Raw genomic sequence first — 70473 nt, forward strand, 5'->3', positions numbered from 1 at the left:
CATTGACCTAGCTGGAATCAGTCAATGGCTCTATGTGGCTTGTAGGTATTGATTGCTCTCTCTAAGTCAAGTCAAGTCCAAAAATCTTTATTAAACAAATTTCTTCAAGAAATGTAATAGAGTCACAGAATTTTACAATCTTGTTTACAAATAAAGTTAAAGGATTTAACAATAAGTCAAAAATTGGTTTTATTTATTAATTGTGTGTAGTTCTTCCTAGGTGGTCATGTAGTTCCTGCAGCGGTCAATAAATTCATTGAGGGTATAGATGGTTTCTTTAAGCAGCCAGTTTCGCAGTCTTCTTTTCAGAGTGTTGTTGTCTCCTCTCTTGATTTCAAAAGGAAGCAAGTTGAAGAGCTTTGCGCCGGCATATGATGGTTCTTCTTCGTAAAGAGTTCCATCCTGTGTAGTGGGAGGATGTAATCCTGTGCGTTTCTAGTTGCATGCCCTCGAAAGTCTCCAAGCTTCTTCAAGTTTTTCTTTGTGGTGTGAAGAATTACCTCCAGAATATAGATAGCTGTTACTGTCAGAACTCCGCGATCCTTGAACCCCTGTCTGCAGCTTTCATGCGGCAATAGACCCACCATAGTCCTTAGGGCAACGCTTTTGCAGGACAAGAACTTTTTGAATATTTGTACTAGATGTACTGCCCCCATAGTACCACACCATATCGTAGGTGACTCTCAAACAGAGCATGGTAAGCGGTGGTCATAGCTTCATCTGTACTGGTGGCCTTTACCCTTTTCAGAACAAATGTTGCCGTGCTTAGTTTTTGGCACAAGTAGTCAACATGCAGAGTCCATGAAAGACAGCTATCCAGAATCATTCCCAGGTGTTTTTAGTGAGTCAGTCATTATTATATTAGGAGGTCCTGATACCCTATCTTTTAGTCGTCCCAGGTTCATCTGCTTTGTTTTTGTTTCAATTGAACACAAGGTCGTTTCTTTTCACAATAGTCTTGTGCCATACTTAGAGATATGTATGCATTTATTTCCAGTTCTTCTGCAGACCTGCTGGTAGTGAGTAAGGCCGTGTCATCAGCATACATGATGGGATAGCAGTAAGCTTCTAAGTACTTTGGCAAGTCTGAAGCAAATAAGATGAATAGAACGGGTCCCAGGACGGATCCCTGGGGCACGCCCCGTGATACACCCCTAGGTTCTGAAGCCACTCTCCTCACTGACCCTTCAATAACATGTTTTGATTTCAACAATCTGTCTTCTGTTACACAAATAGCTTGTGAACCATTTGACAGGTGTTCCCCATATTCCCAGAGAATCAAGCTTCTTCAGTATTAGGCTGTGGTCAAGACAATCGAAAGCCTTGCTTAAGTCTAGAAAGGTACTAACAACAGAGTTTCCAGACTCAAAGCTATCGATAACAAACTCAATCAGGTCAACAAGCCCAGTTGTAGTGGATTTTCCAGAGATGAAGCTGTGTTGTCTCTCTGGTAGGAGCTTGTTAAACTCAAGATGCTCAATTAGTCTTATTAGCACAACTTTTTCGATGACTTTAGATACCGTTGGGATAAGTGATATGGGTCTAAAATTGGTTATTTCATCTCTTTGACCTTGTTTATGCAGAGGAATTACTTTGGCAGTTTTTAGTTTATTTGGAAAGACTCCTTGTGAAAGCGATTTGTTTATGATGTCCTTCAAGGGAGCACACAACTCTTCTTTGCAGAGCTTCAGAAGTCCTTGAGGAGATATCATCTACACCAGCTGACATTGAAGATTTCATTCCTTGGATGATAATCCTGACTTCTTCACTCGTTGTAGGTTTGAAAAGCAACAAGTTTGCTCCTCGAGTTGTGCTGAAAGACACCTGTAACCAACAGTTCTTGGGGGGTTATTGGCTTTTAAAGTCTTTTCTGCCACTGTTGTAAAGAACTTGTTAAAATGTTCTGCTATTTTCAAGGGTTCCTCAGTTTGCTCTCCTGCGATGCTTAGCTTCCATTTTTCTTGTTCAGCACTCGTTCTCGAAGCGCTCTCACAATTAATCATGCTCCAAATCATTCTACTTTTATTTTCAGAGCAGTTATCAACTTTTCATTAGCCTTACGCCTGATAGATCTTAATTTTAAGTCATATTCCTTTTTTGTTCTCGAGGCTGCTATTTGTCTTCTTCCTGACCTGTGAGAATGTACCTGTTTATTAGCAGCAATATATAATCTTCTTAGATTATCTGCTTCTGGGCTGGAGATGGTTAGCTTAGATCGTTGACTATTGCGTTTTGAATTTCTGTAAGGGCAAGTTATGTCTAACATGGTTGTCAAAATGTTGATAAAGTTATCATATGCCATGTCTGCTTCTGATGCCTTGTAGATTTTCTCCCAAGATTGGTTAGACACTAGGTTTTTAAAAAGTCCCACGTTACGAGAGGTGAAGGTTCTGTTGCAAGACGTTGGGTTCTTTTTAGATCTACAAGGAAACTTGATAGTGCATAACTGCCCTGTATGGTCGGATATGCCAGTGTCCACAATATCTACATCTATCATGGTATTGTTCAGATTAGTGCACACAACGTCTATGGATGAGATGGATGTGTTGGTGATTCTTGTTGGTGGTAGATCAAGCCTAGCTATGTCATAGGAAGCTAAAAGATCACGGAGGAGGAACTTCTCATTGGTATCTTCCAGACTGTCAACATTCAGATCTCCAACCAAACAGATTCCGCAGTTATTTTTGTGGAATAGTGTCCAAAGCCTCGGCAATCAATGCTAGTGTTTTCATCAAAAGGAGCATTTGGAGGTCGGTACATCCCCAAGACAAAGAGATCACCTTTCCCTGTCATCATTTTTACGGCAGCCATTTCACAGATTAATTCTTGGCTTAGATTAGCAATGCTGTGATCTTTTACAGAGTTGGCTAGAGTTTTGCGTTTTGTATATAGACACGCCCCCTTTGAGATGGTTGACTCTGCAATAGGAAGTTATGAGGTTATAATTGATCAGATTAGCATTAGGAAGAATGCTGTTGCTAAGTCCATGTTCTGTCAGCACAACTATGTCAGGCTTAGAATGATCAAGGAAATGGTTGAGCCTATCAAGTTTGTTGCTAAGTCGGTCTACATTGTGGTGGAGAATTTTGGTTTTCTCAGGTGAGTTTTTTCCATCTGCTTTTCTAATTTGGGCCGACAAATCTGTTGGTTGTTGGTGGAGTGTGGGACTTATAAATTTACCTTGTCTGGATTGCGTTTTGTTAATTTTGAGTTTATGAATGTTCTGGTCGGGAAAAGCTGAGTCTGTTTGAGCTTCACTTTTTTCCTTTTTTGCCTGTGCTAAAAAATGTGAAGAGTTTGGTGCCTTTTGTACAAGATCTACTCTCTGATCAACTTTGTTCTTCTGGTTGCCCCTGATTTTCAGCATTGATCTTGGTTTCTAATTGATAGAATGTCTGTGTTTAAGGTACTTACAGTTTCACCAATACTTATTATCTCGTTCTCTTCTTCAACAGAATAAGGTTTTTTGGTTGAGATTATAGGTCTTGGTCTCTTGAGGTAGGCAGGTAGTTCTACATATGAGCCATCCTCATAGCGATGAATGTCTGGGAACACAATAGACTGAAGGTTGCTGCTGAAATTTGAACCTGTTGGTGGTGAGATTTTCTTAGTGTGAACTATTGCAGAGATTTGGTGAGTTTCGGGAGTAGACTGCTGAACTTCTTGGTTCCTTCCATTTATTTTTTTTATCCACTTGCTCAAGAGATCATCTGCTGTTGGTGTAATGTATTTAAAAGATCCTGTATGTCTGGTTATGGCGACTAAGCAGTGGGGCAGTGAGTCATATATTTCATCTTTATACTTGGATGTTCGTATTACTATGATGTTCTCCGCCTGTCTCCCTTGGTATTCATGGATGGTTGAAATGTTATACCCCATCTTGCTTAATTCAAGCTTTTCAAATTGTTTTGAAGACCAGGATTTTGTATTGACCAGAATTTATCTGCAGGTTGGTAATCCCGTTAGGGCAGATCAGCATTGACGCATTGCTTTCTGGGTTGCTGGTTGTCATGCCTCGTTCGTAGAAAATTGAGAGAAGATCTGCAACACTACTTGTACATCGGTATGAGTGACTGAGCACTTGAGTCAATTCTGCTGTTTCCAGGATGTTAAAGTACTTTAGATCATGGGGGGTTCTGTTTATGTAAGGTATTTGGTTTTTTGTCCCCAATCAGCAGAGCCTCTGAAACTCCAGCAAGAGCGCAAGCAAACAGAATTTCCCCCGCGTGTAGCATTAATGCTTCATCCACTTAGTGAGCAGAAGTTGACTGCTTGAAGACGAAAACATCTACAGTAATCATTACAAGCATGGTTCAGTAGATAGGGACTACTAAATGAAATAGTCCACTGATAATGTACCCCAGTTTGTTTCAAATAAGATTTAAAACTTTTTCAAAAGAAATGCAATAAACTAGATTAAGACTACTCCTTACCATCCAAAAAGTAATGAACTTGTGCAATGACTTATCAGAACCTTAAAAAGGAACCTTAAAAAGGAGATACTACTCGGCAAAAAATGAAGTAGGAGATGGTACATTAGCTCCCCAAAGTGTACCCTTTAACTACAGATATTCCCCTCAAAAAACCACCGGAAAGACTCCTTCTGAAATTTTTTTTAGGACGTAGAATGCCCACGGTATTTGACAATTTGAAACCTAATCTTAAAAGGAAAATTGAAGCAAAACTTTGGAGGGATCTAACTAGAGATACCCAAAAAGACCCTAGAGTCTTTGAAGAGGGAGAAGAAATTTCAATAAAGAATGAACATGGCAGCGGTAGGTCGGCTGGAGTTGTGGGAAAACGAAGTACGAAGTTGTTGCTGGTGGAATTGTAAAAAGGAAGCATTTAGACCATTTGAGAAAACGTGTGGGTGCCATGGATGAACAGGCAACGATCCAATGTTAATGGCGATGACAATTATTAAGGGGGGAAAAGTGCAGGATTGCTATTAATGTCAAATCACAGGTTTTATTACAAGCTGGTTATTAGTTGAGAATGTTTTACATTTTAAGTTTGTTTATGTTTTGTTTAAATTGATGAATAAAATATTTGTTGTTAAAAATAAGTTATTTTAGTAATTCTTTAATCATCACCTGTCAGACTGTCACATGTACCATATATTCCAAACTGCAGTAGGGGTAAAATTCATCTTGAGAAACATCTACGGTAAACAACGCCAAAGGGTTAATTATATAACTGTGGCAACTATAGAGTTGTTATACCATCAATGTTGTACAAGTTAATCTTCACAACTAACAATGTATTTTCAATGTGTTATTTTAAGATGATAACAACACCTGAAATATACTTTCTCGTCTGACTGTGCTAGAAGGGATATTTGACTCTTCGAATCACATTTAATCACAGTCGTCTAATACACCATTTTGTGAAGTAATATATAGTAGCAAATATTTTTATAAAGGTTGAAGTTGTTTACTTCTCTTAATGTTTTATTATTACTAAGTAAGCTGTTGAGTTTAGAAGCAAAACCTTCAGACGTTAGTATTTTAAATAAGCACTGTAAAAATACATTTTTGCAGAGATCAGGTAAATATTTGTTACCCGTCAGATCACATATTTGCTTCATCACATAGCTAAAATATTTTGATTTTAACATGTGTTAATCAAACTTTGAATAAGTTATATATTATCATCTATTTTTCTCTATTTGTCATTGAAAAAAATACTGTTACTTTGTTACAGGAGAGAAATCAAGAGCTTAAAATTTTCACAATCTAAAGAGATAAGCCATGTTAAAACAATGTTGGAGTCTTGGAAGTGCTCTTCATGTCAACCATCTGAAGAGTTGCCTCAGAATTGTGAGGCAGCAGCAGTTTCTGAGAATGGCGGGCCTTTAGACAACCAAGAGAGAAACATTGAACTGCAGCCTATAGGGATCATTAGCACAGGATTTGTTCAGAAACGGGCAATACCGAGGCAACCCAATGTTAACTCTAATAGTCTTGGGAAGGTTTCTCTTTTCAACTACATTTTTACCAACCCTGAACACTCATTAGAAGGTTTAGATGGCTTTTCACATATGTGGTAAGTAGGGCTTACTATATATTTTTCTAGATTTAATTTAAGAATGTTGTAATTTTTTGAAAAAGTTTAACTTTCTTACTCTGCACTAATTTTGTAGTTTTAAATGTGTTTAGAGAATTTAACACACATTTTAGCTTTACAAATACTGGACTGCTGTGACACCCATGAAGATAGTCAATTTTACCAAAATGTAGTAGTTAAGAAAAATAATTATCTGAAAAGATAAGTTTATGGGTTTAGCTTTGTTTTATTCATTATAAAGTGGTAAGTATAATGTAAAAAAAAAGAAATAAAAGTAAAAAATTCAGTGAGCAATACATTTTGAATTTCAAGTCTGTGTAACAGTATATCAACAAAAATACTTGCGTAATTACATACAATATTTTGAATAAAAACATTGATAATGATTAAATAAGACATCACTTTGGTAGGGCCACAAATGTATATGAAAATGATAAGGTTTGTAAAAGAGCTGTAAAGTTATTTGTGTATATGGCATACTAACATAGAACTAAATAAATTTATAAATAGTACTAAATGTTATATAAGCTGCTTTTGAACAAAAATATTGTTCAAAAGAGAAAATAGACTAGTAGTATAGCTCTGTTTTATAATCATCCACCCCAAGTATGTAATGTGTAAGGAAATTATCATGGCAATAGGTTTGAGAGTAACATTTTTACAAAATATAAAAATTATTGATCTATTTATTCTTGTTACATGTTTTTGTATAGCAAGCTATCTGTTAGATAAATTGAGGATGGAGCCTTTACCAATTTTACAGATGCAAATGCTGACCAGTGTTTCACACTGTCTGTATCATTGTTGTCAGCATAACTTATAACTCAAATAACAACTTGGGACACATATTTGGATGCATTATAATTATGTAGGTGAGCAAATAGAACTAACAATACTCTCTACAAAGAGGCCAGATTGCAAGAACACAATTGTGAAAGCAATGTTCTGACTCAGTGTGAACTTGGAAACAGATGTAATTTATGACACCGGCTATGTAAGCCTATGAATTTTAGATTTAACCAACACTAGAGAATACACTGTGTGAAATATTTCTCTTTTCAAGGATACTATTCTACTTCCATCAGAATCAGTCCAATCATATCAGAGCCAAAGTTGCTCCCCCAAGATTGAACGGTAGTCGTGTTGGAGTGTTCGGAACAAGGTCTCCGCATCGACCCTGTCCTATTGGCCTCTCACTGGTTCAAATCAACAAAGTTGAAGGTAGGGGAGTAAAAGTAATTTCTGTATTTTAGTATTGATATTATTTTCTAAACATTATTGATATTGAAACAAAATAACACAACGCACATATCAAAGAAGATTGTTTAATTATAATAGGAATTTTAGTTACAAATGCCATAAACAACCTACATAAATAACAATGCCACGTCACTAATAACAATAGCAATGCTAGAATAGTGTAGAATTATCATCATTGATTAACAGAATATAAGTGACTAATATTTTCAGAGTAATCTGTAATTATTATTCTTTGATGTTTAACAACGACAGGATTAAAATCAGGAATGAAAGAAAAATATAGTGTGCGGTGTAAGCATAACATTTAGTTCTTCTCTTCCAACAGGCTGTGGTTGGTATTTTGAAATTTTCTCCCTTTAATGATACATAGTCCTGTATGATCTGAGATGCTGGTTTTTACATTGATTTCTTCTTTTCTGATATTGCAGCATACACAGTCGATGGATGTTTTTGATGTTGGTGCTATACAAGTAGCAAGAAGGTTTTTCATATGGAGGTTGTAGTTTGTCAGGGTCTCGATCATCAGTAGTGTTGTGTTGTTTTTAATTCTTCAGGCAGTCAATATTTTGCTCATCATACATCATATACCATTGTGGAAAAAATTCAAAATTTAGAGAATTCCGATGAGGTTGACCTTAATCTGTCTCTAACTCTTGCGGCTGAAGCAGGAAATGCCTTTCTGCAAGAGAATCTACAATTAAAAGCAGAAAAGGCCCAACTCCTTGAAAAGTGCACAAGACTCGAGGCAAAGTTGGCAGATACTACAGAAGAATTAGAGGAAGTGGACCAAATTAAGGAAAAATGTCAAAGTAAAGTTGAGAATCTGTACCAAGAACTGGCAAACTTGCAAAACCAACTAGACAGAGAAAAACAAAATCAAACTCAACTACATCAGTTCTTTGAAGAACACGACATTAATCAACGTAAAATCATGATAGCTATGAGATCAAGATTGCCAACCTAGCTAACACCATAAAATTACTCAGTACCAAGCTAGAATCAATGACAAACAACACAGAAATCCACCAAGTCCCACACAGAGATGTCGATACACAAACAAGTCCACCCACTAGAGACGTTTCCTTGCCACTGGCAATCACTTGTAAACCGACTGACGATCAACCAAGCAACCATTCCCTAATACAGGATTATGACCTATCTAAAAGCCCGACAAGATCAAGTTGAGAACTCTATTAAAATACTACAGAACCAGTTGCAGAATCATGCAGATGGACTCCAGCCCAGGCCAGCAAAGCACATACCCTCTAACAAAAATAAAATCACAACTCCAAACAACCACTTCAGTGTTTCCCTACAAGTTGCTAAAAATAGAGTGTGTAAGCAAAACAAAAAAGCTGCTCACATACCAGCAGTTAGTCCCCACCATATAGAGCCAACCGAGACTACACCAGTGTCTTCTGCAGAAAATGTCCGGAAAATGTCTAAAAACCCACCTTTGAACTCAAAGCAAAGGGCCAAGGATGAGACCTGTGAAGAGTTCTTCTCTAAAACACATTGTGTTTTTCAAGAACCACATGGTCAAGCACTATGGCTACTTGAGTTCACCTGCTGCAGTACCACACCTTAAAGATCCAGATCAACCATCCTTCACCTCAGTCGAACTGACACCTCCAACAACGTACTCTACCACAAATGACCTGCTACAACACCCAAAACATTTTTTTAGACCACGACTTAATAAACAGCAAATTAAAGTAGCTAGGTCCCAGGCCACTACTTCAAAAACCAGAACAACTCCCATCACCATCTTCCACCAGAATGTTCAAGGCTTAAGAAAAAAGATAGAAAGAATAAATCACTTAATGAGTGACCTCGAACCTACTTTTCTGGTACTTACTGAGCATGGACTGAGCACAGAGGAGTTATTACTTACTAAAATCAGTGGGTATAATCTAATAACACACTTCAGTCGAAAAGAACTCAGATCGGGGGGAGTTGCAATATACATCCAAGAATTTGCTAATACAGAGGTAGAAGAAGTAAATATCTCAAACCAAAGCATAGAGTTGATCATGGAAACGGCATTAGTAAAAATAAAAATAAAAAATAAAACACTTTACTTACTGGGTATTTACCGCTCTCCAGGAGGACAGGCCAGACTGGCTGTTGATGTTTTATCTGAAATACTTGCCTCTTTTCAAGCAGAAGGCAAAGTCCTTGTTTTAATGGGTGACATTAATGTAGATAGGCTGACTGAAAATGCAGACAACATATACCTCGAAAATGAACTACAGACCTTTGGAGCAAGACGACTACCACTTCCAGCGACAAGAATCACCAACTACTCACAAACATCTATAGACTGTATTTGTACCAATATACAGGAGGATTTCATTGAATTTACAGTAGTTGAAGCTGGAATAGTAGATCACACAGGCCAAACATGCACTGTCACAATAGAAAAAGATGTACCTTTTATAAAAGAAACTACACAAAAAAGAATTTTTTCCAGAAAAAACCTAGACAGCCTAAAAGATGAACTCTCCAAAGAAAACTGGGACAGAGTTCATAGTGCTCCCGATGCTGAAGAAGCATACAATGCCTTTCTTACAACTGTAAGACTAAAATTGGATCATACATGCCCCTGTAAAAAGGTAAGAGCAAAGCGGAAAGGACAGAAAACCATTCAATATGATGAAGAAGCCAAAAACACTAAAACAAGATTTTCTCGCTGCTCTACACAGATACCAGATCACTGGAAGTGAAAACAACAAAAAATCAATGGTAGACAGAAAGAAAAACTATGATCTGAAGCTAAGAAATCTAAAGCGAAACACTGTAACAGAGTACATTACAAGTGCTGATAATAAGTCTAAGGCTATCTGGGAAGTAATTAACACAGAAAAACAATGTAAACAGAGGGAGGAACCAAATCTGCAACTAGAGATAGACGGAAACCTCGTAGTTCAGAGCCCTGCGGACATCGTTGAACAATTGAACAAATACTTTGTTGAAATAGCAGATGCAACTTTAGAAAGAAATAGAAACCAATTTAAAAATAAAACAATAACACATTCTATGATCCTACCACCTAGCAATATCCAGCCATTAATTCTAACACCTACAATAACTGAAGAAGTTTTAAAAACAATAGCCTCATTAAAATCCAAGTTCTCAAGTGGAGTGGATGAGATTCCATCAAAAGCTGTAAAGCACTGTGCCAAACAACTAGCAGCTCCTCTTGTCAGTATAATAAACAAATCTTTCAATGTAGGTCAGTTTCCTTCTGCTCTAAAGATAGCTAAAATATACCCAAAACACAAAAAAGGCTCATACACTAAACAGGAAAACTACCGAACCTATTTCATTAATCTCAACCTTTTCAAAAATAATAGAGAAGATCACACTTTCAAGAATTATGGCCCACCTGGAAAGATATGATCTAATTGCGAAAAACCAGCATGGATTTCTCAAAGGCAGGTCTACGAACACAGCTCTATCCACCTTAATTGAGCACACTATTGACCATCTGGAGGCTCGCAGGTACGTTTCAGCAGTACTGCTAGATTATAGCAAAGCTTTTGACTGCCTAGGTGATGACCTTATTCTGAAAAAACTGTCAACGCTGGGAGTAGAGGGAGTGGCTAGGGAGTGGGTGGTCAGTTACTTGAAGGGCCGTAGTCAATTAGTTGAAATTCAACAAAACATAAATGGAAAAAGATGTACATATCGATCCAAACAGCTCCTAGTCACCAGAGGAGTGCCCCAAGGCTCAGTGCTGGGACCCTTCTTATTCATTCTCTTTACAAATGACTTTTCCAGCTTCATCAGTAAGGAAAATGTGGAACCTATAATGTATGCAGATGATACAACTCTTCTGTTTACACATAACACTCCACAAGGATTACACTCAGATATCCTATCATCAACAGATAAAGCACATCAATACTGTCTTCGAAATGATTTGGCCATCAACCCCTTAAAAACAACACAGATAAATTTTAGCAGAAAACAGGAGCAACTCCCAGAAATTCCAGAAATTACAGTAGAAAAAAACTATAAACTTCTAGGTCTAACAATTGATGCGGAACTTTCTTGGAACGATCACATACACAACTTGTCTATAAAGCTTTCGTCTGGAATTTATGTGGTGAAGAGAATGATGTGGATAGGAGGTCTAGAAACAGCTAAAACAACATATTATGCTGTGATTGAGTCACATATAAGGTATGGATTGATCTCATGGGGAGGAACATCTGAAGGAAATCTTAACAAAATCCTAGTTCTCCAGAAAAAGGCTGTCAGGGCACTCGCAGGACTTAACTACAATGATAGCTGCAGGGAAGCTTTTAAATCCCTAAAGCTTCTAACTGCTCCAGCACTCTACATCCATGCCGTAGTCATGTATGCAAAGGAACTAGACCTTCCTAGGAATGAGGATTTTCACTCCTATTATACTAGAAGAGCAAACGACTACAGTCTTCCTGCCCATCACACAACCCAATACAGCAAGAAACCCTCATATATTGGTCGCAAAATTATCAACTCCCTTCCATTTTACCTGAAGACTACGCCAGTGAACAAACTAAAGAAAACACTCTGGGACTTTCTAGTGGAACGACCAGTGTACTCAATCAAGGAATTTTTAGATCAACTGGGACGCAACACTACCTGAACAAAATCTGAAAGTTTGTAAAGCAAGAAATTCTTTTTTACTACTGTGACGCCATTGTATTTCTTAATGAAATTACAAATAAAAGATATTTGTCTATTGTCTATTGTCTATTTATGTGCCCATTAGAATGATAGGGTGTTGCTGGGACTGTAGGTTTTCTAGAACTTAAGCTAGCACTTCTAGAACAGACTCAAAAGTTATTATCTGATCTGTAAGTACTTTCTGTACTAAAAAATTAACTTGCCCACTTTGAGTTTAATGGCAGCCAATTCGCACACCAGTTCTAGCCAGAGATCATCAATGGTGATGATCGCCTCACTGTTTTCCTTAAGATGTTCTCTCATGTAGATGGTTACTCCGCTCTCTAGAACATTCGAGTTTTGTTACATGTTCTCTTCTGTGAAATTTAATAGTCTCTAAAATGTTTGTTTAGATCCCTTTGATTTTTCTTTGTGCAGTGTTGTGTTGGTGATGGTTTCTTCTAGATTAAGCTCAAAGGATGGGAGAGCAACGTGGCCTTGTACTCTGTATAAATGGTGATATAATTCCTGTTTGTTCTGAGATTGATTGGAGATCAATGCAGTCTGTACTGTATTGCTTCTTAAGGTTTCCTCCTCTCTCTATATTGTAATGTTTTTTTCATCTGTTCTTTAAAAAAGTTATATAATTTATTAAGAATTTCTCACAACAAACCTTCTTCACTGCTCTTTTGATTTTGAGTTTATTGATGGAGAGTTGCTAAAGCTGCATTAGTTTTAGACTGCCAGATATTCAATTCAATTCAATTCAATTTATTCACGAAAAAAACATCAAGTTACATGCATTGCTTACACAAAACAACAAAAACCTAAAAAGGTTTGCCTGTAGTCAATACAAACTAATTATTATTTATTTTGATGTGGTTGATCTTCATGAGCAGCTCTAATTAATTTTTGAATAACCAAAATGTTGTTCAGTTTACAGTATTAACAGTTAATTCTTACAATAAGTATAAATAAATATATAATAAATTAATAACAAGAAACTATGTAACAAAAATAATAAACTTCAAATCAGCAACAATAAATTATGTACAAAATAACACGACAAACATTTTTAAAAGCCATAACAACACAAACTTCAAAGAATACAGGACAAACATAACAAACAAATTAAATATTTTATAAAGCTTCACAAACGAGAACTGAGCAATTTTAACTGTAATTATAACATCTAACAATACTTCTAAATTTTTAACAATGTAACAAATCAAAACAATACAATAATTTATATACAATAGTAACTTATTTCAAACAACAGTGCCAACAACAGTAACAATTTCAAGCTTCAAACATGTATATTTTTTAACATTAAAAACTGCCCTATTTTAACCTTTACTTGTTTATATGTATTACAATTTTGAAGGTCCTCAGGCAACCTATTAAAAAGTGTTTTGGAATTAATCTCTGCCTGGTTCTTTTTTAACCGTAGCCATTGTTAATCCTTGGCACTACATACAATCTTTTTCCTCGAAAAATATTTGTGGATGTTAATAGTCTTATATTCAAGAGAAAAATAAAAATCAACGTAATTAATGAAAAAGAATAATAATTTTTTGACTGGCAAAGTTTGTGTAATATGAAACACTGTGATCTCCTCTCGTATGCAATGTCTCATATGGTCAGGCAGTATAATTTTCAAAATCCTTCTCTGTAAGTCTTCTACTTGTAGTAACCTTGTGTCTACTGCACTTCCCCATGATCTAATCCCATATCTTATAATTGATTCACATAAAGATGCATATATTAGGTGCAAAGTATTATATGGCAAATATTGTTTTTAAATAGTAGAATTTTCCCAGACATAATCTTAATCGTTGACATATTTTATTAATATGAAAATCCCATTTTAAATGTTTGTCTATTGTTACTCCTAAATAACAAAAGTTCACAACCTGTTCTAACACATCACAACTACAGACATTATCAATATACAAAAACAATCGTGGAGACAAGAGTATGTATGCAGTTTTATATTAGCTTGGACACTACTTACCCTTGGGGAATGAATATGCATGACTTTTGATTTTTTTCCCATTCATAACCAATCCATAATCATGGCACCACACTGTTAACCTGGTAAAGTCATGCTGTAATTGTCTTTCTGCTTCCAATACATTTTTCATGGGCCACCACAAGCGCAGTGTCATCTGCATACATGTATACTTTTGCATATTTCATCAAATTTGGTATTTCATTCACATATAGTAAATATAGTATTGGCCCCAATATACTTCCCTGTGGTACTCCTGAATTTAGTATTGCTCTTCTGCTATATGTGTCATTGATTTTTAACAACTAATTTCCTATTTTCTAAATAACTTACTGAACCAATCTTTCAAATTTCCATTAATTCCATTTTTCTCAAGTACTTTAAGTATTTTGCAATGCTTTAGGGAGTCGAACGCTTTCGAAAAATCAACAAAAGTCATGAGTATGTGTTTTTTTTCATTTAATGTATTATTTGCAAAATCTGAAAAATCACTTAATAGTTCATTGGTGCCTTTACCTCTTTGATAAGCGTATTGACTTAATGTTATAATTTTGTTTTTCTGTCAGATACTTTGTTAAATAATCCCCAACATACCTTTCAATTATTTTGTCTAATACAGATAATATCGATATTGGACGGTAGTTCTTAAATTCTTTGTGATCATCTCCCTTGTATATCGGCCTTACTAATTGCAGTTTTAAGCTTATCTGGAAATCTTCCACTTTTTTAATTGACGTGTTAATCATTTTTGTGATTAAGGGTGAAGCTACACTCTCACACTCTATGATGTCTTGAATTCTATATTATCAATTCCTGGACTTTTCTTTTTCATTTCATTTATAATTTTAATAACTTTTCCACTACTTGCCTTTGGTATATAAAAAGATGTCAAATTTGTACGCACATTCTCATTCTGCTCGTCCAATACTATTATATCACAGTCATGGAACTACTTTATCCACTTCTTTTGTAAAGATGTCCACAAATCCCTGACAAACCTCATACTCCTTTAAGCCTCTTCCATTTTTATAAAAAAAATTATTGATTGTATCATCAACAGACTTTTTTTTTTTGTCTTCCCATTATACAATTAATTTTAGTCCACATACATCTTTAATATTTTTTTTACATTATTTAAAACTTCAAAATAATACTGCCTTTTCCTTCTTAACAATTCTTTATTGATCGAATTGCGTATCTTTCTGTATTCATTTTTAATAAATAAGTTATTGATATCCTGCCTCAATTTTTTAAACAATTTATCCCTATTTCTCATCATTTTAATAATATTTCCTGTGATCCATGGTTTTTTATGTCTCTTATTTTTGCCCGTTTTTACAAGTGTGTTCTGTACATTTCTCATATGCTTTGCTAAAATTGTTAATTAAGTAATTACATAAAAAATTTGTGTCATGACTGTTACCGTATGGAACAGTCCAATCTGCACTCAAATAATACTTCTTTTAATATTTTTTTATCAATCCTATGATAATTAGACAGACTTTTGTTATGTGGAAAGGACCCACTATCCGGTTGTACATTGATAAGGCAAGTATAATGGTCAGCCAGTTTCAACTTCAGTAAAAAGAAAGCCTCTGCTGTAACCTTATCAGCCCTGAGATAAACGTGATCAAGACAGGATCTAACTAGTCTGTTTCCCAAAACTTCTTCCCTTGTAAAACCATTTATATATGAGACTAAACCGTTTTCTGCCATTAAATTTTTATAATTTTTGAACTATTTTAAATTCTAGATCTGTCAAATCAATATTGACATCTCCTATAACCAACAAGTTTTTTTCATTTACTTTTTCACGTATTACGTTTTCCAGGTCAGTTAAAAAACTCGTACAGACAGACATATTCTTAGTAGGGGGTCTATATAGTGCCAGAATATTTAAATTTAACTCTAATTCATTTTTCCTCACATTTACAAGAATTCCCTCACAACAATTCACATTTATTTTCACCTGTTCAAAAGCTTAAATTATCTTTTACAAATAACATTATTCCTCCACCTTTTCTTGCTTCTCTCAGACTACATAAACTTACAAAATTTTCCAACTTGGAACAGTTCTATCAGGTCATACTTTATATTAACTTCTGTTAAAATAACTACATCCAATTTATTAAGCAAACCTCCAAAATAACCCAAAAACTGGTCCCAGTTTTGTTTTAAAGACCTTATATTTACATGAAGTGTTTAAAAAAACCATTACCATATTACCTTCAACACAATATTTTTCAAAACACATAATATCATCAAAAGATACATTGCAGATATTAGATTCTGAGTTCAAGGATGATAAAGGTGTAATGTCTGTTAAGGTCATTGTTTCTGTCAAGGTGTTCAGACTTTGTTTGCAGGTTTTGCTGGTTCCTGAGGTCAGAGATTGGCTGGATTCTGTCTATTTAAGTGCTATTAAAAAAGATGGCGGACACTGAAGATAAACTAGGAAAAGTGCTCCCTTAATTTGTGAAGTTTTGGGTGGGTTAAACCAACAATGCACCTCCTAACTACTCACCACATGACCAAGACATCTGTAACACACTATAAAGCTGCTAATCACCATTGTGTGATTAACAGCTTTATAGTGTGTTACAAACACACAAGTCTACAAGTCTAAAAACAATAGGCATGTATAAACACAAGAAGAATTTTTATCTACAGAGATTTTTCTCTTATATAACACATTTTCATGTACTAACACTGCCAAACTTCAAGGTGGACTTTATAATAATAATAGTAATAAAGTAATAAAATAAAAAACTTATATTTCTATATTATTGTTCTGACTAGCGCGAATACCACTGTTATTATGTTTAACTACTATATAACAGTCTAGTTATAATACAATAGTTCACACCTTCACTGTTGCTCTATACCAAGTGATTCTGACCAACTATAATGGGTCTTATGAAATAATGCGACTACCACTGTCATTGTTTTAAACTACTATATAACAGTCTAGTTATAATACAATAGTTCACACCTTCACTGTTGCTCTATACCAAGTGATTCTGACCAACTATAATGGGTCTTATGAAATAATGCTACTACCACTGTCATTGTTTTAAACTGCTGCATAACCACTGAGTAATCTTGAATAGTTATACTTAGTCTGAGAATTGAGTCGTCTGCTTTGAGTTGAAACAGGACTTGAGTGAGCTCTATTATTTAGTTAGTTTAATAGTGGGAATTTAGTGTTGTAAGTGCTTAAAACATTGTTAATGTATTTTTAAAACTGTAAACTAATTTACTGAGTAATAGTTTTAACAAAAAACTGTTAAACATAATTCAATAATTATTTCTAGACTGTTTTGATAACCTAAAAACTATAAAACAAGAAATTTGGTTTGTGAATTTTTAATTGTAATTTTGTGAAAATTTTTGTTAGCAAAGCACATTTTATTAATAGGCTTGGTGCAAGGATATCAATTTTTTATCGGTGTCCTAATAATAATAATAACAACAACTTCTTTGTTTGGATTAAATAAAACCTGCTAAAGAGTTCTTGTATATACTTGTTCTGGTGTAGCTGAAGGAAAACAGACTCTTACTCCTGACACTCTTATCAAGTTGTATAGCTCAGTGCTTGAGTCTGTATTCAGTAAACCTGAGGTCCTTAGATCGAATCCAACTGGAGGTGGTGAATCTTTTTGATAGTCAAAATAACAAATTATTATTAATAATTAATATATTTTTTTGTTTTGTTTTTGTGTTTATTATTTGTAAATTTTTTAAACTAATAAATTGCTTTTCTTATTTATTAATTTAATTTAAAAAATTTATATTGATTATATTAATACAAAAATAGTAAAAATAAATATTGTTGTTATTTTATATTTTATTTATTTATTTTTTAACAAGATTAAAAATAAAGTATCAAAAATGCCTAAATATCCTTGTGGAAAATGTACAAGAATGTTTGGTAAATGTCACGCTGTATTGTGTAAAGGAACCTGCTCAAAATGGTTTCATCTGAAGTGTACAGACTTAAAACAAGAAGGGTTTTAAACAAAATTGAGAAACACAACACATTGTGGTTCTGTAATGAATGTAACTTAATTAACTTGAGCTACAAAGAAGGACCAAGATGTTGAAAATATAAATGAGGACCTAACTTCAGAAATAGAAAACTTGAATGAAGTAATTAAGACATTGAATGAAGAGCTTACATTTGCCAAGGAAGAAATTACAGAATTAAGAAGTCATAGTTCAAGATTAGAAATTTTGGTCTTAGAAAAGGAAGAAAAGAACTTGTTACTTGAAAGAAAATTAAAGGCCTTATTGGACCAAATGAATGTAAATGTAGGAAAAGGAATGGCAGTCTGAAAGAAAAAGTTTGCCTCTCGTAAAGAATATTCAAACACCTCACAAACACTCCAGTAGCGACATCTGAAAAAGAACTCTTCTCAAATGTCGTGAGCAAGAACATCAGAAATCCTTCTAAAGGCAAAATGTATATAAAAAAGCAGCCATTAAGTACAATTTTCAACCTTCAATTACTATGAAGTACTTTCTTCTGACACGGACGACTATGAAGACGAACTCCAGAAATATTGATGCTGAGAATGTTCAAGTTAAAGTACAAAACATTGTTACAAAAAAGAAATTGCTACTTTGTTCAGACAGTCATGGAAGGGATGTTGCTTGGAATATTAATAATATTCAAAAACTCATTTGAGGCTAAAGGTTATGTATAAACCTGGAGGAAAGAGTGAACAAGTCCTGAACATGATAAACTTCGAAAAAGAAAATTGTTCAAATGACGATGTACTTGTTCTCATGTGTGGAGCAAATGATGTTGCTAAAAACGAATCTCAAGTTGCCATTAACAACATTACAAAAGCTCTTGAAATGGCAAAATGTTACACAAGTAATGTAGTTTTGGTGGACTTGCCAAATCGATATGACCTGGCTGAGTGGTCGTGTGTTAATGAAGAGACAAAAGAAAACCAATGAAATTCTGAAGAAGCTCTCTGAGAAGTATCCTAATGTGACACTAGTTGAAGCCAGTAAAGCAAATAAACACTTGCATACTAGACATGGTTTACACCTTAGTGTTAGTGGTAAAAGGTGGCTGGCTCATGAAATAATACAAGCAGTAAGAGACAATCCAGAAAAGCGACCCACATCATCTCTAAGTACTGAATCGCCAGTGCTGCAGTCAGCCCAAACAAACAAAGTCAACAACTCGGGAAACTCACCATCTCCAGTCCCAAGTCGCCACCCGCCCTCAGCGCCACTGATGGACAACACAGTAACAGACTTCATGGGATTTAATATCTTTCATTTGAATATCCAGTCGATCAAAAATAAACTAGACATGTTAAATATTTGGATAAATGAACTTAATATAACTATCGACATAATAACAATTAATGAACATTGGCTTGTTGAGGAGGAATTACTTTTATATCCTCCACTAGGTTTTAATTTAGCCAGTAGTTATTGTAGAAAACCTCCCCTTATAAGAGGAGGAAGCAGGGTATATGCCAGGGTAGGGATGGAATTTCAAATAATTAGCTTGGAAAATTATTGTTTTCCTCTTGTATTTGAAGCTTCAGCAATTTTACTAAAAAAAGAAAATTTCTTAATTGTAACTATTTATCGCACACCTGATTCTGATGTTAAGATTTTCTTCTGTTTACTGGATACACTTTTACAATTTTTATCAAAAACATACAAAGAAAACCATAGTTTTGTCAGGAGATTTTAACATAAATATAATTAAAAATTCATTTGAAAAGGAGTCCTTTCTTAATTTATTACGCACTTACAATATGTATTGCTTGAACCTGGAAAACACAAGAGGAGAGGCATGTTTAGACAACATTATCACTAATATAAATACAAGAAAACTTAAATGTAAAGTAGTAGAACCTCACCTGTCTGACCATGCTGCATCTTAGCTAGCTTATATAAATCTAATCTGACAAACATACAATGTGCTGTAAAAAATGAATGACATGTACAAAAAAATAAGAGTGATGACGCCTATCACCATTGATAGTTTTAAAAAACTACTTCTTGAAGTAGATTGGACTAGGCTTAAGTTTTTTTTTATACTGTTGACGAGGCATTTTCTTATTTATTAATTTATTGACTAGTTTATATGAAGAAACAAGTATATTTAAAAGAAGTTAATAGTTTAAAAATTCAAAAAGGCCAAATATTCAATGGTTTCGCCAAAACTTAAGAATTTTAGAAGTTTTTTGTTTTAGTTTGTTATGACAATTTAAAAAATAGTAAAGGTACAGAAAGAGAACTGTTGGCTAAAATCAGTGTACAAGGAAGCTAGAAAACAGTATAAAGCCTTGATTAAGGAAGAAAAGCTATTGGCAAATGAAGATTACATTAAGAGGTCTAAAATAAATGTAAAGCTGCATGGAATATTATCAAAGCTGAAAAAGCACAGAATCGCAATCTAATGAGTCTTATATTGATTCTAATGTTTTTAATGATTATTTTATAAATGTAGCACTAGATATGAATAAAACTCAAGTACCTGATGATTTTTAGTGTAGCTCTTAGCTTAGTAAATAATTATGTAAATAGTTGTACTCCAAGAAATACGTTATATTGGAAAGTAATTGTTGTTGAAGATGTCCTAAAGTGTGCTTCTGAATTAAATCTATCGGGTAGTGAAGATTACTATGGTTTTTCGAATAAGATTACTAAACAGATTATCAGTGTCATAGCTGAACCACTAACTTATCTATTCAATCGAATGTTAATTGAAGGCACATTTCCTCAATGTTTAAAAATAGCAAAAGTAGTTCCTATCTATAAGAAGGGTGATAAAACAAACCCTTCCAGTTATCGTCCCATATCTTTAATACCTATTTTTAGCAAAATATTTGAATACTGTATCAAAAACCAATTACAAAACTTTTTCATGCTAAATGGTCTCTTATGTAAAGAGCAGTTTTGGGGTTTTTACCAGGACTGAATACTACAAAAGCTGTAGAAACTCTAGTTGGTAATGTTATTCATAATTTTGAGTATAAAACAACATCATCTGCAACCTTAATTGATTTGTCTAAAGCCTTCGACAGCATACCTCATGATTACTTATAAGTAAACTTTATTGCTATGGTGTGCAAGGTAGTGAGTTGAATTTGTTGGTATCTTATTTGAATAATAGAAAACAAATGGTTGTTCAGGGTTCTAATTCGTCTCTCATAAAAAACAATTCAAATTGGTGTGCCACAAGGCTCAGTTTTAGGTCCTTTTTTATTTTATCGTTGCAGTTAATGATTTTCCTTTCAATTTACCCTGTATGTCAGTTTTGTTTGCTGATGATACTACTCTTCTAAATCACCATAGTACACTTAATGGTTTAATAAAAATACAAGAAAATGCAATGAAGGTAGCAAACTGAGTGGTTTCAGGCTAACAGGCTTGTTGTAAACAACAGCAAAACAGAAAATATAATTTTTTCAATGGACCATGTAATTTACAAATGTTTTAAGCCTGTTAAACTATTAGGAATCTTTTTAGACAGTAGACTAAGCTGGGAAAGCCATATAGAAAATCTTTGTACTAAATTGGCGAGAGTAATTTTCCTATTGCGCAAATTGAAACTCTGCATCACCGAAGAAATGCTAATAACCTCCTACTATGGCCTTTTTCCACTCCCACTTAGTCTATGGAATTTCTTTATGGGGAAATAGTTGCCATTCAAATAAAGTGTTTGTCTGGCAAAAAAAAGCAATAAGAATAAATAAAAAATCTTAATGAAAGGGAATCTTGCCTGCAAGCTTTTAGGGATTTTAAATATCATGACATTGCCCTGTTTGTATATATATTATTGTTTACTGATGTGAAAGCAAATCTGCAAAGTTATACTGTTAGAGAAACCATACATACTTATAAAACTAGAAAAAAGTACATGTTAGAGCTGCCAAGGACCAGGCTTGAAAAAACAAAAGGTAGTCATATCTATATGAAAATAAAACTATTTAATAAATTACCAAAAGGAGGATGGAATGTAAATATAAATAGGTTTAAAAACGAGTTGTAAGCAAATGGCTTAAAGAAAAAGCATTTTACTCTGTGAATGAATATTTGGCCTGTGATATTAGTTCCTTAAGTTTATAATTTTGTCTAGTCAAGTTTTAAGTTTTTTAACCTTTATTTTATAGTTTGGAGATTTTATGTTTTAACCACCTGACTTACATATTTTAAATATTTATATTGTTACATTTTTCATTGGGTTTTAATTGTATGTGTTATTTTGTGTTTCTTGTCCAGTCTGTGTTTTTTTATATATATTTACCCTACAATGCTTTCTTATTTTTCTAAAATAATTTTATACAACCGCTCTCTATTTATACCAATTATTAGTTTTGTAAGTTCCTATATCTTGCAACATTCCTGTTTAATTTTAAAAATAAGTCTCCAATTATAAAATTGTTAATTTTTTTAAGTATTACTGCCCAATAATGTGACGAAGTCTATTGTAACTAATTATGTTACTTAATGACTAATAAAGACATCTTGAATCTTGAATCTTGAATCTTGAATCTGACGTTCTAGTGCATCTTCTACATAGAACTAGACTGATCCTAGAGACTTTAAATTTGGCACATAGACTGCTTCTATTAGTTCAAGGAAGGAACTCTATTGATTTTGAGGTCAGAAGTTCAAAGTTAAAGGTAAAAATCAAATTTTAGCATATAATTTTGGTCTTATGGGTAACTACAATGGCTATGTGAAAATCGCAGAACAGCTTTTTAAACAATTTTAGTACAATCAAATGGCATAGTGACACCCATAGAGGAGTTGCTCTGTTGGATTTGTTAGTAAGACTTGTTGATTCATTCTGTTTGGTTTGTTTCGATTTACTCCATTTTATCAGTATGTTTTGATATGACTTAGGGTTCTGGCAAAATTCTTCTGTCTGTTTGTGTATCTGCTGGATGTTTTAAGAACTAATCGAGCTGTGGACTTGAAATTTTTCATGTAACTTCGTTTCTACTTAGGCAATGTCATATGTAATGATAGGACATGACCCTCTATAGGATTTGGCTGGGCATTTTTTTTTTTCCTAACTATTAGGGTATCTCAAAAAAGATTTCATTTTTAGATTTTAAATTATATATGTTTCATTGGTACATAAGTTAATTTTTACATAAAAAATGAGTTCGATGATGGTGTGTGTGTCCTTTCATGAAATTTGGATGAGTGTCATTGAAGCCTATCATTTAGTAGGCTACCAATATTCTTTCTGTTTGAATGTCTGTTTATCTGTAGGATCGAGAATGACATAAGGTATATTCTTTAAATTTTGTATGTAACTTCAGCTAAGCCTGTAACTCAAAATGTGGTGCCAAAATGCTGAAAACTGAACTGCCACCAGAGACTAATGTAATTGCCAGCTCCAGGGTTAATTAACAATGTATATTGTAATACTATCATTACTATATTAGTTAGCAGTTTTTAATTTTCTTTTTAGAATAAATATTAAAATTGTTTTTGAGCTTGATTTGTAAAATGGACCCATTAAATGTTCACACACCAAACAAATCATTATTGCTTTGCTATATGGTTGTGAGTATTGTGTAAGTGCTTGTTCAGCACATAACGACAAAACATAGCCATAATGACCAATTTTGATACTTATGATGAATGCCTAAGGTCATAGGTGTCAATAATGTAGAGATTTTCTGAATTGTAGTAAATATCGAAATGTTACAGGATCTTCTGTTTATTTCTCTGGAGTAGACATGTTGGACGGCACACCAGTATTGGATCTGAAACCCTACATACCGCACTATGACAACCCTGTGGAGCTCAATGTGGACTGGGATGGGCAGTGTGGGGTTCCCACTGAAACTGAGAGGTTGGAACTGGACGGGCAGGAGTCTGACCCGGAAAGTGCAGGGCCCTCCACTGTCACTCTCCGAGCCCCTACTACCATAGTGGGGGGTGTAGATTCAGAACGGGAGGCTCCAGACGGAGAGGAGGGAGTCAACCCAGCAGCTTCTCTCCTGCTCGGCACCAGCTCCTCCCCCTTGCCAGCACATAGGCATGTAAGTGTTGTAAGACCACTGTCATTATGTCAGTTTATGACCGTCAAGTATGAGGTGTTTGTTTATGCCAATCTCCAAAACCAATAAACCAATTTCAATTAAATTTTGTAGATATGTGTTTGTCCAACTTAAAAGATAGCATAGTTTGTATATCAAAAATACCTCCTTGCTACGCCCTATTGATCTTTAAAGTAGCAAAAAACTTATTTTGGTCTCTAAAGTTGTGGGAATATTAGTTGAAATATCCTGCTGAATGTAATTAACTGTTTTGTACAAACATTGTTTTATGATAGCACAACCATATGTTTAATTAATGTACCACTATTGTACTGATAATATTTTTTTCATAATAACCGTGAATGTTTAAGTGCAATATTGTCTAGGTACTCAAAAGACTGGTTGGCCCCCTTGACAATGTGATGTGGCATTTTTACACTAAGATGCTTCAACGAACCTGCAAAACAAGACTTCTACCACTCAAAATCTCAGTATCATAAATAGTTACTGAAGTATTGCATAAACTTCCTAATGATTTCTCTCTTATACCTGAATAAATGTCTTTTGACCATAATAGACTTCTCAGAATCAGAAATATTTTATTGTCATTAAGCTTAATTACAGCGATAGACAAAGTCAGCTTATTCATTTATGTACATACAGATAAATTAATAAATAAAACACATACTATATCACGAATAAATAAAACAAATACAAACAAAACAAACAAACAATTACGGTTTATAATTTAACAAATCAATGGGACACACAACGAAAATTAATTTTAAAAGCATAAACATGTAATATCGCTGCTTAAGAAATCTGAGACTGAGTAATAAACATTATTCTTGAACCAGTTCTCTAATACTCTCTTAAAATTCTTTAAAGGTACAATCCATGCATTTTGTGATAATTTGTTAAACAGTTTAATTTTCATAAAAATATGGCTACCTCTAGTTTTTTCTAATCTTACTTGAGGAAGATCTAAAAAATACTTCCTCCTCGTATCATACCCATGTACTTGTTCCCTAATTGTAAAGCTGCGGAGGACTTCTTTTACACTTACTAAACAACAGTAAATATAAAGATTTGGCAATATCATAATTTTATACTCTCTAAATAGAGGAACACAAATTTCTCTGTCTGATACATTTTTTATTGACCTAACCGCTTTTTTTTTGCCATATGAATGCTCAATTCTAAGTACGTATGTATATTATCTTCCTCAAGAAAAGGCAAACTCAAATCTGGCACTGGAAATATCTTAGACTCAAAGAGACCTAAGACGACCCTTTTTGACAGAAGTTAGTGTCTGAAATTTGATTTCCCAATTCACTAACAGAATGTTTGAAGTGATTATTTAATTGTTCAGGGTCAAGTGTGATGTCTCTAGTAGAATTTGGAGAGTGTTCTTGAGATATAACCTCCCAATCTGCTTTGCACTTATTTTGTGCTTGGTATATCTATGTACCTTTCACAGGCTATTTTTGTGGCAGAGGGCACATATTAACTTAGATGTGCCCTATAGCTACTTTTACAAACGAGATACACATTGTAAGCTAACTCAGTATTCTCTGATCCATTCCTCAACATGTTTTTATAAATATTATATAAACTTAACGTGTAATCTATTTCCTGAGCAAGTTCACAATTGTACCACTTTATTTTTTCTACTGTTTAGTTTACTATTAACCTCGTTTTTTTACTAATTAAGGGTGAGCAAAAATGCCACAAATTGATATAGTGCCTAAAAAAATTGACAGATATTGTCGAGACATTTATCTTTCCTAATTCAAAATCAGTGATCATATTCCACTTTTCTTTCTTCAATTTCTCAATAAAAAATTCAATATGTCTACAATTTGAGAACGAAAGAATGTTTTAGAAACTTTGTTTTTTTTAATGTTTTAAGATTAGGTTAACATATTTTAAACTGATTACAAGTGGAATATGATCTGAAAAGTGGCCATCTACAGAGTTTACAGTATATAAATCATTAGAGAAATTTACCAATATATTATCTATGCAATAGTTGGCTCTTGTTGGTGCCAAATAAGTACTGTAAATGTTGAGTGACCTTAATAAGTTTAGAAATCGAATAGAATGTTTGTTATTAGTTGGCAACATCTCTACATTAAAATTTCCGCAATCACTTTTGTTTCTTTAGATATAATTTTCTTTGCGGCTAATACAAATTTTTCAAAAAAATTATTAATGTTACCTTGAGGCAACCTGTAAAGAGAAATAACAAACAAATTTTGTGAAATTAATTTTGCACAACTTAACTCAATATCCATTTCCAAACAATACTCATCCGTTTCAATCACTCCAACTTCAGTACTAGTTTTACTAAAATTCCCAACCCCCCATTTTTGAAACATTTTCTACAAAAAAAATAACTGGAACATAACCTTGAGGTGTATATATACACAGGTGACGTGAGCCAGTGTTCAGACATACTGATAACTTCAATGTCATGTTCCTTACAGAAGCTTTCTAATTCTAGCAGTTTGTTTCTCACACACTTTATATTTACCTGAAGAATTTTTTAATTGTTTTGACGTTTTAATGTTACTAGCATAACATTTGTCATTCCCTATATTTCTATGAAACCTATTGAACTAACTAAACTTATAGTACTATTCACATTTGAATTATTATAAAGGAAACACAATGTTCTGAATTGCTCTCCACACCAACAGTGTGTACTCTCAGTTTATCACTCATTCAACAAAAACTTGTATTAGAAGCACGAGCACAACTCCTGCAGACTGATGAAAATACTCAGAAGTAGTGACATTAGTAGTTTTTGATTGGTCCATCTGCTGAGCTTCCTCTACTGGCCTTTGGGTACCAGTAAGATTAAACGCCGGGGCGGCAAATCACGAATTTGACGTTACCAACGTATTCTGCTCACCCTCCTGAACAAAAAATATATATAGTACTATGGGGTGCAAATGACAAATAACATGATTTTAGGGGGTATATTGATAAGTGGTAAAGTTTCTAATGTTTTAATGTTCAGTTTGTGTGCTGTGTCTGGATAATCTGTTTACTTGAATATTATCTGCGGCCGGGACTGATAGCAGCCTGATAGCATACCTGTTATCTGAGTTGTCCGGGGCATAGGTCAGTTCTACACAAGATATCGTGTTCAGTAGGTCGGATTGAGTGAGTGAGTTTACAATGATGAATCAACCATCCACTAGTTCAACCAACCCTAGTGAATTGTGTGTGTCGGAGTGTTTCGTAGGGCACGTAAAGAGCTTACGTTTTAACCGAAACGAAATTATCTCTTTTTTAATAGAACAGGGCATTTTTAAAAATGAGTGTATTTGTTCGTCGTGCGGTCGAGTGGTGTTTTTAAACCGGGAGACTGTGTCGTTTCGTTGTGATAGACCACTTTTTTGTTGCTGCTGTTTAGCTATATCCGCCAACACACTAATGGTAAGTGTTCTCTGTTAATATCCATCTATATATTTGAGTTTTTAATGATTTATTTAGTTTTTTAAACTTTACATAATTGCCTTTGCATTACATTTCAATTTATATTTTTGATCAGCCCCTCTAGAATTTTATATTTTACTGATAGGTACTATCTCGAGGGATGTTTTTCTTTTATTGACATCAGCGCGGGGCAGCACCGAAGGTGCTGCCGAAGCCCGCGCTGATGGCCGGAGGCACTCGTAATTAATTTTTTTCTCGAAATTAAGAAAAACATTATTAATTTTGATCAAAATTCTGCTCATTTCTGTAATTTCTCATTTACGTTTGCAAAGATGGCGGCGCAACCGATGACGTCATCACGAGGTTCAATCATTGGCCACAAAAAGGTCACGTGACGCTAGACGTGGATGTAGAACATGGAGATATTACTGGAAAGTTATTTAATTTTTTATTTTCTAGAACTTCGTTATTTCTCATTTCCACCCCATCAAACCTTATACTTTTTTTTATATAGGACGATTCCAATAAGTTAAGAACGCAAAACTCGTATTTTTCCGCCCCGGCGGTTAATATGATAATTACCCGGCCTTTGTATTGAAAACAGTTTTCTCAGGCTTCCTACAAACTCACTATGGGTGAGCCTATTCCACAGATCTCTTTGTGCTGTTTGGTCATAAGAAATTACAAATATACTGTGGCTCTTGTTGAGCGTTGAAACATCAGAATATTTTGTGCAAAGTGTTGCGATCGAATACAGTCCCTAACACAACTCATAGCAGAACAAATTAATGTTTTCAGTCCTTTTGACTTAATGTCTATATCGAGCTGGTAGAATGCATCATTGTCATTATTGGTAGGTTTATTGTAGTACTTCTGTTTTGTTACAAGGCTGTACACTGATGATGCATTAGGTACCTTCTGGTAAGCTAGATTTTTGTAAATGAGATCTAATACGTGAGACTGACTAAACTTTTGTATGAATACACCTGCTACCCTGACAGACATATGTTTTTTAGTGTCCTGGAAATCATAGGACATAGTGTGTGCAAAACCAACTGATGGGTCATCTTTATACTGCTCTATAATCTAACTCATCTCTGTTTCCAGCACTGTGATTCGATCATTTCTTGGAACATTTGTTTCTTTTACTAGAGAGGAATTATTTTGTAACAATTTTAATAACATTTCAGCAGTCTTCACCTTTCCTTTTTTGTTCATATGTAGTCCATAGCTAGTGAATACATGTCGAGGAAAGATATGTAGAGGAAGAAGTTTTAGTTCTGGATGATTTTTGGCTATGATTTCAATCTCTACATTAACTGTAGATATTTTTAGATACAGGTTTGGAGTATCAAATCTCATGGGAACTATAGCCAGTACAAGATTGGTGTGCTTGGAGTTTTTTATCAGCGTCTGTACTATTCATGTTGTGAATAGAACAGTTTTCTTATTATCATACTGGCCTGTTACTACATCAGATGAAAAGATTGATACATGCACTACTGGAATAATGTTTAATCCTTTGTGCTGCTCACAGAAGTAATGTAGTCGGAAACAAGAATTATGTTTGTCTAGGAAGTTGTTCATAACACATGTTTTATATACATACATTTGATAACAAGAACGTAGTGTTTTAATGATTAAAATTCATTTAAGACCAACTGCATAATAGACATCCAAAGGAAAATTTGAGCTCATGGTCAATGGCGATAATGGGTGTACGTTAATCTATGATTAATATTTGCCCCAAATGCCGTATAATTCAACTGTGTCCAGTGAATCATACGAGCTTCATAAAGACTAAAGTTGCCTGAAAAGAATGGTTAACGAGAATAAGTTGTCAATTACGTGCTTGATGTACTATGTTGTGTTTCAGATCCGTGTTCCAGACTGGATCTCTCAGTCATCAGTATCACAGCTTCAGGTGATGTTCACACCACAAGCAGAGAATATTCTTTCTTCTCTTCAAGGGGAGACTAACATACAGAGAATAATAACGGATGTTTTGCGTGAAGATCCTCGATCCGTGTACTTACGTGACAGATACGCTAATCAGTTCTATACGTTTCTAATTAATAACTACCATGTGAGTTGCAAGTTTGATGACAATAACCACATAGTGAAGGTGTTCCGTATCGTGTCTGCAGGAACACTCTGTGAGTGTGGACACCCGGAGTGGCAGTGTTCTACCCATGGTGGGAGTATTGAATCTTAACTTCACCTTAAGTCATATTTTGCTTGATTGTTACCTGTGATTCACATTTAATTTTTTTAAACATTCTGATCACTCAAGTGCAATATACACATTTGTACATTGTTAAAGAGTTTTACTTTCCTTGTACTGTTTATTTCTGTATTTTTATTTGAAATTATGCCTTTAGGAAAGTGCATAACTCACCAAAGGATTACTTAATCAAGCTTACGATAAATTAGAAGACTCGCAAAGTTGAGTTTTGACAATAAGTAACTTAAAATTAAAGATGACAACAAGGTAAATAAAACTACAATAAATTTATCTAGAGAACTAGAACGTCAAGATGAAGGTTATTTTGATTACATTCCAATTGATGATGTAGATCATATTCCTGCCTCAGATGATGAAGAAAAGAAAGAAACATATCACTCAAGATAAGATCCAAATTCAAGCTCAGATCATGTGAACGCTTGTAAAGGTTATCTTTAACTTTGGTGCTACTTGTAACATATTTATGATAACCTGCATGTAAATATGTGTACATTATGTTGGAAGAGTAAATAATGTACATATTGTAATTTTAACGTTTTTAGTACCAGGCCAAAAATGAAGTAATTCCCAAGAAGATGCCAGAGATTTTCAGGGCGTCTAGCGACCGGGAAAGTCTGGAATATTCAGTGATTTTAACAGTAGTGAGTAAGTGATGGAAAAGTAAGGGAATTTAACAATAGATCAGGAAAATTGTCCGGTTCTTACGGATTTCTACAGGTCACGGTATTCCCTGAAAAGTTATGTTTTTAATGACAAGTTCATGAAAATCACCAAAAAACCACAAATTATAACTTTCTCACAGAAATTTTCTGTTTAAAATATCAGTCTCTTGGCATTGTGATAATAACGAGTAGTGTGTCAAAACCAAATCTCGAAACTAACAGAGTCTTCAACAAAGATTCAATTGAAAATCGATCGAAAGGATTCGATATATATAGTTTATATATATATATATATATATATATATATATATATATATATATATATATATATAAAAATGAATGTTTGTGTGTTTGTCCTTTACAGACTCAGAAACTATTGGACTGATTTTGATTAAATTTTTGTGTGTTTTCAGTGGAATTAGAGAATGGTTTAGATTCATAATTTGGTCCAATTTAAATAGTTTATTAAACTAATTTTTTAATTATAAATTGTTGTTGATGTTGGAGTGTTTTATATTGGATCCGACAGACTGTGCTACGACACGTAATACAAAGCGAACTGATACTTAACAGCTGTTAGTACTTTCAGCTGAAGTTCATCAAAGAAGCAGAAACATTTGTTTACATTTAAAATTTAGAACATTTTTATTGTAAAGTGCTTGATCAGTAGTGTAATGCAGGTTGCATAGAAGACGTCATTGCTAATTTTAAATTCAGATTGCACCAATGATCAATAAACTATCTAATGCAATGAAAATACTATTAAACGCTATTATGAAAACAACCTCATTGTACAAATCCGTGAATGTTTGCACATAAGGCAATCGAATTTGGTTACATCGAAGGTAAATGAAAAGAGCCGTAAGAAGACACTTTATGATCGAAATTAGGTTTCTTTGATACATTTTCTTGAAGGCACACTCCTAAATAATACTGGAAATATCTTGGACAGAAAATGAATTTTAACAGACCGAATTTGATTCTTTATAACCTAATTAGTTTACCGAGATTCATCCATATACATTAATTGTTCTGAATAACTTATCAACACCTAGCAAAAACCACGAAAGATAGAGGCAGGAATATGGTACATACCTTCATAATGCGCCCAAGAGGCTCACGAAGGAATGACTATCAATTATCTCAGCAATGTTTAGAATGTGATAGAAAAAGAATAAGTGAATATAGTGTACTGTTTTCAACGGGAAATTGCGTGCGAAGCCGCGGGCAACTGCTAGTATATATATATATATATAAAATTTATAACAGTTTGGAATCAGAAGTCCTTGATGTGTGGTTTACAACACTCTCTAGGCTCACATTTTTTGAGCTCTAATAGCCTTCTGCAGATAATATTTCTTCAATCTTAGAGCAATTACCGTACAGTAACTAGTCCATTTCTAAAAACAGATTGGAAGGCAAAATATGCAGCTCTAATATAATGTACTGGTATTATATCGTTGGGCCTTGCGAGCAAAGTCCTTGCCTTTAAAAGATGAGTGTACTTGTCTAACAAGCTGATCCAAAGCATTAAAAGTTGATTTGTCCCTTCCAAAGCCATACTGTAAAGGATTTAAAAGGAAAAATTTTCCCAAAAAGATGTAATTTGTCTGTAAACCAATATTTCAATTAGTTTACCTAAAACAGTAATTACAGAAACTGGTCTGTAGCTTTGATCTTCGTCCTTAGGACCACGTTTAAAAATTTGACATATCCTGAGATTTTTAGTTGCTCGGGAAAATACCGTCCTGAAGCAGATAATTTATGGACATTGCCATGGACAAAGATTCAGCCACACCAACAATAATACTTTTCAGTAAATTGTTGGACATACTGTATACTTCAAGACTCACAATTGCTTATTCCCTTGACAGCATTTATAACATCATTTGGTGTTACTATGGTCCATTTAAAATTAACTGTATTATTAATAATTCTTTTTCGATAAAGTCATGAAAAGTAAAACCTGAGATGGAAATTGTCAACTTTCTTTTTTATATGTTTTACAGATTCAAGAAAACATTTTTTTAAATACATCAGGTTTAATATCACAAATCTCTTGTTTGTTATTTGCTGTGTTATGTTTTATCACATCCCAGGCAGCTTCACATTTATTTTTACTATTTTTGATATAATCATAATTTTTAGCACATTTAGCCTGAATTACAGCATTTTTGTATTCAGATTTTAGTTTGCGAAACATAATCTTTTAATTTGTATTGTTTTTGTCACTTGTATGTTTAATTACTCCATCTCCAAGAACAGCAGTTTTTCTTTCTTCATGGCTAGTTCAGTACACCAATTCTGGTTGTATCTGTTTTTATTTCCTGCTCTTTTTTTATTTAGGTTAGCAACAACCTTGATTTAATATGACATCAAACATCTTAGCAAATAGTGTTACAGAATTTTTTTGCTGATGTTGAATGCAGAACTGAATGCAGGTTTTACTATTAATTTGTTAAAATGAATGGCTTATCTTTTACAAATTGTTTTAGGAAGCATAATAAAAGTCTTTTATATTTGCCCAGTTTAATTGCTGATATAGTATTGCAGAGTCCTTAATAAATACTTCTTTAATGGGTTAATGGAAAAAATTATGTTTGAAATTCAACACAATTGTTTATTCTTAGAATACTCCCTACACTCTCCGAAACTAATCTGGATAAATAATGTCCAGATGGACAGAGTTTTTACTTTAAGTTCATTGTCTGCTTGGGCAAGAAATGGGTTGAACATAGTATTTGCTTTGACCATTTTATTGAAATGATAAATGTCATGTGTCAGATTCATAATATCACAACTAACAAAGAAAAAATATTTTGATTCTTGTACTTTTTTTGGAAATATGAAACACAACAGATTTTATATCCTTAAACACATACAGTTAGGAGGAATTACTATATATATATATATATATAATATTTTATTTTATCAGTTTGATATGCTTTTGATTGAAATACATACAAGTACAAAACAAAAATTCGTTTTCGTATTATGCTTGGAAAATAAGTAGATTTTACCTTTCTGCAACTTTGCGTCTGGTACTGACTATGTAAATAATTTAAAATTGTTTAAGTCAAGTGATGAGGTTTATCAGAAATGTCAACACCTATTTGTGATAGTTTAATTAATTGGAAACATGTACATATTATACAACTCAAAATGAGTCACTTACCATTACAGAGTGAACTTAGAACTCAAAATGGGTCACTGGCCAGTAGGAGGGTTAAAATCTGAAATACTCAACAAAAACAATCATAGAATTATTTGTAAAGGCAACTTAATTTCTGACATCTGCCATCATTCAATGATACAATAAATAAATGATAAATTGAGATCTGAAATCTGAACACCTTTTCAGTTGGGTAACTAATCTTACACATAATTGCAATCTAGGTTAAAGTGAACAAATCATATAAAATCGTTTTTTTTTTATAACAGAAGTTTTTATTGTTGTAACCATTTAAAGAATTCTAAAACAAAGTAAAGAGAGCATGCAAAGAGAACCTCTATAGGATGTCCGCCTCTATTTATTATTAATCCATACAATTGTCAGATTAGTATTACTTCTGCACAAGACATCTTGGGTTGATGTTTACCTCATTGAACCAATTGCTATATAAAAGAAACAAATGAATACAAAATAATACAACATCATTTATCTGGATCTCAATTATCCAGATCAGTTTTACAGAATGGATGGCATTTAAATTTTAGTTATTTAGTTAAATTTTAAGATTAAGTAGTTTTTTATTAATACATATTCATAATTTAGAATAATATTTATAATATAACAAATAAACAATGTTGTAGGCCTACCTCCGACAACTTGAAGAAGCTTTGTAGTTTCCTCTATAAAGCAATGCATGATGTTTTGGACCAATTTATGCCTTTTAATGGAAAAGACATTTTTCATACTTCCACATAAAATTTATTACAAAATATACAAACCATATTTTTCTACATAATTCTTTTATAATTTATTAGTTCTTGGTCTTTACAGTTAGTTTTAAATTTTATTCTATTTTATCATATGTTTTTTTTCTATTTTACACATATGTTTTTTCTGTAAACAATATCAAACTGATGATGCCTTAACCGGCGAAAGCGCTTTTTAACTAAATTTAATGTGGAAGTATGAAAAATGTCTTTTCCATTAAAACCTACTCACTTCCACCAAGAATACAAAGCAGAAAACAATGTATGCCTTTCTTTATTATGAAGGAGGAAAAATTATAAAGCTAACATTGATTACATGTGTTGATCATAGTTACATTATTTTGTAGACTCTTGGAGCAATTGGAAAATTCTTTAAATATTACTAAATGTTAATAAAAACACTACTTTTTTCCAAATTGTTTATTTTTTGGACGAGGCCTTTCGAAACCAAAAGTTTCATCTTCAGGCAACTCCACAAAAAAATATTTACACATTGTTTGTTACAATTAATATTAAAATAACATAAGGTGTAAAAATGTAAATATAAAAATTTTGGAAATATTTCAGCCAGTATGAAAAATTAGATTTGACTAGAGTTGAATGAATTGAGAAGAAAGAAGATTGGAACTTTCAATAGGGCCCTCTTCTTTGTTCATGAGTTTTTCTTTATTTCTGTTTATGTACTGTATAGTGCTTCCCAAGCATTTAAGTTCATTGGTTTTGTTATTTCTTTTATTAATTTTAGATTTTTAATTGATGTTCTGTGTCCTGATTCAAAGCAGTGCTTGACTACAGCAGATTTGTCAACTCTTCCATATTTTGTGTGTGATAAATGCTCTTTAAATCGTGTTTTTATTGTTCTTTTTTGTTTGTCCAATATAAATTTTGTCACAGTCATCGCATCCAATTTCATAAATTCCCGATTTACTATCATTTGAAATTTTGTCCTTAGGGTTTCCTAAAATTTGGGATAGTTTGTTGCTTGTTCTGTGAGTGACAGTTTTATTTGTATGCTTTTTAAAAGTTTTGCATATTTGGTTTTGAAAAAGTGCTGTATGTTGTGCAAATAAATTCATGTTTTGTGTCTTGAGGTGGTCTTAATGTAATATTTTCTACTTCTTCTTTTTAAAGCTTTTTTTAGTATATTGTCAATGAGTTGTGTAGTGTAACCATTGAACATAGCAATAGATTTGATGTAATTTAGTTCTTTCTTGTAGTTTTCTGTTGAAAGTGGTGTATTTAACAGTCTATAAATCATTGAATTAAATGTTGCTCTTTTTTGTGCAGATGGATGGTTAGATTCATTGATGATGAACCTATCTGTATGAGTTGGTTTCCAGTAGATATCAAATTCAAATTTTGTTTCATTTCTAATAACTAATACGTCTAAAAATGGGATACTATTGTTTTGTTCAATTTCATATGTAAATTTAATAGTAAGGTAAAACAAATTTAGAGTTGTGATAAAATCTTGTACGTTTTAATTTTTATTAAATATTGCAAAAATATCATCGACGTATCGTATCCATTTTCTTGGGAAATATGTCATTTTAGATTTGGCTGTAGTTTCAAAATAGCTCATAAAAATATTGGCAATAAAACATGAGAGAGGATTTCCCATAGCCGTTCCATCAATTTGGGTGTAATAAGATTCTCTATATTGGAATGTGCTCTGATTCATACATAAGTTTATCATACGGGAATATTCATCAATTATTTCCTTTTGTAAATTTTGAGAAGTTAACCAATCTGTAATTATTTTAATTGTATCCTTAATTGGAACATTAGGATAAAGCGATGTTACATCAAAAGAAACAAGATATTCATCTTCATAGTCTTTAATTGATTCCACAAAATCTTATCTGTTCTTGATGGAAAATGAAGGAAAACTTTTTAAAGTTTGAAGATTTTTCGACAACCATTGAGACAGAAAATATGTTGGGGAGTTTATACACACTATTGGTCGCATTCCATTCCCAGGTTTGTGTATTTTTGGGAGACAGTGTAATTTTGGAATGGTAGGATTAGGAACTATGAGTTTTCTATATAATTAGTTGTTAGTTTAATTTTTACAGTTTTTTAAGGTTTCTGATACTCATTTAGTGTACTTTTGGATTGGATTTTTTTGGAGGATATTATATTGTCCAGTGTTTAAAATTTGTTTAACTCTTTTATGATATTCTTCTTTGTTCATAATGACAATAGTATTACTTTTGTCAGCCTTCAAATAAAATACATTCTTCTGCTTAAGACATTTTATTGTTCTATTGTATTTTGTGTTATGTAAATGTGAGGAACGTTTTTCTTTTAGATTCTTGGAAAAGGTAGAGTATATGTCGGATCTTATGGCAGTCTTTGTACTTTCATCTAAATATTGAATGTTTCTTTCAATATCAACAATTTTACATTTTCACTGTCATTTCTACTTGTTAGGTTAAAATTTAAACCTTTGTTTAAAAGATTCATTTCATCTTCGGTAAATGTTTCTGACGACAAGTTACACACTAGTTGTTGGTTTTTGATAGGAAATTGGGTTTCTTGATGAAGAAATGGCTCATTGGAATTTAGAAGTAATTTAAATTTGTTTTCTAACTTTTCCTGTTTCTTTTTGTATTTAAAATCAATACTATCAAGCATATTACAATATTTTTCTTGAAAAAGTTCATGATAGATTGTTGATAAGTTTTTACTTATGTCCAAATGTAGTTCTAAAGCTTGTAATGATAAAGTATCTTGTTTAGAGTAAAGATTTTTTATTTAAAGGTTAAGCCAATTCAATTTTGCATTATGTATAACTCTTGTCAGTGGTTTTGTTTTTAATTGGAATGTTAATTTTAATAAACTTCGGGAAAATCTTAAATTTCTTGCATTTTCTTAAAAACTGAATATCTAATTCTAATAACCTTACTTTTGTTTGTATTTGTGAAGTCTGTTCAGCTCACTGGGCTTGAGTGCCATGTTCATTGTAGACTCTTGGAGCAATTGGAAAATTCTTTAAATATTACTAAATGTTAATAAAAACACTACTTTTTTCCAAATTGTTTATTTTTTGGGCGAGGCCTTTCGAAACCAAAGGTTTCATCTTCAAGCAACTCCACAAATAAATATTTACACATTGTTTGTTACAATTAATATTAAAATAACATATGGTGTAAACATGTAAATACAAAAATTTTGGAAATATTTCAGCCAGTATGAAAAATTAGATTTGACTAGAGTTGAATAAATTGAGAAGAAAGAAGATTGGAATTTTCAATAGGGCCCTCTTCATTGTTCATGAGTTTTTCTTTATTTCTGTTTATGTATACTGTTTCCCAAGCATTTAAGTTCATTGGTTTTGTTATTTCTTTTATTAATTTTAGATTTTTAATTGATGTTCTGTGTCCTGATTCAAAGCAGTGCTTGACTACAGCAGATTTGTCAACTCTTCCATATTTTGTGTGTTATAAATGCTCTTTAAATCGTGTTTTTATTGTTCTTTTTGTTTGTCCAATATAAATTTTGTCACAACATTATTTGCCAAATCAAGAAATGTTTAAATAAAACATTAATCAATTTAAGATTGATTAAGATTGTTTACCATCTCTTTTAGCCTCCTTTTGTGTCAAGTATGTCATATGAATGTAGCTCTATTTCACCTTCCGCTTAGTGCAGTATCTGAAATCTGATACTGTCACAGACTTGACTCCTGGAATCTGGAGTCAACGTCCATCTGAAGAGATCTAAAAAGTTGATGAATACATTCAAAAAGAACTGTCTGGTTACCCAGCAACCACACAGCGTGTAAACTAGATAAAAAGGTGTTCTCATTGTCTCATCAGGTGCACAATTGTTATGTGAAGTATATCATGTAGCAAAGTTAATGACTGCTAAGAAACATGCTTGGATGGGATCTAAAAAGGCAGGAAAATCATACAATGGGTTTATGAAGAATACTCTCCTTTTGATAGAAAGAAAATGTAATATATTTACACATATGTTATATGTTTTCTGTACACTTCATTCACTGTATCACTTCAAAAATCCGTATCGTTCACGTTTTTCACCCAGTTTTTCTTCTTTAGAAAGCGCTTTTGCAAGCTCTTGATTTAATGTGATCCCTATTTCTTTTCCAACCTGCAAAAATTACAATAGTTAATTTCAAATACTATTTTAATAGTTATTTGGAGATCTAATAAGACTTAAATGTGATCTCAATCAATGAGATTTAGTCAATACCTCCTGTACTTCACTACTGCCTCTTAATAGTAGATATATTAACCTGATTTAATTAAAGTTTAAGAATGGCTCCTGGAAATAACTGTGGAGTGTAAAGGATCATTCAACTTTTCTCAATCAATATAAAGTGTAGAGTGTATAAGTGAACGTTCAATTATTTTAATAAAGAAAATAACACATTATATGGCTAAAACAACAATGTTCTATAAATAAAATGTACAACAGTTATTTTCGGTGAAACAAAAAATGCTGCAGTCTCCTACAAATGACAGAAATATGCCAACCGGGTAGGCTTTTGTTTGCTTGTATCGTGTTCATGTTGTGTGTGTTATATGCTCATGTGTGTTTGACAAGGAATGGAGATGTATGTACTGTATTTTTCTCCTATGATGATGGTATCTTTATACCGAAACAAGCGATTTTAAAACTTGAACTGTACACGTTATGTTTTAGCCTGTAATTGTTAATATGAAATAAAATCTTTTTTGGGAGAAAACAGAATAAGATATTGTTGAAAAGTGCTCAGATATTCAAAGAAATTTGAGAACTTGATATTATCTCTTAACACAGACAAGCAGCTCAAAGGCAGAATTTGACTTGAGACTCATTAAGCTGTCCTCAAGTGAAAAAAATGAAAACACCTTTATTACCAAGACAAAGCAAATATAATACAATTACTAAACTTACATAAACTAATTATAATAATAAAATAACCAATGCATCATATGGAGAAGACAAAGATGATGTATCTTTCCTATAAGATCTGGAACAAGTACACTCTGCAAAACATTTGGGTGTTACAATTGACAGTAATCTCTCATGTAATCAACATGTAGATGTATTGTGTTAAAAACTTACTATAGTATATTTTGTTCTAAAGAGACTCAAACTCATTAGTACTCTAGAAGCTACCAGAACAGCTTACTTTGCACTATTTGACACATTTTCGCTATGGAATAGTGCTTTGGGAAGGTCTTACAACACCAACCTCCAGCGAGTGCTAGTTTTGCAAAAGCGAGCAGTGCGAATCATGGCTAGCTTAAATCCTAAAGACAGTTTTATAGAAGCTTTTAAGAACTTGGGTGTACTCACAGTGGTGTCTATTTACACCACTGAGGCATTACAATAGGCCTTGAAAATAAATCTTTTGAGGAACAGTGCTATCTATAATCTTCAAACAAGACATGGCAATATCAATTTTCCAGCCCACAGATCAGCTCTATTTGTAAAGAAGCCATCTTACGCAGATGTAAGGCTTTATAACTAGCTTCCAGAAGAACTTAAGATCCATGGCCCTCAAGTTTTGAAGAAGAAAATGTTTTAAGTAGCAGCTTGTGAAAAGAACTATTTATAGCCTGGAAGAGTTCAACGCCATCATCAATGAGTAATAGAAGTTTCTGTGAATGTTTTAACTTCTAATTGTAAATAATGTAATTTAATGCTAACTCTGTTCTTGGTGAATATGAATAAATAATATTGTCTAGAAACCTAATCCTTTGCAGTCTGATGGCCACAATTTCTTCATCAACTGTACAAGCTTGCTAATATAAATGTCCTTTCAAGTCTGATGGCCAGCACTGCTGTATACTACTGTGTCAATGTCAGCTCTGCCACAATGTTATGCACTCATTCCATCAGGTCTCCACCCATTTTTTTTTTACTTCTAAATAATGTGACAAGGTTCATGGGTTCTAAGAATTAAAGCCCAGATTAAGTGTAAATGCACTCTTTTAGTTATATACATTACTAATACATCGAAGAAATTAAGAAAACACATATTTCATAATAAAATTTAATTAAAATGTTAATTAAAGAAGATAAGCAAAGGTACCAACGTGGCGTTGTGTATCAATGTGTACTTTGTTTGAAGCATTACTGTACAGTGCAATTAGTCTTCAGTCTTTCGTGCTTTGTTTTGTGGATTGCTTTGTTTTCGGTATCCTCCAGTTGATCGATGCTATACACAACAAATTCTTTTGTTTTTCTGTTGTCCATAGAATACATTAAGTGCAATTTACCATTTAGGCGTTCTTATTGTTCAATTTCTGATGGTCTTTGTTGACTTTTTCACTGTGCCAAAAAGTTATTTCACTAGGGCCTTTCTCGATTTTCGCTGTTTTACTTGTTGTCTTTGGGGTCTTTCCATGTTTCTACCTACCAGAAAAAACTGTATGCCACCATTTTATTGACTTTCTAATGAAAGTAAAGAAGAAATCTAATGATAAGTAAGGTCAAAGCCTCTCATTAACCTAACAAATGTTAGGTGTTCATTATACTGACAAACATTTGGCTTAGCAACATTTCCAATCTCACCTCCTTTCTTCAATCTTCATACAGTTTTAGTAGAATTGTCATATAGAGTAGTGGGTATTACTATGTGATTGGTATCTTGCGAGAGAACTACTGAATAAGTGTAATCTTTTCATTAAAAAAAGGGCAATAGTTAATATAATCATCCAGTTCTGGCTTGGAGTTCATCCCCATATTTATAAATCCACCTATGAAAGCTTTCATTTCTAAAAGCGTAACATCCTTCCAGGACCAAAAAAATAGAATTCTTTCTCAATGGAGTATTCATCTGAATTTTTCTCTCTTGCATATCTATTGGTTTCACATAATATTTCTTCCAGTAAATCATATGTAAGAAAGAACTGAAAAAATCAGCCTCTATTACTGGTCCTGGTCTTGGTTTTCCCTGAGGTGGTTGAAAGCCACTAATAAATTTACAAGTGAATTCTGTAAAACTCACATGTCCATTCCTCCTAGTCATTTTATTCTTAATCTCTTTCTCTAACAGCCTGTATTTCATTACCTTCATTTCTATTTTCATAAATATCTTTACCAAGCTCGCCAACATCGGATCCAATATCGCTCTCATTGTCTTGCTCATTACGATTTTCGGATTCATTCCTAATATCCAAATCACCAATTTCATTTTTAATGTCCTCATCAAATTCTTGGCCTATGTTCTAAATGAACACTACATAACCAAAACAATAAACATTGCTTTGCAAGTAATCAAGCTAAAGACTTCTCCACTTGGCTAGTCCTGAGTAACGTGACAATGAGAGGTTAGTTGTTTACATCAGTTAGGCGCAAATACGAAGGTCGGTTGGCTACTTTTGGAAGTGCTAATGGAAATATATTGACAGTACCGTTGTCCTTGTTCATTGCATTTTTTTATGACTAGTGAGTGATGGTATCTAGTAGTAATATATGAAATGTTTTATCAATCACATTACTGACAGTAATTTAGTCATTTTTCATCACAATTCCTTCCAACTTATTTTGCTATCTTATAGAAATATTAATTGCTGTTTTACTGATAGTTTTATGGTGTTTTACAGTTCTTTGTTCAATACATGTACTGTTATTTTATTATAAAGATACGAACAAACATTTATTGTTTTTGTTTAGATTTAGTTTACCTTATAGGCGTAATAATTTTTCAAGTAACACTATACTATAGAGAATTTAATAATATTTACAACAATGTATAATATGTAGCAGGTTTGTTTGAATAGAAATGTTAAAATAACAAAAACACAATCGTGTTTTTCCACAGCGGAGTGGCCCAATCAATTAAGCCCAGTAGCTCCAGAAGCGTGTCGAGCTAATTCCACCAGGAGAGGGTTAATAATGCCTGTTGAAGCTGTAGCAAACATGGCCAGATAGAGATTGGATTGCTATCAGTGTATATGTCATTTGACCTGAAAATATTAAAAAGTGATATCCAAAACATACGATTTAGAACTGCTGGAAAGTTTCGAAATAAAAACCCACAAGCAAAAACTAACAATAGAATTGACACATAATTACTAAATTTCATTAAATTAAGAAGTATTCACCTTCAGAGTGTCTTTTAATGTATGACTGTGAAAACTACCAAAGCCAGTCTTGAAAACATAAGTCACTTTGGAATCAGGGGTAGTTGCTATGACAATGCTTGCTGTACTACAAGTCTCCTCTTCTGCAGTCGGATCCACTACACAGTGATCACCAATCTAAAACCACATAACCATATTAACAAACTAACACATTAATTTCATCTTATTTACTAGTTATTAGTTTCAGTGAAAACTTTCACTAGAGAGGTATATTTTCAGCAAAATATAATTTTGTTATGCACCAAGTAAACAACATTGGGCAGCACTGTCAGCTTCATCATGGCTGACCATCCCTACCCATTGCCAGTGATATTAGTATCTAATAATAAAACTTCCTTACAACATGTCAATTATTTAAAATACTGATACTAGCAATAAAAATATCACAAAACTGTTCTGGTCACGGCTTAATACTCAGAGTAGGATTTATGAACGCAAGTTAAATTGTATTATAATAAATATAAACATGAATTAGTGATAGATGATTTGAATTTTAAACTGACTAAAATGATGCTCATGTCTTTCCAAAAAGATCTTTTTCAAAACTGGTAATATTGAAGTTGGTATTTGTTTGTATCTGTTTTAAATACTAGTAGTGTAATTTTTAATTCAGTGTGAAGAAATACCTACTTTAGTAAAAAATCAACCAGTCTTATATGTGTTACCAATAGACACTCAATGCAATATTTTATCAGCCTTACAGACATGCCATTATATTAAAAGTTCGTTTAGAGTTTAATACTTATATGATAGGTACCCCCTTTTTTCATCAATAAGGATTACTCTCATAGATGGGACAGGTTCTCTAGCATTAACTGTTCTTTGGTAGGACCTAATAAGGTTAAGTGGTATCAACTTGTTCACAAATATAAGCAAACAAAACTGTGCATAAACTGTATATGAAAAAAATTATTTGATAACATATTATGTTAATTTTTATTTTCTAGTGTTATTTCACAGCTGTTTTTTTATAAAAATCAAGAGCCGATTTGTTAAAACTAGCTATTCTCATGAACATAAATTGTAAACATGTGTTTACACACCTAAGTACAGTTTTTTGTTGATCGAGTACAATTTCCTTTGTTAGTTTTGTTTTGTAATAATGTTCTGTTTGAAATCGTAAAACGCTTTCCATTCCTATGTTTGGTCCAAAAAGTGTTCTTGTTAATATTTTTATTGTTTTCGTGAATTAAGCTTACACTTCAGACAGTGGTAAAATTCATTTATTTACAATATCTGCAGATAGAACATATATATATATATATATATATATATTATAAACTATATGTCAAGAACTCACCTTGCAGAGAGTAACTATAAGAGGAGCAGTTGACACATCTAGTCTCCAACAGTCAAAAGGGTCATCTGAGAGAGTCAAGTCTACCTGACCTCCATCCATCTCAGCACCTGTGACTCTTGGCACACGGGTGTTGTGTAGAGCAGCCTAACACAATCAGGAACAATGTTAAGCCTTACATCTCCACTACATTCTTTTTTTTCCTAGTACAGACAAACTCCAAACCAAGTTTAACCAAATATTACAGTGCTTTACCTAAATATTGTCTTTAGTTTAATACTAAGAGACAATCAAATGTAATAACTGTCATTTGGTTAACCCTGTCACGTTTTTACAGTTAATTGGTATTCACTGATTAGAATCAATATATCGCTTCTACTACTGGTCACAGTGTATTCAACTCATTTTTAAGCTTATAACTGATCATCAATCTGCATTTTTTATCAGCTGCATTTCTGTAAACGACCCACTTCCTTTTTTTTTTTGGTCATGTTTATTGTTACTAAGTTATTCATTACTACGATCTTAAATGGTGACCCATAGATAAATTAAATCAGAGATATTCCATTGGAAACTTAAATGATATTGTTCAGTCAAAATTGGATCCTTGTGTTAATAATTTATTTTTTGTGCATTTTACAAAAAATATATTATGACAAAACTGACTTGTACATCTGACCGAAAAACAAAAGTTGTAAGTGTTTTATAACCTACATCTGATATACCAGATCACTTCAACATAAACATACAATGTAGCATAAAAAATATTTTTTTATTGTGTTATTTAGAAATCTCAATAAGTGAAAACTTGGTGTGTTTCTTCCTATACAAATATAGAAAACTATGATTTTTATAAAAGAACCTCATAACATATTAACTTAATTATAATGTACATTTAAAATATCTTAACACTAATGAATCACTTTAAATACAAAAACTGTAAAATGCAGGTGTTAATCTACAATTATTGAGCTTTGAAGATATTCAACATTACGTTTAAAATAAACTTGTCTTGTTTTTCGGTTGGAGAAGCATGCTGATGTTTAAACCTCTATCCAAAGTTTAATACGATTTTATGTTGATTTTGGTGAAAGCGATCTTAATACATCTAAAGAGAGTAATCTAATTTTGCATAATTTTAATAAGTAGCAAAAACAGGAGTGTTTAAAAAATGTCTTACTTTCATATTAAATTTTTATTGATTGTTTAATGGTAAAAAGACTTTTTGACTGGAAAGATCCCGTAAAAATTTGTAAATAATCTATAATATGTCCTACTTATTTTAATATAATAAATTCACATGTATATACAATAGTGGAGAATGAGATAAAACTAAATAGAATAACTATTCTAAAGTTTATTACCTTGACAGCAAGAGAAACGGCATCAAATAAGTTTCCACCACATTCCAAAACCAGGATGTCTGCGTAGAGTTTCCAACATTGCAATCCCTGAAGTATACACAGCTTCTCTAAAGGGAACAAAGCGTAAGCTCTAGCGAGACTATTGCTGATCTCCGTTGCCAACTCTTCTCCACCACGACCTTCAAATTCAGGTGTGGCATTTGCTGAGCTGAAGAAAGGATTTTGTTAGCTAAGATAAAATCTTGTAGAGATAAAGAAGACATGTAGTATTATGGAATTATTCCGTTTAACACAGTATATATTGTGGTGTTATGGAATTAGTCCTTTTAACACAGTATATACGGTTATTAAAAGAAATACAATGATTATATTTAGTTATCAGTACTAATTCCAAAGCAAAATTTTGTACCTTAAAAATAAATAAATCCGATAATAATGTGTGCATGAAGATCAATGACATACCACTAAGGTGGCTAGTAAGTTATATTAAATATGACATGGTATTAGTTAAAAAGTATTCCTAGAAAATTTGTGTTTAAAAATTTTTAACTATCACAAAACACATTGCTTCCTCACCACATGCTCCTAAATATTGCTTTAAATTAAGGAAAAGATGAAAAAAAATTGATGATATAAGAAATGTGAAGAACTTATAAATTTATTATGCCTACAAACTAAGAGGAAGGGCTTTTATAGATAAGATTTGTTATAAGAGAAATGTTTACAGTAAGATTTAACAATCAGATATAATACACATTAAATTATTGACTATATTGAGCTCATATCGATATGTAAAATGATTGACTAATAAGGGAAATGTAACACACAAACTCTGCCCATTGCAATCCTGTTTAAGACAATTTATGATACTTTTTGTATAGATATTTCGGTAAATATTAAGATCAGCGACTACCACTCCGATCGCCGTAATTTTTTGCATACTAACACAGGTTAACGTAATTTCACCGAAAAAAAATAGTCCTGATTGTCGCTAACATATAAAAACCCGTTTTTCGGCAGTACAATGTTGGCAATACAAAACACATAAATAACAAGATTTACGACTATCGAACTAAAAACAATGGCCGACCATGGTCGTTTTGATGAGTTGACAGTAGTCACGTGACAAACAGGAAAGTTTCCGATTGGCCGGGCGGATCACGTGACCTATAGGACGGCTTTGATTGACCGCCAGACGTCAACAAACAAACCCACATGGACAAAGAATAATTAGTGAAGTTGTTGACATGGCGTGCGATGGTTCTTGTCACACGCTATTCTTCGAAGCATGTTTGTTTGATGATTGGGCATCACGCGACCTTTTGTGACCATGATTCAACCTCGTGATGATGTCATGGTAATTCTAAGCAATATATGGGTCAACCTCGATTTTTCTCATATTACAATATAATGTTCCAATAGTCAATTAGAAAAGGAAATGACTAGAATTTCTTGCCGGAAAGCAAGTTATAGGGAGCAGGCAACCGCCAGACGGTCATGTGTTTAAAATTGTTTTACATACATTACCTACATTATATTGTAATATGTAATAACAATTTATCAGTAATTTTTAATAAAAAAAAGGATCACGCACGATGCCTGCCCGCTGCGCAGCGCTTCGCGCTGCTTGCTCTTTTAGAAAAAAAATTAACTCGAGTAGTTCCAAATTTGTAATTTGTAATAGGTAATTCTAAGCAATATATGACCGTCTGGCGGTTGCCTGCTCCCTATAACTGCTTTCCAGCAAGAAATTCTAGTCATTTCCTTTTCTAATTGACTATTGGAACATTATATTGTAATATGAGAAAAATCGAGGTTGACCCATATATTGCTTAGAATTACCGATGTCATCGGATGCGGCGCCATCTTTGCAAACGTAAATGAAAAATAATACTGAAATGAGCAGAATTTTTATCCAAATGAACAATGTTTTTCTTAAATTTCGAGCTAAAAATTAATTAGTTGTTATCGAGTTGAGACAAGTGCCTCCGGCCATCAGCGCGGGGCAGCCGGAAGAAAAAGAAAGGAAAAGAAAAACATCCCTCGAGATAGTACCTATCAGTAAAATATCAAATTCTAGAGGGGCTGATCAGAAATATAAAAAATACCATTAAGGTAAGTAAAAACTTTTTTAAATTTGAATTGTTTTTATTTAAATTTTGTTTCATTTTATTTATTTATTTTTTTTTTTTGAGGAGGGTAAATGGCCCCGGCGACAATCGGGACTATTTTTTTCGGTGAAATTACGTTAACCTTTGTTAGTATGCTAAAAATGACGGTGATCGGAGCACTAGTCGCTGATCTTAAGATTTACCGCTATTTCTAATAATTGATATAATAGTAATAATAATTTCTTCGTTGCGATTAATTTTTCCCTCCTTATTTTCTACAAGAAATTTAAGTAATTGTTCTTAATTGACTCTTTCAATTTCCTAATTAGTTGATTCTCGGTTGTTTTCAACCATTATATTTACTAAATGTGTAAACTGCATGAAACAACTTGCAGCTTAGCAGTATAATGCTAAGCTAGTATAATGATGCCTACTTTAGCTTACCAATCAACAAAAAATTCTAGTTTTCCTTGGTTGGGAGTTTCTGGAAATGGAACATCAATTTCCGTTTTGACTCCAACTAATATATCTGTGTTGGCAAGTCGTAATCTAGCAGAACCACTTGCGTTGCTTACAACATCAGTCTCCAGTTCCATGGGTCTATAGTCTCTGCAGGAACGACCATCACAGCGAAAATTGTCCTGTGTAAGAAAACTATGATTAACTTACAATTGTTTATATTATTTAAAAACCTTACAAATAACTATGACTATATTCAAAGAAATTTTAATTGGTTCAGATTCAGTTTAACATCTCTTAAAACTGAAGCTGTCTCTCCGCAGTGACATAAAAATACCTTAAGATTGTAGTAATCAAGCCTCCAGCCATATACACCCAAGAGTTAAAATGAACATTATATATTACACTGTGCAAACTGGGAAGTTCAGCACAACACAACACTGACTATGCTCCGATACATGACTCAGTGCAGTTAAATAGACCTCACATCCATATGAGGATTGCGAGGCTTGAATTTCCTGCAGTAAATTAATATTTTACATGTAAAGAAATATCATCAAATATATCACTATCTGTCCCACCAATAGCTACCAAACTAATATCCACTAAGCCTAGGCCCTACTATCTGAAATCTATCTTCTAACCTCAACACCTTGTAGTATAAAAGTTTTTTCTGCTTCACTTAAGAGTACGTTTGCCATTTGGTAGTTTAAATCTTGGTGTGTTTTTTAAATAGTTAAAATTCTGTCAATAAACAATAACAGCTTATAAACACCAATTTCAACAATAACTTCTACTCTAATAAATTACAACCATCAACATACAAATTCTAAACTTAACGAGCGCCATGTTTTTTTAATTTGCTAAAAGCAGGCTTTCGAGTAACTCGTAAAGCCTCTTGATATTTTTTCCGTTTTACTTACAAGTAAAGTATACCTTTATAGAGAGCTTTGATGACGTTATGAAGCCAACATGTTGTGTACTGCCATGTGTAGCGTTGTCAATGAACGGGTATTTACTCGATTTTCGGGTTATTTGAGTGTCAGGGAGTACTTGGCAGGGTAATAATATGCGAGCGGGTAAAATAGGATAATATTGGTAGCAGGAAACATGACACATAATATTACGTTTATTGTCATCTATTTAGTTGTGTTTGGCTGATTGTTTACTACACACTCTTTGATATCTCCATGCTCGATCCGACAAGGTTTGAACCCCTATGGTTACTTAAAATGTGATGTAGCTAGTTTAGTAGTGGATTTACGAAATGTTTGGTTCTCTGTGGTTGTGGTACTAAAATCCCTACTTGGCAACCAGTAAAGTACAAGAAGCTCTTGTAGTTTTCAGTCTTGATTTAAATTAAGTTGAAGCAGATTTTTAGATATGCATGAATTAATTTAAAGCACAACAGTTGATCTCTATAAATGTTTAATTTAAATTTCGAATTAAAAAAACGTTCTTCTTAATAATCTAGTGGGGCTTAGCTCAAAATCTTGTAATGTTATAGTAGGAGAGTATAACTCTCTTTTTGTCTGCATGAAATGTTCGTGCCATAATATTCATTTAGATGCATCAAAGCTTGCTTAAATGTACCTAAAAGTCTAGAAGATTTATTATGAAATTTAAAGTCTGACTTCAGTAGAAGTCATGATAGGCAGATACAATTAAGGGAATTTCAAGAGTTTTTTCATATTGAAATCCATAAAATTTCGTCTTTAGGTAAAACTCATTGGTTATCTTTTGAACAATATGTCAATGGAGTCTTTAAGGAATATGAAGTTCTAAGTGTTACTTATTATTAAATGTTATTGCACAGGACCCTTACCTACCGTTAATGTTGTGTTAAGCACAATGAAAAACAAGTACTCTAGCTTATCTAGAGAACACGTCTTTTGTTTTGGGGAAGCTGAAAAGCTTTAACTGTTAATTCCTGAGTGAGTATCGTCTTTTATACCTTTTAACGCTAGAAGAAGAAAATACGAAGAAAGATGTATGTCCAAACTTCATGATTGTGAGCTATGTCAAGAATATTCCCACTTTTTAAGGTTGATCACAAGAATCTTAGGAGCATTGCAAATTTAGAAGATATTTACTTGAAAGTTGCAACTTATGAAACTACAATGAAAATAAAATGTGATCCAAACTCTACATCTCGGTTTCTTGAAATATTTTTCAAGTCATGTTTGCATTTTTATATTGAGCCGGTTAGCCAAATAATACAGAGGCTTGATTTTAAGGACCCACTTTTATAGATAATTGTAATTGTTCAACCAAAAGTAACTCTGGACTTTTAAATTAAAAGAGGCAGGAGTGCAGCCCCTCAATTTGCACTTATGCTCAGCTGAAGAGGTGGGATAACCAACGGGCGTAGGCAGTCGGCCAAGTAGTTTAAATAGTTTATGTAGGACCATCTACCAGGTGGCATGTGATAGGTGCCTGACCGATCAGAACGGCGATGACAGGTAGATGGTCGAATGATAGGTCTGTAGGTCTGTGACAGCATCAACCGTAATGGTTACAGTAAGGTCGCAATGAATTGTAATGTTAGCTCGGTTGTTTTGTCAATTAGTGTAGTGGATTGCATACTCAGAGGCGGAGACCCTCGCGTGAGGACGATCATTTATTTAGTGTAGCTGGCGTCGACTTTCCGTGTGGCGACACAACTACGCGCTGTATTTTACAATCAAGGTATCCTGCAATAATAGATGGTCAACCCTAGCATAAAAGTTATGCGTAACAGCTCAGCCAAACCCAGAGGGGTGAGAAGACAGTGCGGTGACTGTAGCACGAAGAGATTTCGACATCTGGTCCACCGAAGCAGACAGTAACTGGAACTAAATTATATCGTCTAGCCTCGGCGAGGGGTGTACCGTTGCGGCTTTACGAGAGTTGTATTCCCGCCAGCATCCGCATTCTCACGGTCTTTTTTAGGTGGGTGGATGGTCTGTGCTGTTTACTGCGTGGTTGTAAGTTGCGAAAGTGTTTCGAGGGGCCAGGTAAGTCTCTTCCAGTAAGGTAATATTGATGCCATATTCACAAAGAAATTGTAGCAGCTTTTGAAGGTCGTTTCATTTTACGAGATCACCCAGTGGACGCCTATTTATGGTGCTGCGGTCAGCGACTGCAGCACGCGAATGACTGCAATAAGCTTCTCCATGTCGTAGAGTATATGTAAGGGCCATCCCTAAATTATGTAACGATCCATGTTGGAGAGAGGGGTTTTCGTCAAAGTTATGGGGGAGCACGGGAGGGTTCGGGCATTGCGTTGAATTTGTTTGATTGAATTTTCCTGGTTCCCCAAAATATTTTAAAGTAGTGTTATATTTTTCCTCCCTTAAAAGAAAGCAGAAAGAAGTTTGAATCTACTATCTCCAAGGAGGGGTACATCCTTATTATCTATACCAATTCATCGAACAACTACCTTTAGTAAGTCGTTTACAGTTTCTGCCTGCCGATTGTGGAATGCCTTACCTATAAACATCAGAGCCATTGATAAGCGCGCTCGCTTTGGGGCGGAGGTCAGGGCCTTGATGCTGGGGGCTCAGGGGGTATAGCGGTTGGCGGCTTTGGAATGTGTTACTTAAGGCAACTGAATGCAAGTTGAATGAATGCATGCGTGTATGTCTTATTATAGTTTTGTAAATATTTATAAAGTTACATTAATTATAGATGTTGTTTTTTATTATTTTAAAGCTAAGATTCTTTTAATGTATAAGGTAAATAAATAGATTTATTTTTAGTTATACATGTATATGTATGTTAGTTTAGTTTAATTTTTTACGAGGTTAAGTGGTAGAGAGGACTTTATAGTCCTAACTTCGCCTCTAATAAAGACATTTTTCATTTCATTTCATTTCATTTCATTTCATCTCCTTCAATGGTTTTGCATTTTGTTTATATATCTTTGAATCAAGCATTTTATTACCGAGTTGGGAGTTTTAAGGTTTAAGCCAAATATTTACAGTATTTTATACTTTATTTATTGGAGAAACTGTTTCACTCACGCGCTCGGTTGTAAGGGAAATACTAAACGAACCCAAAAAACCACGAATGCAAGTCAACAGCATAAAAGTCTGACTATCAGGACATACGTTACCAAACGGTGCATACTGTAGGAACAGAAATTTTCATGCCGATAGACGTGTTAACAATCCGAGAGATGAAATTTACGCCAATTGAGCGTAAAGTTCGGCGAGCTGTAAGTTCACATATTTATTACACGAGTCAAACTCTAGAAAAAAAGTCGCGTCGGTGCGCAACGCTCCATGCAGAATCCGGTTGCTTTAGGTTTGGACACGGGCTAAAATAGACCAAAGGTAAAATTTGTTTTGTCTCGTTGTGTTTTAGTTTATTCATAATATTTTATTTTTGATACACAGGAGCTTATTGTGAAAATAGACCAACGTCCAACACTGTATGATGCCAACTGTATAGTAATACATATACTCGTAAAAGGCGGAATGATGGGATGAAGTTATGCAGTTCACAACTTCAGCACATCATACAGACAACTAAGTAAATGCGATGCACAGACACAAACGATTTATTCCTCATCTATTTTGATACTGACATTAAAAACAAATGGATGAGCGTTCCATCCGCCTAAAAACACACTCATATAGTAATTTTAAACGCTGAAATTCTGCCTAAATAGCCACGTTATTTTCGGCCGGGCAAAATCACTTTTTTATCGGTATAGTATTGCCTTAACAGTACAGTGATAACGCCACGTGACGGTGTAGTGATCTTCTTGATACGTTATGGTTGCATTGCATCTAGATTTTAGATAAAATGTAAAACATAGACAGGAAAAATATATTTTAATCGTTTATATTAAATTACAAAAATGCGTACACCGAGAAGAAACGATTGAGAAATACAAGCTTTATATTAATAAATCACATTTTACTTTGGAGTTTAAAATTGGGCTCTCGTGTCTCGTATGCCTTTACATATACTAAATACCTTGTAACATTTCTATTTTAGGGCATGAAGTCTAACTTGTTTTCCAAAGTTTACCGGAAAAATACTCACAAAGATTAAATTGCTTTTTCAAACTTTCCTTACAATTTATTATTATTCTGTTCGTTTTATGTAGAACTAGCGGGCCCGGCGCGCTTTGCTGCGCATTTCAATAATTTTTTGCAAAAGTTGCCCGCGGCTTCGCACGCAATTTCCCGTTGAAAACAGTACACTATATTCACTTATTCTTTTTCTATCACATTCTAAACATTGCTGAGATAATTGATAGTCGTTCCATCGTGAGCCTCTTGGGCGTATTATGAAGGTATGTACCATATTCCTGCCTCTATCTAGCTGTTACCCACGGCTTCGCACGCAAATCTTAAGAACCAAAGTCCTTATATTACTTAGTAAATTTTTTTTTTTTTTTACTATAATAAATTTTAGATTAAATTAGTTATATCTCCGATGCCACGATTGAGCTTGCTTTGTTGTCTCGATCGAGAGAATATGTACACACGGAGTTTTGAGAACCATACTTCTGTCAAAAAAAAACAACTAAGGTTGATTTTATAACATTCTTTATATTTGTAGCCAACGTAAGATAGTAATTATGATATCTGCATTACTCTTCTGATCAAGCATGAGCATGGTTTATATTAAATAAATATTGCAGTTAAAGGTGAATTTTTACGTCAAATTTGAATTGTATTATCTGGATAGTAAAGTCTATGTTTAACAGTGATTGCAAAAACAGTTTAAACAAAATTTGTCGTTTCTCTTAAGCTTACTCTATGCTTTAAAACTATAAGTGTAATATATGTTTACAAAGAACAGCTGATTAAAAATTTGAAAAGACGTTAACATATGTTTGCTGCAATGCATTTCTTATGGGTATTTCTGTAACCAGTGGGGCGGAATCCTGAATCGGGAAAGGGATGGGCATAGCTTATAAACCTTCTCCGTGTGGAAAAATACATATACGTACAAATTTTCATCATGATCGGTCCAATAGTTCACGATTCCATAAAGGACAAACATACAAACATTCATTTTTATATATATAGAAGAAGATGAGATATACATCTAAGAAATTGTAATCCAATGCATGTTGGTTTTTTGTATAAAAACTTAATTGGTAATGAACGAGTATGATTTCATTTCTTCCTCGTGTTATAAGAATCTGATTAATGTGGCTATTTAAATTTTATGTTTTTATAAAGTTTCTATAGTACATTATTGTGTCAAAGATGTTCTGTCCATAAACTGTAAAATTTGTTGATTTATGAATGCTTCTTAACTGAAACTGTGAATAAATTTAAATTTAGCGCCATCAGGTAAATGATGGAAACTTCTCACGTTTCTGGAAAGCTATGGAGGACACCAAAACGCGAGGGCGCGTAACGATCAAATTTTATTTATAACGTCATAGTTCAAACTTCCGATAGCAGGCCTTCTTTTCAGGTAGTATTGACGGTTGTTGTTTGTAGACATTAGGTATCAGCTGGTTGGTTGGATTAGTATGAATGACGTAACAAACTTTTGAAGATTGGGCATTAGTGTTTTTCTTCGTACATTTGAAAGAATTTAGTTTTAAACTCAATATTGTACAGTCTTAAAATCAGTCTTGTCACTTTTTTAGTGTAGTGTAGAGGTGTTACGTGTTGTTTCGTTTTACTGTCAACAGTGTTTTAACCAATTTCAAAATGTAAGTAAAATATTTTGTTTGTTATTTATAAACCACTTTACGACTATGGTCTTCTTCTGTTATACTATAATGCATATTGTTTATAATATATATTGTACCAGATGACTGTATGAGCGTTTATAGGGATTATCAAATATTAATGGATTCTTATGGTTTACTAGCTTGCTTTTTGAAATCTATAATAAATCTTGAACTTTACAATAAAAAATGATATACTAAATTATTATTTAGGTATTTTCTTGTAAAGAACGAGAAAGTCGAAAGCCTACATAAATATCAATCATAAAAATAATTAAATTTTTTTGTTACATTAGCAAACAGGGATAGACTTTACAATAAGCAGCCTACAACAATCTTTATTCGATTGCTATTGTCAAATGGTTTGATTGTTTTTATCCAAAGGAATAATTCGATATTACAATTGATTTAACTTAACATATGATTTCAACTTATTAGTTACAGTAATTTTAATGTAAACAATAAGAAGTAACTAATATTTTGAGACTGAAAATAGCGATGAATATGAGGTAAATATTATGTGAAATATTTCTCACAAGTGATGATATTTGTTTAAGTTGCTTCAATATGTGGGTTTGGCTCCTGGTAAACATGGGGAGAATTCTTTCCTCCAATTCATAAAAGCGGTTACTCATTGATATCAAACTGGGAAATTTATAAATATTTTAAAGTTTCTTTGATATCTAAGTCTAGGTTTTGTTGTTTTGTAATGTTATTGTTAAAAAATATTTTTAAAATTGTAATATACAGGATTCTTCTTGTTACATTAATTTATTATAACTTATATTTTTGTATTTAAACCAAAATAGGCTTTCTACAAATCTGTTCCTGGTTTCATGTGCTTAACAATGGGATAAGTAAATCAATATTATGTTTATTTTTATGAAAATCTCCTACTACGTCTTCTTTCCCTTTTCAAAATGTCTATATTTGTGTTTATTTTGATATGCCTATCACCCATGTACCCTTTACAACTCTCTTTCCGATTTTTTCTTCATCAACCTATACTAAAACTCCTTCACCATCTAACAATTCTTCATTTTAAAATAAAACCATCTAACCATACCACAAATAAAAATATCTCTACAAAATGATAGCCGATCTGCATTGGTATTTCTGCATGTACTGTTGCCATTAAAACTACATTAATTTAATAAAATGTTATAGTTGGTTTGGTTCCAACTAAAATAGTACATGATTGTTAATACATTCATTAAACCAAATTTAGAGTGTTCAAAAATTCTTCCAAGTGCTTTTTTTGTAATGTCATGTTTGTTGTGACTTTTAATGCAGCAAATCACTATTTGATTTGAAATACTTAATTCTAGTTTTCATCTTCTCATTACAAACTGGATACTGAATTTAAAGTAGCAAGATCATTATCCCATATACATTATATTCTATAGTTTCGATATTGCTAATTAACAGTTGATTTGATTGTGGTGTATGCCTTATTATACTGCAGCCTTATTTTAGAAATTCATAATGTTGTATACATTTTGATGAAGAAACATAAACTGGCAATTTTTACCTATTTGCAGTATTGCTAATAATAAAAATACATTTTCCATGCACCATTAACCAGTTTTAATAAATTGATAATTCACAGCCCTGTTACTATTTTGTTTTATATTTAAAAATACAAAATAAAAAGAAATTTAAAACAATAATGAGAAACTAAAAACATACTTCTGCACTGAAAAACATAGCATATACACAATGAAACTTGTTTTTAAATGTTAACTAATTTAGGCTTGATACATAAAACTAGCAAATCAGCTACTAAATAAACCTCCTGTTGAAGTTAGGAGGCCACTTTTGCTACCAATAATAACATGAAAGAGTTAAGTAGGGCTGAAAGCGTCTTTTCCTCTCCCCTCTCTACCATCGACATCCAATCTTTTCTTTCAGATGTATTGCATGGAACAGAACGTGCTGATATTGATATTTTCTTCAATCTCTCACCTTCTATGGTGTGTATAACATGTTTTGTGTAGTGCATTTGTATTTTGAAGTCATATGGTTTGTGATTCTTCACACAGCAATGATTCCAGTCTTAGAATATTAGTGTTCTTTGTTTGTAACATTTAATGAACGATGGTGTTTTCAACCAAAGGTGGAGTTTTAATGCTTCGAAGTGAATAAAATCTGTGGTCTTGTAGTTTAGTTATTAAAAGCATTGAGTAGTGTTGCCCAAAGACACTTTTAATGGGATAAAACATCGGTTTGTTAACTAATTTTGTAATATTAATTAAATAGTAATTTAATTAATACTATTTTGTGCATAGTTTATAATAAAATATAATCATGTATTACCAATTAATTTTTTTAATAATAAATCATGAGACATTAAATAATAATTAAAAATTTGGTTGATTACTTGATATGATTAACATAGTGTTAATCTTCCAGTGACAGAATATGTAGTGGAGAATTATACATTAATTTACTATTATAACTTAGGAGGTAATTATTTTCTAAAATGGAAGAGAGGAATAAAAAAATTCAAAAACATTACAGACTAATAGACAATAGACAATTTCTTTATTCCAATTTCATCAAGAAATGCAATAGCGTTGGATTTTAAAATAAAAATGGATCCTAACAGTACACAATAAACAACAAATTACAATGTTGCAAAGTACTAAGTCAGCTTTAGTCGATGGTCTTGTGCTTGTGCAGTCCATTAGATAAGTCATTGGTTCTAGCAACGATTGAAAAATTCATCCAAGCTGTAGACTGGTTCTTCAATTTACCAGTTACGCAGCTTCTTTTCAGTTGCATCCTCTCCTCTCTTGATTTCAGCAGGCAGCAGATTAAAAAACCTAGCTCCTGCATAAGACGGCTTCTTAACATAAAGTGCCATCCTATACATTGGTAAGGTGTAGGCTTGGGTATTTCTAGTATTGTGTTCGTGGAAATCTCCGAGTCTCTTTAAGTTCTGAATCGAAGCATGAAGGATGACTTCGAAAATGTAGATCCCTAATGTTGTAAGGATCTTGAGGTCCTCGAACACTTATCTGCAGCTTTCACCTGGAAGCAACCCCATCATAGCTCTAAGTACATGATTTTGTAGGACGAGAACTCTCTGAAGATTATTACTTGTAGAACCGCCCCACGGCACTACACCATATATGAGGTGGCTCTCAAATAGATCATAGTAGGTTGTAATTGTAGCTTTGTCAGTACTAGTGACCTTAATCCATTTTAATACGAAAATTGCCATGTTGAGTTTTTGGCACAGCAAGTCAACATGGGAATTCCGGGAGAGGCAGTCGTCCAGAATCACTCCAAGGTAATATTTAATGTAATGAGTAAATAAAAATATTTTAAACTGATGAAAAATTGCAAATGCTTTATAGATAATTATAACATTTTTGGTCAAAATAGTATGATTTAAAGTTACATTACAATGTTAGATGTTAATTTTTTTTTATTGTATTGGTTTAGAATTGAACTAGGTTTATGTTTTATGTTTATCAAATTGTTATTTTAGCATTGTATATTGTAGGCTTAAAATTTTGTTGGTGATTTTGAAAATATGACTCTTTAATGCACTTTGAATTTCAGGAGTGAAACCAACTATACTTTAGATGGACAGTTAGAAAGTAGAATTGGCAGTGATCCAGATCTGTATGAAAATCCAGTGGAGATCAGTGAAGGCAATCATTCGAATTTGAGAAATCCTTTTGATACAAGTGATGATGTTGAAACTTCTGGCACTGATGAGGTAACTGATGCAACTGATGGTAACTCATTGCATTACAACTTGAAGTACTCTAGTATGTTGTTAAACACAGATTAAATAACAGAGATGAGACTAGACTAATTTTTTGTGTACATGTGTTTGGTAAATACTGTAAAATTACTATTTTATTACCCATCCTGAATATCCTGTCATCCGGGAAACAGACCAAAGATCCATTGGTCCAATGAAAGGTTTATTCACATCGCGATCTTTCACAACTGCTGTCATGTACACATCAGGCTTTCGTAAAGCGCGTTGTGTACCTAATAGGGCATACGTTGCTCTGCTTTTCCGTATTGCATTTTTATTGTTTGTATGTCTTGGTGGTTTGTTAAATTTGATCCTGTGCTTAAATAAATATCTCAGACTATCATGTACCCTATCTTAATTTTTAAGGTAAATTAATTTTTTTAGGTACCTCTTGAAGTACACTGAGTAAAATTGAAAAAACACATTGAAATAATCTTTTTTGTGTGAAATTATGAAGCCTACATTCCTTTCTTATTATACTTAGTTGTTTAACATAAAAAAACCAGATTACGGTCTTTTGCTATTACTATTGAAAAATTCAACAGCAAATAAAGATATCTGGAAAGAAGTCGTCATCATGAACGTGTTAACTGAAATATTGCAGATGTGCTGATTGGCAGCAAAGTTTGTATTGAGACAAAAATGTACCAAGGATACAAAAAATACTGAGTTCAGGTTTTTTTAGAACTTCTTGAAATAGCAAATGTTTTAATAACAAATACAGTGATTATGAAATTATTTATAGTAATTATATTTTGATGATATAAGTAGTTTATCATATTAAAGCACCCAGAGCTTTTGGAATAAAATATGCACCGCTTATGTAATATTTATAGACCTATTAATTGTCGAGTAATAAGTGTTGTAAGATACAAAGATTTTAGATTATTTAAAAATATGAAAAATTTTGTACGGTGTTTGATATTTGTTGAGGAGAGAATGTTTACTAAACAAGGATATTGTGCCTTGCTCTCCACCTCCCTAGGTAACTGTAATCTGTTACCTTGTGTAGCAGAGTTGCTGGAATCTGCAACTTCTCAGCTACTTATCAGAAAATCAAGTCTAAATTTATATACATTTGAGGTTTAAGTTCAGTCTCATTTAAATTTTGAAAAAGGGCACTCCAGAAAGAAGGAGTATGTAAAAGCGAGTCGAACGCTCGTACCGCCCAGTGAATTGTGATTATCATCAATGACATGACATCACTTTCTTTTCACTATAATGTTGTCTTGTAGTGGTCTTCGGACCTATCTACGACTGAAGAGACTAAACAAAGTTGCGCGTAACCCGGTTGCGCGTAATAGTGATGGGGAATTATTGACGCCATTACAGGTTATCATTTTATAAGGTTGAAAGGGATAAACCCTTTGCCAATTGTTTTAATTATATTTAGAATTCAAAACCAAAACATCAACCTCTCCGAGTATTGATGTCGGCGCACGTTACGTTTCGTGTGTGTCCGAATCTACGTTACGGCGTGGCTTGCATGTTCTAAATTGATTGAGCCTGCGTCAATAAATTACAACCATTCCGTCTTTCAGGATGGAGGTGTGCTTCTGTTGTTTCGACTTTGTTTAGTCTCTTCAGTCGTAGATAGGTCCGAAGACCACTACAAGACAACATTATAGTGAAAAGAAAGTGATGTCATGTCATTGATGATAATCACAATTCACTGGGCGGTACGAGCGTTCGACTCGCTTTTACATACTCCTTCTTTCTGGAGTGCCCTTTTTCAAAATTTAATGAGACTGAACTTAAACCTCAAATGTATATAAAATTTAGACTTGATTTTCTGATAAGTAGCTGAGAAGTTGCAGATTCCAGCAACTCTGCTACACAAGGTAACAGATTACAGTTACCTAGGGAGGTGGAGAGCAAGGCACAATATCCTTGTTTAGTAAAAATTTTGTGTATTAATACAACAAATCAGCTTTCTACAGACAATCTTGCTATGGTTCACACGCTGCACTAAGAGAACGGTGAACTGGAGCTAAACTCAACATTTCTCATCAAATTAGTGTCACATCTGCAACATTTTATTTTATTAGAAACTGATGAATATTGCAAATGCGATGATGGTCAGATGTCGCCGGATAGCTATTTCATTTAGAAACAGTTATGATCTTAGTAATGAAGGTAGTGATAGTATTGTATAGTCAATGAATCAATATAACAATTTGTGTATCAAGTTTAACTTTTATCAGATATTCAACCTGTCTTTTCATTAACAGTAATATCGAGCAAGAAAAAATTATGCAATCATTTTTCAGTATTATCATTGGTGGTGTTTTGTTGACATTAACAAAAGTAGTTGGTAGATATTTTGTCTACGTTCTTGTTGCAAAGTATTTATATTACGAGGGGTATTAGAAAAATAAGGTTCCCTATGCCGCCGAGACAGAATGCGATATGTTGGGAGAAATCTGGCAACACTGTCTTACTCATCAACTCTCCCTCTCTGTATCCATACCACTCGCGCCTTGCTACGTCCAACAGTGCCGGCCTAGCTGCCTTCGAAGATTGAGCTCCCTGTCATTGTTACCGCCAGATGCGAAATTCGTGCTGTGATATGTTTTTTAAATGCAAAACAGTTTTCGTCTATTGAAATTCATCGTCAGTTAATCAAAGTTTATGGGGAAAACTGCATATCTGTTCAACACGTTCGGAAATGGTGTAGAGAATTCAGTGAAGGCCGCATGGAAATTCTCAATGAAAACCGAAGTGGACGGCCTTCAGTTTCAGATGGAGTTGTTGAAAAAGTTGAGACAATACTGCTTGAAGATCGGAGAATCACCATTCACAGGAACAGTAAACTCTGACAGATATTGCGATACATTAAGAAAAACTGAGACGCACGATCCAGAACCGCCGGAGAGGAAGATTGTCCAGTGGCGTGAGGCTTCTCCATGACAACGCTCGACCTCATGTCTCACGTCAAACTCAAGAACTGCTGACAAATTTTGGCTGGACTATTGTGCCCCATCCCCCCTACAGCCCAGACCTAGCCCCAAGTGATTATCACTTATTCCAAAAATTAAAGGAACACTTGGGGGGCCAACGCTTCAGTACCGATGATGAAGTCAAAGAAGAGGTTACTCAAAGGATTGGCGGCAGAATTCTACACATGGGGATAGAAAAGTTGGAGCATCGTCTAAAAAAGTGTTTGGACAGAAACGGTGATTATGTGGAAAAATAGCTTAACTTTTACTTGTTAAATTGATGTATAACACTAAGTAGAAATATAGAGCTGTTTATTTAAAAAAATCATGGGAACCTTATTTTTCTAATACCCCTCGTATTTTTGGTATTATTTAATTTGTGTAGGAAAGTATTGGAAAGACTTTGGATTTGGCATTAGTGAAGCAAATAAGTGTTGTTTAATTTCCTAAGTAATGATTTTGATCTAACTTAGGTTTTGTATATGTATAAATTCTCAATTTTATGTATGTGTATGTAAAATTACATTATCTATGCACATTTGAAATTAATAGGAATTATTTAGACTGATCTAGTGATAAAAAAATCATGGAAAAATATAACTGTTCCATTAAATACAAGTTACTACAGTAATAAAATGTTCATAAGAAACTCTTCAGGTGACTATTATTGCTATAAGATCTAAAAGTTTATATAATAAATATAACTTCCTGTACATTTTTGGAAACTAGTTTAAATTTTAAACCGTTGATATTTTAGAAATGTAAAAATTAACTTTATATTCATTTATATTTCTATTTATTGATTGATTTCAATTGATTCTCTTCCTAAAAAGTTTTTCTCTCCTACTATTTTCAAAATAGAATTGGAAAATTTATTCTTATTTTAAAATATACTGTACAAAAATGTTATGAAAATATACTGTACAGAATTTTATGAAAAAAATGACAGTGTGTGTATTGGCTATTGTTAAGTATATTTTATAATTTGCACAAGATATACTTGTAAAACCAAGAAAAAATGGCTTGTCAATAGAAATGTTATGTAGTTTACAGTATAAGGGTTAAATATACATGTGTATTTTATTTCAAAAACTCCATGAGGCATTTTTATGGAAAACTACACACATCAGCAAAATATAATCATTGCAAATACATTTTTTGTCAAGAAAACTTTTTATTAAAAACAAATATGAATTATAATATAAAATTTGCAATCATGTACAAATCCCTAAAACACTTAATTATATAACTTTGTTCCAGATAATTTTGTGTTTATTTTACCGCAAAAGTAAGTTGGCAGCTGCTGCATATTTTGCAGAAACTTCAGAAGTAAGTACTTTAAGTAATTCTTATAGCATAATTGAAGTGTTATGCATATGTGTTATTTCAAACCTGTTGTTAAATATTGTTCTAAGTGCATTAATGAATCAAGAACACAAAAATATTGTGGTTAAAAATGCTCCAACATAAATTTTTTTTATACAATTTGTATATCAACTTCAGGGAATTAATGTTGTACAGTTTTAGTAGCATGTTGTATTTTACTTCACTAATTGAAATTAATTTTTAGAGATAAATTGGAGTTTTGTGAATGGGTACTGAATCAAATGCATGCAATGTGATGAGTCTTTTTTGATAATTTTCTTTTTTTGAAGCATGGCAATGTTTAAAATTTTATCACTACAACATGTGAAAATCTACACTGAGAAGTAATATATAGACAGCAGTGCTAGTCCAAAGATGCAAAACTGCCGGTAGTAATGAAGATTATTAGTCCCAATATCATTTTAATTACACTGAATATGATATATCAGTTGTTTGGAAAGTGCATTTCTTGTTTTACCAAACTAATACACTGAAAGAAACAAGAGAAAGAATATGGACCTTACAAAATGGCACTACTCCCCACTATGTAGCATATGTGTTTCACATGTTATCCAAGGAGCTGGATTGGGGGAGGCAACCCTATATTTTTCATATATATTGTTGAATAAACCTAATTTTAACCCATTGAATGTATTGAAGATAAGAATGGAGGCTGCACACTTTCCCACCTGACACCCAAAGACTTAAAAAACCAACTTTGATATTACTCTTATTATTTTAGTTCATGAACTAGAGAATATAAAGAAGCAGTAATTTTTGCTGTCATTTTAATTGGCAAAGACAAAAATGGTAAATAAAACAAAAAGGTTATTTTAATAAGACTATTGGATTGGTAAAAGACCTATAATGCTATTTAAAATTTTGAGAAAGCACAATTCTTATAGTTTTTGGAAAATCAGGCTTAACATATTAACTTTGGCAAACACATTTTTCCATCACAAACAAGATCATATAGACAGTGAGTATTTTACGAAACACTTACTGGTTCATTTACTTTTTGATATTTCCACTGATTTTATAGTACTGTACTGGTAAAATATTTTCTTCCTCTTTATAGACAATGATTTTTATAGGCATTCATAGCCAATTCTCTCCCACCTAAAGTACAGAATACCAAAATGATTTATTGCCTAAATGTTCTAAAATTGAGTATGTAAATGATTTTTGACCACCATATTCAAATTTATCACCTATTGTAATGTAAATTAATTTAAATACAAATTCTACAGTGCAAGAAATTAATATTTGATGATAATTAACCACCAACCACTTGTTTGGATTTTTACTATTTTCATTTTTTTTAATTCATTGTTACAAATTTTGAATACGAGCTGAAAAGAAATATGAATCTTTATAAATGTATGAGAAATTATTGTATACTTTTTAATTTGTATTAAATGTTAAATTTGTTTGTACTAATATTTCTTTCTTGTTGTGTTATTTATTAAACATAGAATTATGTATACCTGTGAACAAATAATATACTAATTAATAGATATAAAAGAGCTGGCACACAGATCCTGCCCTATCCATCATTGACAGTCTCCGTGTGCTGTTTTTGAAAAGAAATTAAGTGGCGCTGACAGGTCCTGCCTTGCCTTGCCCGGCCCATGTGACTGTATGGCTCATGATGGATAGGTTGTTTGAAAAGTAAAGTTTGATCGATGCTAGACAAATTCTTTCACTCTAGGCATGTGACCTCCGGTTCATTCTAATTTTGTGTATCTTTCTGAAACGTTTATATTGTGTTTTTTTTATTACTGAAAATGAATAGAAAATAACAACTCAAAGCTATAAGGAAGTACTCCTTCCTCTACGATGCTTGAGATAAGAATGACTGTTACCAGCAGATGGCAATAAATGCTTGTTAGGCAGTAATAATGTTTTCGAGTGCAGGCAATTATGGCCCAGGACTGATTTAATTTTGTTATCTTTAAAAGGGGATGAGCGTTAATCAGAGATGGATTGTGCAAATCAGTAATATTGATTTCACCTTATTTAAAACTATATAAATGATTAATTATTTGTAGTGTAGGATACCAACCCATAAATTCTATCTTGGTCTTTAAATGAGAAGAAACCACTCATGTTAACAAAACTCATGAGTTGATCAGTGCAGAAACAGACTTGTGGTTAATAAGACTAATGGTAAATTAAAATATGCAATCTTTTTTGTAAACTGTATTAACTTGAGATTGTGGAATAAAGTATTGCTGCATCGAAAAGAACTTCCTTAATGTGACTTCTTAAAGCTAAAATTTGAAACTTAAAGAAACAATTCAGAATTTTTAAATTTATTATAATGTGCTATTGCAAAAGCTTTATCCTACTGCCAAGGAACAGAACTCTCTTTAGAATTAAAATAGTTTTAAAATTATTCTTTCATGTATAATCCATCCCACGTATGATTTCCACCAATCCCCTGTAAATCACCTGCTCTTTCTGTGATAGTTTCTTCATAAAGCTCATCGTGTTGCTATTGCCTTTAATTATCGCTTCACATGCCTCACTTTTCATATTGATCTTGTGAACATAGACCACTCTCCAGTATGCTAATAAAAACTATCAGTTATTTGTCCAAAGAACATACAGATTGAACATTTTGATCAAAACAATAAAATACATAAAATTACAACACAAATGCAACTAACATATAACCATGATGACAAGTCAAATATGGATTAGTGGGATTGATGGGCAGGAAAGGGTAAGATCTGTGAGTGGCAGCCATTCAAATATCAATAATTTGTTTTGTCCTCTATGAAATCTTTGATTGTACATAGTTTAAAATTATGAAAAGCTTAAATAACCAGTCAGTTGTAGACAAATATAATAACATTAAAGAATTGTTCCTTGTGATTAATTAAAAAGTTGTGAGTATTGAAAATTAGAATTAGGTTCAGTGTTACTGTGAAACAGATTTAATTTTGATATCTATTATTCTGGGTTACAACTAGTTTCTAGATGATTTTGTAATTGACTTGGCTCTGAGGTGTGATTTCTAAAATTTTCAATAAGTTTAAACTTTTAATGCCGATAAATATTTATTTATTATTTTATTATTGTGCAGAATCATTTTTATTAATTATTTCACCATTCAAAGTCAATAAATTTTGTTGCAGTTGCATTTAATGTATGATATGACAGACTTGGCTCCTGACTTTAGACTGTTGGATATGCTCTTTCTTCAGCTAAAACCAACGTAAGTAGGTTACTTATTTGGTTACTTGTGTGACTAACTGAAGGAATATTGAACTAAAGATATTACATGTAAAGAGATTTTGTAAAACTAGAAGTACAATATAGATCTTTAAACTGCTGTGGTCTTTGGGCTAGAAGTGAATGGCTTTTACCGGAGTAGGTTTCTGAGACATATGTATTCATGAATGTGGCAACAAGGCAGTCTCAGTTTTTGGCATTGGAAATATAATTAATTTGAACCAGAAATCCCCTTACACATGGAAAACATGATATAGGAGTCAGATTAAACTCTGATACTCTGAACCATGAACACTAAAATAAAATATACCTAATGTATTCCTACTTCACGTTTCAAAATTGTAATAGGTCTCCATTATATTTCATCATTGCTTTTACAAAGTAGTGTAAGGACTTCAATTTTGAAAATTGAGTGGGAAGCCTTGGGTAACAGCTAGTAACAAACATAGATATAATGAGGCCAAAAAAACTTCTACAAAGAGAAGGGAAAACTATCATTAGTTCAAGATAAAAGATATTCTTAAGAAGATCCTCTTATAGACATAAACCATGCCTTCTGGAAAAGGTATTGTTTGATTATATAGAATTTGATAGAAAACCTAAAAATAATGTTTGAAAATCTCTCCATAGTTTGAACCATCTCCAATCTGATGGGAATTAAGAAAGTAATGATGCATGTAGATGTGAATTTTATATTTACATCTACATACCTGTACAGGTTTATTTTAACCTACATTCTAGTTAAGTATAAGATTAGATATTTACCTAAGGAAGAGACCAGTTATTTCTTGATTTTGAAAAAGTATTTATATCCCAAAAATCTGTTCTGCGAGCAATGGTTTGTTACAAAGTTTCAACTGTCCATATAGTACACATGCAAGTATGACATTCCAAAAATTGACAAAATATGCCAGTAGAAACGCCACTGTAGCGATCAGTCTGGATTTGATTGTTGGTTTTGAAACAATTTGGTACAAATATGCTAAACTGTTTGGATTGTTTTATTGCAACCAATGAAAATCACAAGTCCTAATCCTTTTCTTTGTGTTTCAATTAATATTAAGTCAACACATTAGTCACCTTCATTTATTGCATGTAATATAAGTGACAAAGCTTGTTTCTGCGCCAGTCATTACTTAACGAGTATGACAGTTTAGTAATTTAATATAAAACTTAAAAATTACATCCAAAGTTTCCACTGGCACATTGCAATCTCAACTGAATCTCTAGTGTATGAAGAGGGTTCAATTCTGGTTGGTTTATACATGTTACTAGAACCTGTACTGGATACAGCGAAAATCAATGTGTCACAAATCTGGACAACCCAATTAATGTCCAGGAGCAGCACATCACTAATCGTAAATGTTGAGATATTGGGATCAAAAGAGCTGGTCATTAGGTCTAGTTTACTGTGAAGGATAAATGTTGGAGTGGATGGGGCTTCCTTAATGTTATAGAAGTTTTCAAGCCTAAACGTGAGGGAGTATTGTTTCTCCTGCCTAATCTGAATGGAAGAGGCTGTAACAGAGCTAGCTTCTCTTCTTCCAAGATGACATGACTGGAAATGGAATCTGTTTAGCATCAGTCAAAATATATAAAACCCTATATAGTCACACAAATATTTATCGGTGATAGTTAACCTTTGGTATATTTTAAGTTGTTATCTACAGATCTTATTCTTATAAACTTAAAAATAGGATCATATTCTTGTAAGTAAATTGAAATAACCCAGCAGGGATCACTTTAGGATGGTTTATACCTTCCAGTTGAACCTACCACTAGACACAGCAATAACCGATGTGTCACTTAAATCTGGACAACCTTATGGATGTCCAGGAGAGGCACAACACTAAATGTTGAGATTCTGGGATGCAAGGGTAATGCGATAGGTCTAGTCTACTGCGGGAGATGGCTGTTGGAGTTGGTGGGGTTCATTCTCTAAGTATCAGAGGTTCTTGCTAGCATCAACAAGGGTTTGCCACCCCTGTCTGCTTTGACTGGAGAGCTGGCCTCCCCTTCTTCCGGGGGGGACATGACTTGAGAGGAGGGACCTCCTACCCCCTATCCTTATCCATCCTGAATATCCTGTCACTCCGGAAGCAGCGTTAAGGTCCTTATAGGACTAGGTGTAATATTATAAGCTTCTTGTCCTAAGAGAACATAAAAAAGAAAGTAAATTGAAAGACTGATAGTATTTTCTGACTCTAGAACAAAGAAAGCAGTGTTAGCCTTACAGGTTGTTGAGAAATAATGGTCGGGAGGATGAATTATTATTGCTGAAAATCTTTTTCAGCCAAGTTGTAACAAGCCCTTCCATATCAGACCCATTCCTTCGCAAGATTCATTCTCTGATGTCAGGTGAAGAAATTCCTATTTCCCCGACAATAGATCCACCTTCATTTTCCAACAAATTTCACTTTATTCCTGCCAAAGAATTCCGTAAGTTGATTTTAATTGTCTATGGCATTTTGTTTGTTTATTTATTAAGTTGAGTAAACCACTGATTTCAAACGTAAATTGTATAAGCTGAATTAAAAATATGTTACTGTGTTATGTTGTAAATTTTAGAAGTATTTTTAAAATATCTAAAAATAATTACATTTATTTTTACATTAATCCTTTTGATACTACACAGTGTGCTGTGTAAACACTAGGTGGCAGTTTCCACCTGACTCAGTCACTGGCCTGTACTGTTAAATTTAAGAAAGAATATAATATAATGCCATAATTTTCCTCAATTCCTTATTGCGATTGCACAAAATATTCTAGATATTGTTTTACCATTTGTACTATAGTCATATAATTTAAATTTTGCAGTAGTCTAAGAGGACAATTAATTAACAAGTATTGTTATTTGATACCTATTCAAAGATGGTTTCCTTTGTTACATTGATTAGTTAGATGAACACCTAACATCAAACAGCTTTGCAAAAAACTAAGCACCAGCATCAATGTAATACGTAGAAGAAAACAAATCAGCAGCAAAGACTCAGCTAAAATTGCTTACTTTTCACATTGTTTTAGTCACATCTCAGATACGGCATAGCTGTGTGGGGAGGTGCCACCAACTGTAACATGGAGAGAGTCCTCAAACAGCAAAAGCGAGCAATAAGATGCCTAGCAGGACTCCAGTTTCAAGAAAGCTGCCGTGAAGCATTCAAACAACTGAAGATCCTCACCATAGTAAACCTCTACATTCAAGAAGTGATCCTGCATGTTGTCAACTCAGGACAAACCAGAAACAGAGACTTCCACCAGCATCACACTCGTAATGCTTTAAACTTTACTCTTCCAATCCACCACCTGAGTCTCTCTCTGAAAAGAAGCTGTCATACAAGGGAGCTCTTTACTTCAATAAAATTCCAGAACCTCTAAGAAAAGAACCACCAAAACGTCTTAAAAATGCACTGACCAACTGGTTACAAGAAAGACCATGTTATTCAGAAAATGAATTATTAAATAATTTAATTTAATTAGAAACATGATATGTACTATATGACGCAATGTACTATTCTCAACTGAATATGTCAATAAAGAATTTGTCTATTGTCTATAGTTAATATATAACAGTTAACAGTTAATATTGATATCAACAAAACATTGTTACAAGGAGAATACACAACCTTATCAAGTTTTGTTTTAAGTTAGGCACAACTTTTTTAGTTTTATTCTGCCCGTCCTCGTGGGGCACTGATCCGTTTTGTGCAAGGATCTTATAATAATAAAGTCAATACAGTACAAGGTCGACAGTACTGATTAAAAAGTGCTTATTTCTCAGCAGGATATGAACCTGTGCTATTTCTAACTCAGTTACAAAGTTTGACTACTTAGACCATGATGCTACTGGTTCTCCAAAAGTCAAACATATGAGCAGGCAACAAAATATTAGGTATCATATGATGTTTTTAAAGTGTTAGAGCGGAAAGTGTGGCTCTAACCCTCCACAAGTGTACAGTAATGTTTATCCTATCTGTTCAAAAATGTTTACTTTGGTTTGTGGTGTCTTTTCTGTGATAAAATGTTGATGTCAGGATTCACCACCTGTAAGCGGGCAGTACTGGAGCTAAAGCTACCCAGCGAGCCAGAGCATGCTACAGAGGCTGACAGACACAACCATGTGTTGTCTATGATCAATATGAATGCTCCAGTACTAGTGTCAGCAGTCGGTGGGCTGTTATACTTCCTGCAGCGCTCTATCGCCCGCCTCAGCATCACGAACCTGCAAACCCCTGTGCTGAGTATTCACACTCTTTCATTGTAGGTATCAGTGGTGTAACTATCACTTGGCTTTGGAGGGGGGTATACCACATTGGGGAGGGGGTATGGAATAAATCTAAATATGAATACATTATATAGTCCTAATTCTAAGTAAAACACTTAACTCCTGTATTTCAGACAAATTAGATTGCTGTTATATAGTACTACTCGTATTTAGTTTTTGAGCTCTTCTATCCCCCTCCATTACATACACTAAAATTAAGTAACAAACTACCAAAAATAATCAAGTAAAATAATGGAGTAAAATAAATATAAAAGATAAATATATAGAAAAACCTTAATTGCCAATAAATATTTTAAATATGAATACGATACAAAATATAATTGATCAGAAAGAAGTGTAAAAATACAAATGTCAGCTGTTTGAAGAGAGGCCAGTAGATAACTAAACTTACCCAAATAAAATTACAGTGAAATTGTACAAGGTCAACACTAGAAAACGCATTATAGATATATACATTAAATTTAAATTAATTGTTACATGATTATTATATTAAAAATAATGCTACCTAAGAATATTTTTTTA

The 70473-nt window shown here is 33.1% G+C and overlaps 3 protein-coding genes across 3 annotated transcripts; 2 read left to right on the forward strand and 1 right to left on the reverse strand.

Moving 5' to 3' along the window:
• Positions 1-5703: 5703 nt before the first annotated feature.
• LOC124373481 (tRNA (adenine(37)-N6)-methyltransferase-like) lies at positions 5704-29794 on the forward strand. The gene is made up of 4 exons (XM_046831849.1): positions 5704-6045; positions 7130-7287; positions 23699-24033; positions 29354-29794. The coding sequence occupies exons 1-4, from the start codon at positions 5762-5764 to the stop codon at positions 29690-29692; spliced, it is 1116 nt and encodes a 371-aa protein (XP_046687805.1). The 5' UTR covers positions 5704-5761; the 3' UTR covers positions 29693-29794.
• Positions 29795-38264: 8470 nt separating this feature from the next.
• On the reverse strand, positions 38265-48510 carry LOC124373479 (exosome complex component RRP42-like). Its single transcript, XM_046831847.1, has 6 exons — positions 48304-48510; positions 47645-47841; positions 45090-45297; positions 43729-43872; positions 42390-42545; positions 38265-38439 (listed from the first exon to the last, which is right to left on the reverse strand). The coding sequence occupies exons 1-6, from the start codon at positions 48358-48360 to the stop codon at positions 38335-38337; spliced, it is 867 nt and encodes a 288-aa protein (XP_046687803.1). The 5' UTR covers positions 48361-48510; the 3' UTR covers positions 38265-38334.
• Positions 48511-53868: 5358 nt separating this feature from the next.
• On the forward strand, positions 53869-70120 carry LOC124373480. The gene is made up of 6 exons (XM_046831848.1): positions 53869-54329; positions 57918-58077; positions 62325-62393; positions 65573-65652; positions 67963-68108; positions 69701-70120. Coding segments are annotated over exons 1-6 (687 nt in total). The 5' UTR covers positions 53869-54327; the 3' UTR covers positions 69931-70120.
• Positions 70121-70473: the final 353 nt, after the last annotated feature.

Source organism: Homalodisca vitripennis, unplaced genomic scaffold (assembly GCF_021130785.1).
Source record: "Homalodisca vitripennis isolate AUS2020 unplaced genomic scaffold, UT_GWSS_2.1 ScUCBcl_5645;HRSCAF=12462, whole genome shotgun sequence".
Classification (NCBI taxonomy): domain Eukaryota; kingdom Metazoa; phylum Arthropoda; class Insecta; order Hemiptera; family Cicadellidae; genus Homalodisca; species Homalodisca vitripennis.

Excerpts from the sequence above, each read along its gene's own strand:
- LOC124373481 (XM_046831849.1), top strand. The coding sequence starts at position 5,762 with ATGTTGGAGTCTTGGAAGTGCTCTTCATGTCAACCATCTGAAGAGTTG. Across the intron at positions 7,288-23,698 it reads TCAAATCAACAAAGTTGAAG|GATCTTCTGTTTATTTCTCT; the intron begins GTAGGGGAGTAA and ends GAAATGTTACAG. Across the intron at positions 24,034-29,353 it reads CCTTGCCAGCACATAGGCAT|ATCCGTGTTCCAGACTGGAT; the intron begins GTAAGTGTTGTA and ends GTTGTGTTTCAG.
- LOC124373479 (XM_046831847.1), bottom strand. The coding sequence starts at position 48,360 with ATGGCAAACGTACTCTTAAGTGAAGCAGAAAAAACTTTTATACTACAA. Across the intron at positions 45,298-47,644 it reads CTAGAATTTTTTGTTGATTG|CTCAGCAAATGCCACACCTG; the intron begins GTAAGCTAAAGT and ends TCCTTTCTTCAG. Across the intron at positions 43,873-45,089 it reads CCGTTTCTCTTGCTGTCAAG|GCTGCTCTACACAACACCCG; the intron begins GTAATAAACTTT and ends TGATTGTGTTAG.
- LOC124373480 (XM_046831848.1), top strand. Across the intron at positions 58,078-62,324 it reads AAACTTCTGGCACTGATGAG|ATAATTTTGTGTTTATTTTA; the intron begins GTAACTGATGCA and ends ACTTTGTTCCAG. Across the intron at positions 68,109-69,700 it reads TATTCCTGCCAAAGAATTCC|GATTCACCACCTGTAAGCGG; the intron begins GTAAGTTGATTT and ends TGTTGATGTCAG.